Below are 72,089 nucleotides of genomic sequence, written 5' to 3' on the forward strand. Positions count from 1 at the left end.
ATGACACGCCAGCTATTGGCAAACTACAAATCCCAGCATGTCCGATTCATTTCTATAGTTGTTCTGAGTGCCGTCGATCAGGTATGCATGCTGGGAGTTGTAGTTTCCCCAACAGCTGGACGGCCAAACCCTGCTCTAATGTGTCAGCGCTCAGTCTGCTTGCTGTCCCAAGTCATACAAAATAAAAGAATGCGAGACGCTGACTGGATATAAATTTCGGTTTAATCGTGTGTTGAGTCTCATTTACACTTCTATAAATACATCAATGACGTAAACATACAGGTGATTGTAGTGATGATAACACTTAAAAATCAGAGCGCAAGTTGAACAATTAATAAGAAATTAAAAGAGAAAAAAAAATAAAAAATGTGATATTGGTTCATGGCCACCAGGGGGAGTCGGCGCGCACAAAAAAATAAATAACAGGACACCAGATTATCTCTCTTCAAATGTACAATTCTTACCAACTACAACTCTCATTATGGAATGAAAGAACAGTGCTGATGGATCCCAGCACGAGCAGGGGGTATCACGCAATATAAAAGATGAAGGTCTAGGAGTAATCGGTTCCCTTTAAATTAGGGCATCTGAACCACTGGTGCGATTGCAGTAATTACTGTACTTATCCCCCTAATGTCCGGGTGCCATAGGTGTCAAGCCCCGCCTACCTGACTCCCTAAAATGCAGGTCTGCAGGGGACCTGTCATGTGATCCTAGTGGCATAATTCTGCCCAATGGGTGAAGGAGCTCACAGAGAGGGGAGGGGGGGACGACACATACAATAAGTCAATTTCTGGCCCCCGACTGGCACATTGCTGGGCGTTTGTTGCATTGTACATATGCCTTACAGGTTACATCTTAAATTAAAGGGGGTGTCCAGCTAGGAAAACGTAAAGGGGTTAAATGACAATTAAAAAAAAACATAAAAAAAAAAAGTTAAAGTTTATACCTACCTAACTGATCCCCCACCGCTCACATTTCCAGATCCCCTGCCGGGCCCCTCTATACGCAGAAGTGCAATAATTCAGCCAATCTCTGGCTTCGTTGGGGGCCACAGTCACTGAGAGGAACCAGGAATTAGAGACCGGCAGGGGACATGGGAAATGTCGAAACAGAGGTGGGGATGATTTTTTTTTAAGCTATTCTACCCCTTTACTTTTTCACAGATGGACATCCCCTTTAAAACGTACTATTAACCTTCTCTAATAAATCCAATTTAAAGGGCAAGCACAAAACGTACCAATATTGGCTCACACTTTATAAAGCAATTGCGGGGTCAGTGTTGCTGTATTCATCTAAGATGAGCTACAGGGTGGATTGGTTTACATCGATATCCAGAATTTATAAACCAAGCAGTAAAACAGCCCATGTCATATTAGATCTGCCCCTTTAAGGGCATCTGTCAGCAGTTTTGTACATATGACACTGGCCGACCTGTTCCATGTGCGCTTGGCAGCTGAAGGCATCTGTGTTAGTCCCATGTTCACACGTGTCCGCGTTGCTGAGAAAAATTGTTTTATTACATGCAAATGAGCCTCTAAGAGCAACGGGGGTGTTGCCATTACACCTACAGGCTCTGCTCTCTCTGCAACTGCCTCGCCCTCTGCACTTTGATTGACAGGACCAGGCAGTAAAAACGTCATCACCCCTAGCCCTGTCAAAGTGCAGAGGGCGCGGCAGTTGCAGAGAGAGCAGAGCCTCTAGGTGTAACGGCAACGCCCCCGTTGCTCTTAGAGGCTCATTTGCATATATTAAAACATCATTATTCTCAGCAATGCGGGCACATAGGAACATGGGACCAACACAGATGCCTTCAGCTGCCAAGCGCACATGTAACAGGTCAGCCAGTGTCATAGGTACAAAACTGCTGACAGATGCCCTTTAGAAGGAACAGACTTGCTGATTATTTTAATATACGATGGCTTCCTCCATATTCTCTTAAAGGCGGACTTTCTGAAGAAAATTTCCAAATACTGATAGAGACTGCTCAGGTCCCATGATCAGTCGACGGCACCTGGATTATACCAAGGAGTAGCAGGGATTGCACCGCGGATTATACCAAGGAGTAGCAGGGATTGCACCGCGGATTTTCAGTCCGATGAACAACTATCCGTGATCGGAAGCATGACCATGTCCATGTGGAATGTAGAGCGGACGCACAGGCCCGGGTCATAAGTGCACAAAAAAGGTCAAAGAGGAATTGCCCCTTTTAAAAAATAAAAAATAAATAAAATCATAATATTCAAGGGTCCCTGAGTGACAACCCCGTTGGTACAGCACCAGAAGTCATACTGGTTGTCACCCAGCATTCTCAGGGACAGGTGTCACATGGTTGCATAGAACGTATACATCCTAACAGAAGAGGAGTTAGGATAGATGCAATTTTATTTTTAAAGGGGAAAGGTCCTTTAATTAATATTCAGGATTGCAAGTAGCTGAGTGGTCATGGCCTATGGCTTTAAGTATATAAAAAAAAAAAAAAAAAAAAAAAAAAAAAAACACACGTAATCGGTGCAGTGCATCCAGTTAGAGTAGTAGTAGTAGTAGTAGTAGTAGTAGTAGTAGTAAGACTTCGCCAATACTGGCATACTTTGGACGTCTCAAGAAAAGGTAAGGCAATAAGTTATGAAGACGGCGTCACGTCTCGCGAACGGCTTTGGTAGTGACGGGTTCGTAAAACCGAGAGTTCCCAGCAGCATGTAATGAATGATGGGAAATATCACCAGGTCCCGGAGATCAGACCAAGGCGAGATGCCACCTGAGGATCATTTCCAACGATGACGCACCAAGGAGGATTCGTCGTTGACCACCTCGGGGTCGTCTCTGTGCCGTCTGTTGGGAAGAAGCAGCAAGACCACAAGGACCAGCAGAACGATGCCGCAGAAGGTCATGAGGGCGTAAGATATAATCCACATGACCGGCTCACTGAGGGGGTTACTGGCTATGCAGTTACTGGCTATGTCCTTAGTACTGAACGGGCCAGAGATCTCCGATACCGCCACGCCATTGACCACTGCAAGAAGAGAAAGAGAAATAAAAATAGAAAAAATGTCAATTAACAAAAAGTGGAGTTGGAGTTGTTTAAGTCTTAAAGGGGTTATCCAAGATCTATAATGCCTGGGCCCCTCACAGAGGTTGCACTTAACTGGCCCCCACTGCATCTCCCCGTGCCGGTATAAGCAGCGAGGTGGGTGCCAGGGGGCGAGGTAAGTACAACCAGTGTGAGGGGCCCAGGCATATAGGGTGGGGTGGGGTATAGATCTTAGATAACCCCTTTAAGTAATACTTTACCTTTCCCTAGGTGACTTATGGAGCAGAATTTTTATATGAATTTTTTTGTAACTTTTAAATTGCCGGTTTGACGTTTTTAGTGCTTTTTTGTGACTTTGCTTGCAACTTTTTTTTAAGGCATAAAATGCCATATTCAGATGTAGACTGTACGAACAATTTTTGTGGCTTTTTCTTTCACTTTTTATTGCTGTTTTTTGGGTTAATGCTTTTTTTTTTTTTGCTACTAGCAACACGTTCTGGGTATGAAGTTTTTTGCCACTTTTTTTTTTTGGACAAATAGGGCAGCTATTGGTTTTTTTTTGGCCTGCTTAAAAAAAATGCAAGTATCAATGCTGTTGCTTTTTTATGGCTTTTTTCAATTTTTTTTATTTTTATTTTTTAAAACCATGGCTTTGTTTTCCCATTGATCTACGGAGGACAAAACATCAAATTGTCATAATTTTTTTTTTTTGCTAAAACACACCATTTAAAAAGGGGCAACAAAAAGCACCACAAGAAAAAGGGGGGAAATAATGCAGCACTGGGTTGGTGTTTTTGGAAGTTTTTTTTTCTTCCTCCAAAAACTTTAAACAAAAATGTAGTGTCACAGCAACCTACTGTAAGTCCTTATTTGGTAATTTTCTTGTTTACTTTTTTAAATAATATTTTTTTTTTTTTAACATTTTCAAAAATGTAAAAAATTTAAATCTTGGGGGGGGGGGGGGGGAGATAGGTATTTAAAAGTTAGGGTTTACCCATTTAAAATGCTTTCATATGACTCCCCTTCATGAATAGACACCTGGGAAGACTGAATAGCATTTTTACAACTTGACAAAAAACAACAAGTGAAGAATGATGGTGTTTTTTCATTAGATTTTTCAGTGATCTGTAACTTTGCACACGTCCACTAGATGGCGCCAAATATCCTCCAACATACTGGATACAAAATACACACAAGTAGAATTTCTTTAATCCGGCATAAATGGGACCCGCCAGATACACCATTATTATATGGTTATGGAAATTTATATAAAACTCATGGGTAGTGAGGGCCTGTTTCTGGGGATAGCTGTAGTTTTTATTGGTACCATTTTTTATTTTTTTTGCAAGCTGCAGTTTTGTGTCCGGTTATAAAAACAGGAAAAAAAAAACGGATCTGTCACTGAAAACAATGTAAGTCAATGGAGACTGATATGTTTTTTTTTTAGGATCCAAAAAAAACGGATATGTCACCCATTGACTTTTAATGTATTTAGTGATGGATACGTTTTTTTTCCCCCATTTTGATTTCGCACAACGGAACGGATGCATCCTGATGTGCGAAATCAAAACGGATCCATTTTATTCCGGTATTGACAACCTCTGCTGGATCTCTATCGGAATTAACACCACAAGTGTGAAAGTAGCCTTATTTCCAACTTTTTTTTCCTTCCTTTTTTTTTTAAAGGGGTTCTACAGTTCGTTTTAACTGATGATCTATCCTCTGGATAGATCATCAGCATCTGATCGGCGGGGGTCCGACACCCGGGACCCCCGTCGATCAGCTGTTTGAGAAGGCAGCGGAGCTCCAGCAGCGCCGCGTCCTTCTCACTGTTTACCGCCGGCCCAGTGACGTCACGACTAGTATCAACTGGCCTGGGCGGGGCTAAGCTCCATTTAAATAAACAGAGCTTAGCCCCGCCCAGGCCAGTTGATACTAGTCGTGACGTCAGTAGGCCGGCGGTAAACAGCGAGAAGGCCGCGGCGCTGCTGGAGCGCCACTGCCTTTTCAAACAGCTGATCGGCGGCGGTCCCGGGTGTCGGACCCCCGCCGATCAGATGCTGATGATCTATCCAGAGGATAGATCAGTTTAAACAAAGTGCAGAACCTCTTTAAGGAATTCACAGAGCTGTCGAGTCAGAGGGTGGAAAAATATACAGCCGCAAGTTAGTTTGATGGTACGTCTATATGGCGATTTTGGCTTCGAGGGCTGTCGCATGATCAAAGATCGCAGTGTGGTAGGGCCGTCATAGTAACAAATGGGATTGCAGCGTGACTCGCTAATTTTCTGCGCCCATGGCATGTGGATCACAAAGAATTCAGCAGTGTTGGATTTTTTGAAATTCGAGTGTCGTGGTCGTATCGTGCAAGTAGCCCTATGACCCCATTCATTCCTATGGCAGCCCCGCTACACTGTGACCAGAAGCATACGTTATGTTATTTGCCCATTTAGCCTTTACGGTGTCTGTGAAAAATCAAGGTTTTATTCCAAAAATATTTAGAGAAAAAAATATCCTTGCGGACGCACAGCCATCCTGGCCGCCATTTTGTTCAGTATCTCACCTGCACAGTTACTGACGGCAAAACCAACCCTCTTCTCTTCCCTGTCGAAGATGACAAAAAATCCTTCCATGACCGTGGCGCCAATAACCAGAGCATTGGATGAAGGCGAGATGCCGAAACGGTAGCAATTCAGATCCGTGCGCATTGTCAATACGGACTGGATGTATAACTGAAAAAAATTAAAAAATTCACAAAAGTTATGTAGAAACAAATAAGAAAAAAAAAAAAAAAAGTATAATTAACTAATAGGTGAAAAAAAAAAAATTTCAAAAATTCTTTATTTTCAAAAATAACTGAAAAGAAAAAAGCAAAATGTATAATTTACTAACATTATGTAAAAACAAATCTAAAAATCTTTCATTTACAAAAATTATGTAATGCAGTGATGATGTCAGCACCATATCAGTGCCTAAAATAAATTAATAAATATAAAAATGTAACTTGCAAAAATTATATAAAAATATAAAAATGTCTAATTGACAAAACGTAATATAATATAATGTATATTTTACAAAAATTAGAACAATAAGAAAAACTATGTTATACAACATAGGGATGTTACATTTATTTTATTTTTTTATACAAATTATTATTTTATTTTTAAAGGACACTACTTGATGGGACGGCCTGCAGACCTTTCTTCCTCATGTTCTGGTAGATGTCAGGCTGAACGTGACTACATTAATCATATTACTGCACACACAGTAAAGGGATTCAATTTGGGGACCACAGAACAAGAGAAGAACCTGGATATTCTGGTTACAGGTAGGTGCAGTTCCCCAGTACTGGGGGGATCTGCAACGGGTTTGTACTGTTGTAACATTAATGTAATACACCTTACTTCCAGTTTGCTCAAGCAGATGCTAGGTGAGGTGAGAGTTAATCGGGCTGGCCCCACCCCCCTCTGGAGCTTAGGGTGTGGGCTGGCCCCACCCCCCTCTGGAGCTTAGGGTGTGGGCTGGCCCCACCCCCCTCTGGAGCTTAGGGTGTGGGCTGGCCCCACCCCCCTCTGGAGCTTAGGGTGTGGGCTGGCCCCACCCCCCTCTGGAGCTTAGGGTGTGGGCTGGCCCCACCCCCCTCTGGAGCTTAGGGTGTGGGCTGGCCCCACCCCCCTCTGGAGCTTAGGGTGTGGGCTGGCCCCACCCCCCTCTGGAGCTTAGGGTGTGGGCTGGCCCCACCCCCCTCTGGAGCTTAGGGTGTGGGCTGGCCCCACCCCCCTCTGGAGCTTAGGGTGTGGGCTGGCCCCACCCCCCTCTGGAGCTTAGGGTGTGGGCTGGCCCCACCCCCCTCTGGAGCTTAGGGTGTGGGCTGGCCCCACCCCCCTCTGGAGCTTAGGGTGTGGGCTGGCCCCACCCCCCTCTGGAGCTTAGGGTGTGGGCTGGCCCCACCCCCCTCTGGAGCTTAGGGTGTGGGCTGGCCCCACCCCCCTCTGGAGCTTAGGGTGTGGGCTGGCCCCACCCCCCTCTGGAGCTTAGGGTGTGGGCTGGCCCCACCCCCCTCTGGAGCTTAGGGTGTGGGCTGGCCCCACCCCCCTCTGGAGCTTAGGGTGTGGGCTGGCCCCACCCCCCTCTGGAGCTTAGGGTGTGGGCTGGCCCCACCCCCCTCTGGAGCTTAGGGTGTGGGCTGGCCCCACCCCCCTCTGGAGCTTAGGGTGTGGGCTGGCCCCACCCCCCTCTGGAGCTTAGGGTGTGGGCTGGCCCCACCCCCCTCTGGAGCTTAGGGTGTGGGCTGGCCCCACCCCCTAGTTCCAAGATGCCATGTAGTCTAGATGTAGAAAGGGAGTAAATTCCAAGTGCCCCTCTCCCCCAGATTCCAGATTCGAGCCCTGGAGCCTCGGTGACACCTACACGAGTTCCAGAAGATGAAAGCAAGAAAGAACTAGAGGAGGAAAGAGGCAGCAGGAAAACCCAGCTTAAAGATGACCTTTCATCTTTTTAACCCTAGTCTAATTAGGGTCTTACCTTATAGGGGGCCCCACTGATGTCATTGCACTTCAAAGTTCGTCCGCTTTTGTCCCCCGTTGATTTCGGCGCCTTATATTCTAATTTGCCGACTTGGTTATACTAGGCAGAGATTGGAGCGGTTCTCTTCTCCCTGGCTGTGAGCGCATCCAATCAGAGCGCACCGCTCATAGCCAGGGAGAATTAGGCAAGACCCTAATTAGACTAGGGTTAAACAGATGAAAGGTCCTCTTTAAAGCGATCCAGACCCTGCAGCTGCAAAGGGGAAACATGTTAAGACACCTTATACACCCCAGCCTAGTGGCAGTTGCTAGCCAGAGATACCAGTCCCAGAGTCTTTGCAAAAGAATGAGTAACCAGAGGGCAATTGCAGCAACCATCCGCCTATCTCATGCTTCAACATCTGAGAGGCATTAACTTTGAGTGTAGATAAATTGCTGGATGTACTACGACTCCTATTGTGCACACAGTAAAGAGAAACTTCTGTTAAGTTCAACCTGACCTGGTTTCTGAATCTCACACCACACACTGGCCATTGCTTGTCCATCACCTGTCCTGCCTAGCACCCACTTAAACATTCACACTATGTGCACCCTTGAACTACCATCAGGCAGGGAACCCACAGCTACAGGGCGTGCCCCTCAATCACTGCACTGAACCGAGGGAGTACACAGTTACACATCATCATCATCATCAGGGCCACTACCACTCCCAATCTCTACTCCAGCTCCTCAGGGGCTTGCTGCATAAGCTAAGCAGAAGGGCTCAATGTCGGGCAGCAGCTGCAAAGGCAAATCAGATTTTAGGGTGTATAAAAAACAAAAACTCTTTAAATACGCTATGCTAACTAATTTTTCACAGGGTAGGGGGTGACAAAATATTTTTATAAGAAATGCAAAAAAAATATATATATATATTTTTTTAATTCTCACACAAGTATTATTTCAAGAGAACAGGGCAAAAAAAATAAAAAAATTTAATGAACCTGAGGCTTTATGGTGAGACGGAAGGACATGCTGGAGTTCACATCCCGCAGATAGATGGACAGGTCAGGAAAATACACCCATGGCTCTTCAGTCGTCTCCCAGCAAGCGAGCTGCAAGCCCGTCCAGAACTCGTTATTGAAATTCTCAATCTGCAGAATCAATGAGAGAAGACGGAGGAGAATTAATAAACTTTATTGACCGCAATCTCTGCGGACAACATCGACTTACGCAGCGTTCATCAGTAACTGAAAAAAAGAGACATTTTGCCAAAGACAAAAAAAAAGCTAAAAAAATCAAATCCAGAGAGTTACTTATCAGGAAATAGAAGCCCGGTTCACACAAGCATCCATTCACTGACTTATAACCGGGAGTATCCATTAGATGTGTACGTGAGGAAATAAAAAATAAAAAAAATAATTAAAAAAAAATAAAAAAAATAGAGATAAAAACATACAAAATAAATCATTCATCTATTGGCCACATACTAAATCCCTCATCATAGTAAACTGAACAACCAAAAGGGATGGCTTTTTTTGGTTGCTCCACAGATTTTTTTTTGCAAATTTTTATTACTACAATTAAAGTGGGGGTCTCTGAGTATTTTAGATTTTTTTTTGTGGGGGGGCTCGGGAGGGTGTTTGATGTTCCTCCATTTGCATGCACCCTCCCACTCCATTCAACTCCACAGGGCAGCCAAGCAGATGTACTTCACAATATCCAGCTGTCCGGTAGAGCCAAACAGAGCAGTGGGCACACAAGCGTCTCTGCCCTTCATTCAAACGAGGGAACGGGGCCCCCGTTCTTGTAACCGACAGGAGCCCCAGCAGATGGGCCCCCATTGATCAGAGACTTATTCTCTATATCCTGTCCATAAGGGGATAGATTGTTGCAATTGGACAACCCCTTTGAAGAAGGCTCGCTCAGAACTATGAAGCCCCTCAGCGATGGAGGCCCCAATACAACTGGTCCATTGGACCTCCTTATAAATCGGGCCCCGATGGTGGGGATACATGTCTCACTTCAGCAATCGAGCAGTGGTGGCGGTGTTTGAACACTACAGGAAATCGCTGGCCGGGACTGTGGCATCGCACATGGGCTGGTGCTTTTTCCTATAGTGCTCAAGCATGACCACCACTAATGGACTGTGCAGAGTGGTCATAACCATGGAAACGAGCAGTATATAATGTGATGAAAAAATGAATCCAGCCAGCAAAGGAGGCAATATGGACAACCACAATACATTAGTAAGTGCCTGGTATTAGCTTCCTCTACATAATTAATGCTATTTGCTGAAGTGAAAACCACCCCTTTAACTTTAGTGACCAATGCCAGGCAGCTGCTGCCAAGGCAAATAAAATATCTGTATGAGTCAAAGCAGAAGTAGATGTACATGAAGCTAGTTTGCCAGTATGTAAATCGCTAGTCAGGACCTCCCATGGACTTGGATACAGCACCGGGCGCCTGTGTAGACAAAGTGCATAGCCGAACTAGAGCGGATGCAGAGGAGGGCGACAAAGGCGGGTGGATTGCAATACGGGTTGTCAAACTCGAGGTTACACAATATGTAATAAAGATTGGTTACAGGCAACCTGTAGTCATGACAAAGGGACATTATCCACATCTAAAGGGAAGCAGCTTTTATCATCATCATCGACAGGACTCTTTACAGTAAGAGCAGTGAGACTATGGAGCTCATCATAGACAGGACTCTTTACAGTAAGAGCAGCGAGACTATGGCGCTCATCATCGACAGGACTCTTTACAGTAAGAGCAGTGAGACTATGGAGCCCATCATCGACAGGACTCTTTACAGTAAGAGCAGTGAGACTATGGCGCTCATCATCATCGACAGGACTTTTACAGTAAGAGCAGTGAGACTATGGAGCCCATCATAGACAGGACTCTTTACAGTAAGAGCAGTGAGACTATGGCGCTCATCATCATCGACAGGACTTTTACAGTAAGAGCAGTGAGACTATGGAGCTCATCATCGACAGGACTCTTTACAGTAAGAGCAGTGAGACTATGGAGCCCATCATAGACAGGACTCTTTACAGTAAGAGCAGTGAGACTATGGAGCCCATCATCGACAGGACTCTTTACAGTAAGAGCAGTGAGACTATGGAGCCCATCATCAACAGGACTCTTTACAGTAAGAGCAGTGAGACTATGGAGCCCATCATCGACAGGACTCTTTACAGTAAGAGCAGTGAGACTATGGAGCCCATCATCGACAGGACTCTTTACAGTAAGAGCAGCGAGACTATGGCGCTCATCATCGACAGGACTTTTACAGTAAGAGCAGTGAGACTATGGAGCCCATCATAGACAGGACTCTTTACAGTAAGAGCAGTGAGACTATGGAGCCCATCATAGACAGGACTCTTTACAGTAAGAGCAGTGAGACTATGGAGCTCATCATCGATAGGACTCTTTACAGTAAGACTATGGAGCCCATCATAGACAGGACTCTTTACAGTAAGAGCAGTGAGACTATGGAGCTCTGTGCCGGAGGCGGCTGTGATGACAGATTCATTGCACGAGTTCAAGAAGGGCCTGGATGACTTTGTTGAATGAAAAATATTGCAGTTTACAGTTCTAGATTTCTGGAGATCCAGGGAATCTTCTGATTGATTTTTTTAAAATCTAATTTGGGGCAATTGGTGACCACCTCATAGGGGTTTTTGCCTTCTTCTGGATCAACACTGCAGGATGACCGGCTGAAACCCAAGTCTTGTTTCAACCATCCCGACTATGTAACTACCTATAACGGACTTTCCAATGGTCCAGTATAAGAACTTAGAACCAATGAATATAAAATGAAAAAAATTGATCCAACCGGGCTCAGAAGGCGACGGCGGCGCTGTCCTGACTGAGCATTTTCCAGTTACGTGTTCTGTTTGGTAAAGGAGAGAACGTACGTGCTGTCTCCAGAAAGAAGAGCAAACATACTAATTGCACAAGTAAAGCTCTGGCATGACTGAGCAAAAGTATCCGCCTCTCCTTTTTAGAGTAAAAAAAATAAGAAAAAAGAAAAAGAAAAAAATGAAAGAATTCAAAAAGTTGAATGTTCAAAAAATTCTTTACAAAAGCCTGAAGTGCTATCCTATTTCTCACCAGAGACGTCTGAACAATCCCTTCCACCACCGCGTTGAAAACTTTGTCGGGTAGACGCAGGAGGGTCGTGCCGCTGTCCACAATGGCTTTATCGGAGTTATACTAGAAAATAAAACAATAAAAAAGAAAATTTAAACCCACACCTCTGACAACTCAGAGAAGAAAATGGCCATGAAATGGTTAACCCCACCCCAAATAAAACTAGATTATCAGGGCTCCAGATGGCGACCAAAACGGTCGCCAATGCGCCTTAAAATTTGCAGATGGCGACAAGACTTTAGTCTTGTCGCCATTTGCGACTGTACCGCCGCGATCCTGCGCAGCCTAAGTTCTCTTCAGTAGCACACGGCACAGTGGGGAAGGAAGGAGTCCCTCCCTCTCCACTGTGACGCGGCCGCCACTACCACCAATGGGGAGATAGCAGGGGAGGAGGAGGGGAGGAGCTATCGCCACTGCGCCACCAATGAATGTAAAAGATAAGTATAGGCAGCCGTATCACAGACCCGGCACCCGGCCTCAATAACAGGGCATGCGATCCGCAGCAATTAACCCCTCAGGTGCCCCAGATCGCATGCCCTGTTATTGAGGCCGGGTCTGTGATACAGCTGCAGACACTTGTAAGACCTTTCGTGGGAACAAAGAATATGAACTTAGTAGCTACATAGAGCGGCGCCCAGGGATCTAAGTGCACTTACTATTATTCCTGGGTGCCGCTCCGTTCACCCGCTGTGGCCCCCGGTATTTTCAGCATTCAGAGCAAGGAGGAGGAGACGCCAGTGTCTCTCAGTCTCCATAACAGCAGCGCTGTCCAATCACAGCTCAGAACTCCCTGGCTCTGAGCTGTGATTGGACAGCGCTGCTGTTATGGAGACGGAGAGACACTGGCGTCTCCTCCTCCTTACTCTGAATGCTGAAAATACCGGGGGCCACAGCGGGTGAACGGAGCGGCGCCCAGGAATAATAGTAATTGCACTTAGATCCCTGGGCGCCGCTCTATGCATCCTGCTACTAAGGTTATATTCTTTGGACCCACGAATGGTCCTCTTTAAACATTGATTGGTGGCGCAATGCGCCCCCCCCAAAGCCTCTCCCCCCCCCCCCCCCCATTATCACTGGCCACAAGTCGTCGTTGTCCCCCCCCCCCCCCCCATTGTTATATGGTGGCCACAGGGTCCCATCCCCTTCATTGGTGGCAGTGGCAGATTACACTGCTGGGGCTCAGATCGTTACCATGGCAGCCAGGACGCTACTGAAGCCCTGGCTGCCATGTCCAGCTCCCTGCTGCTGTGTGCACAAAGCCCAGGGCAGCAGGGAGATGTGTGAGATCCTATTCACCCTGATAGAGCTTTATCAGGGTGAATAGCACAAGGGAAGAAAAGATCCAGGTTCTAGTACCTAAGGGAAGAAATGGTTATTAAATAAAAAGTAAAAAAAAAAAAAAAACAATACTAAGTTTAAATGGCCCCCTGCCCAGTTTTACATATAAAATTTACAAACAATAAAGAATAAACATATTACATATCGCCACGTCCCAAAAAGTGTGAGCTATTAAAATATTTAAAAATATTTCCGCTCGGTGAAGGCCGTAACAGAAAAAAAAAAAAAAAAAACTCTAAACCACGCAATTCGCCAAAATGTCCCTGGATGTGAGAGGTATGTGGTGCTGTTTTCTCCTATATGTAGTGCACCTGCGTCTCATCTACTCAAAGTCCTTTTTTTAAAAAATTATATGCATTTTAAATTTGGCGACTAAAAAATGTAATTTGGCTCCTAAATTTTTTCGTTTAGGCTCCTGGTCATTTATTTTTGTCTGGAGCACTGATTATACTCTCCTCCTGGATCATCCGCTGCGGCTGTCCAGGTCAGTGCTTCGCTCCACTTCCTGCTCTTGTCTTGACATGGCGGGAAATCATTGGGAATGAAGTTTCCAGCTGGGAGGTGGAGCGCAGCTGGGACCTGAGACTCCTGGAAGCTGATTAAAGGGGTTGCAGTGGCACCATCTTCTGTTGGTTGTCTAGCGAGTGCAGCTCTGCACATTTGGTAATGGCTCGTACTACAGCTCAGTCCTATCCAAGTGTACAGGACTGGACTGCAATACCAGATACAACCACAACCCAAAGCATGGCACTGCGCCTGGCAAACAATCAAGCAAACACAGCGCAACTGCAACTCCTTCAATTAGCTGATGGTTTGGGTGCATGGAGTCAGACCCCCCCCCCATCAATCCATTATTATGGCTTAAACTTATGATTTTTTTTCACTTACCGCAGTACAATCCAGGTTTAAGTTGACGCCTCCTACTTCAAACTTGAGAATCTCCACTTGATAATACCACTCCTCAGTAATGGGCGTGTACCAGATGTCACCGCTGTACAGACTCGGCTCAATACCACCCATGACCTGAAGGGGGAACAACAGCATAAAAAGCTGCTCGTATGCAGAGAGCATTACATTTTTTTGTATTTTTTTACATTTTTGTTTTCAACTTTTCTACAAAAGGGTTAAAATATCTGCAACAATAATGAGGTGGTTATTATGGGAGACTTCAACTACCCAGATATAGACTGGGAAACTGAAACTTGTACATCTCCTAAAGGAAACAGGTTCTTGGCAATAATCAAAGACAATTACCTCTCCCAACTGGTTCAGGACCCGACTAGAGGGACGGCCATACTGGACTTAGTATTAACCAATAGGCCTGACAGAACAATAGACGTGCAGGTTGGGGGACACCTGGGAAATAGTGACCATACAGTAGTAACCTTCCAATTATCATTCAAAAGAGAGGCCATAGGCCTAACTAACTGGGACAAAGTCCTCAAAAATAAAAATACAGCCACAAAATGGGATATTTTTAAAAGCATCCTAAAATCTCATTGTGAGAGGTACATAAAAGGTTAAGGAACAAAAAGAAACCAATGTGGATAAATAGAACTGTAAAGAAAGCAATAAATGACAAAAAAAAGCATATAAATCACTAAAACAGGAGGGTAGCACGGAAGCACTGAAAAACTATAAGGAAAAAAATAGAACATGTAAAAAACTAAAAAAAGCGGCCAAACTAAAGACCGAGAGATTAATTGCGAGTAAAACTAACCCTAAAATGTTCTTCAATTATATAAATGTTAAAAAGTATAAATCTGAAGGTGTCGGCCATTTAAAGAGTAATGAGGGGGGAGTCGCAGAGAACGACGAGGAGAAAGCAAAGCTGTTAAATATTTTTTTCTCCAATGTATTCACTGAGGAAAATAAACTGTCAGATGAAATGCTGAATGTAAAAATAAATTCCCCATTAAAAGTGCCCTGTCTGACCGAGGAAGAAGTACAAATGCGACTTAAAAAGATTAAAATAGACAAATCACCGGGACCAGATGGCATACACCCCCGTATCCTAAGGGAATTAAGTAATGTCATAGCCAGACCCTTATTTCTGATATTTGCGGACTCTATACTGACAGGGAGTCTTCCACAGGATTGGCGCATAGCAAATGTGGTGCCAATATTCAAAAAGGGTCCAAAAACAGAGCCCGGAAACTATAGGCCGGTAAGTTTAACATCTGTTGTGGGTAAACTGTTTGAAAGTTTTCTGAGAGATGCCATCTTAGAGCATCTCAACGGAAATAAGCAAATAACGCCATATCAGCATGGCTTCATGAGGGACGGTCATGTCAAACTAATTTAATCAGTTTCTATGAGGAGGTAAGTTCTAGACTTGACAGCGGCGAATCAATGGATGTCGTGTATCTGGACTTCTCCAAAGCATTTGACACTGTACCGCATAAAAGGTTAGTATATAAAATGAGAATGCTCGGACTGGGAGAAAATGTCTGTATGTGGGTAAGTAACTGGCTCAATGATAGAAAACAGAGGGTGGGTATTAATGGTACACACTCAGATTGCGTCACTGTCACTAGTGGGTACCTCAGGGGTCAGTATTGGGCCCTATTCTCTTCAATATATTTATTAATGATCTTGTAGAAGGCTTGCATAATAAAATATCAATTTTCGCAGATGACACTAAACTGTGTAAAGTAATTAACACTGAAGAGGACAGTATACTACTACAGAGGGATCTGGATAGATTGGAGGCTTGGGCAGATAAGTGGCAGATGAGGTTTAACACTGACAAATGTAAAGTTATGCACATGGGAAGGAATAATGCAAGTCACCCGTACATACTAAATGGTAAAACACTCGGTAACACTGACATGGAAAAGGATCTAGGAATTTTAGTGAACAGCAAATTAAACTGTAGAAACCAGTGTCAGGCAGCGGCTGCCAAGGCCAATAAGATAATGGGTTGCATCAGAAGGGACATAGATGCCCATGATGAGAACATATTCCTACTACTTTACAAATCACTAGTCAGACCACACATGGAGTACTGTGTACAGTTCTGGGCTCCTGTGAACAAGGCAGACATAGCAGAGCTGGAGAGGGTCCAGAGGAGGGCAACTAAAGTAATAACTGGAATGGGGCAATACAGTACCCTGAAAGATTATCAACCTTAGGGTTATTCACTTTAGAAAAAAAGACGACTGAGGGGACATCTAATTACTATGTATAAATATATCAGGGGTCAGTACAGAGATCTCTCCCATCATCTATTTATCCCCAGGACTGTGACTGTGACGAGGGGACATCCTCTGCGTCTGTAGGAAAGAAGGTTTGTACACAAACATAGAAGAGGATTCTTTACGGTAAGAGCAGTGAGACTATGGAACTCTCTGCCTGAGGAGGTGGTGATGGTGAGTACAATAAAGGAATTCAAGAGGGGCCTGGATGTATTTCTGGAGTGTAATAATATTACAGGCTATAGCTACTAGAGAGGGGTCGTTGATCCAGGGAGTTATTCTGATTGCCTGATTGGAGTCGGGAAGGAATTTTTAATCCCCTAAAGTGAGGAAAATTGGCTTCTACCTCACAGTTTTTTTTTTGCCTTCCTCTGGATCAACTTGCAGGATGACAGGCCGAACTGGATGGACAAATGTCTTTTTTTCGGCCTTATGTACTATGTTAACCATTCTACAGAAGATTTCATACAATACGGAAACCCACATTTCTTAAAGGGGTTGGCCCATTGACAACATTTAACACCGAGCCACAGGATAGTTGTCAGGAGTTTACCCAGCCAAAGCTCCATGCATGGCTGTGCTGAAGGGTTGCCATGACATACCAGTCAAGCCCTGGCTGGTTAACCAATCGGTGAGGCTGGAAGCCAATCAGGTTCCTGGCTCGGTGTACAATCCCAGAGCTAGGCAGGGGTTTTTAAAAGGAGCTTCCCGATTACACCCAAAGAAAAAAAAAAAACACCCCCACCAGCACAAACTTACTGCAAGTCAGATGATATGGGTTGAGGAAGGGGTCCTCTTCCAACACAGACTTTTACTAAAGAAAGTATTTAACAGGTCTTCATCAGGATTTGAACCCCAGACCTTATGTACGGCAGTCAGAATATTTACCATTACACTACAGACCTGCCTGGCAGGGGCATACGGCAAATGTATGGAGCCCTGAAATTCCTGAAGGCAGCCTTGGATCCAAGTCTGCAGGAAAAACCCCACCCTAAGGACCCTTTCAGATGAGCGAGTGTCACGCTCCGGACTCGCAGTTTAGAACCTGTCCTGAACTTCCAGCACTGTCGGAGGTCGCATAGCATCCTAAATCAATATAATGCTATGTAACCCTTAGAGGTCTGAAATGTACTGGATAACACTGACATAATGCTGTCAGTGTTATCCAATACATTCCAGAACTGGAAAGGCTACTTGGCTTCATAAATCAATATAATGCTATGTGACCCCAGCAGTGCTGGGAGGTCAGGACGGGTGCTGCGCTGCGAGGCCGGAATGTGACACTCGCTCGTCTGAAACCAGCCCAAGACACAGCATCATTAGTGACATTACGTCTACAGGGCAGGGTCCAGGTGAATCAGCAGAACACCGCCCTGAGAGGCAAGGCCACTGATGATATTGTGTCTACAGGGTAGAGCCGTATCACTCCTCAAATGCACACATGATGTCATCGGGATAGCCAACACAGTGGTATGTGTCACATGACCATGCTGGAGTGCAGGAAAACAGACCACTACAGATTAACAGCCAATATTAGTAAGTGATAACATAATGTTTCCTGTCAACTGATGCTGAAAATTGCAAAACCAGAATACCCCTTTAAGTCTTTTACTCCGTTATGACCAGCTGCTGGTCACTGCATATGTGTCCTGTCTTTGAACCTCTGTGCTTTGTACCTGGACTCTGGACCTCCCCGTTCACCCTCTGTGGCTTGTTTTCTGGATTAACTCCTTACCCAGTCAGTCATTCTTATGGTATTCTGACAATGGCTTGTTTCTGGATTAACCCCTCAACCTGTGTGTGGGCCTATCTGTCTTTTCTGGTTGTGACCCTGGTTTTCTTCCTGGTAATTTTGATAGACCTGCTTCTAGTGAGCTCACACCTGTTTTCTGCAACCTTACTCCACAGAAATAACCTGGGTTCTGAACAGCCAAGTGCATACTGAATTTCAGAAGGCTCTGTTGAAGTACCTATGGGTAGCCTTAGCTTCCTACCAACCGAAGTGGTTAAGGCCCCTTGCAGACGAGCGTGTCCGGATGCGTCCCGGTGCACTGCGGCAAACCCGCACGAATAAGAGCGCAATTGCAGTCAGTTTTGACTGCGATTGCATTCCGATGTTCAGTTTTTATCGCGCAGGTGCAATGTGTTTTGCACGCGCGTGATAAAAAACAGACTGTGGTACCCAGACCCGAACTTCACAGAAGTTCAGGTTTGGGTTAGTTGTAGTGTAGATTGTATTATTTCCCCTTATAACATGGTTATAAGGGAAAATAATAGCATTCTGAATGCAGAATGCATAGTAAAATAGGGCTGAAGGGGTTAAAAAATAAATAATTTTTAACTCACCTTAATCCACTTGTTTGCGCAGCCGGCATCTCTTCTGTCTTCTTCTGTGAGGAATAGGACCTTTGATGACGTCACTGCGTTCATCACATGGTCCATCACATGATCCATCACCATGGTGATGGATCATGTGATGAGCGTAGTGACGTCAAAGGTCCTATTGCTCACAGATGAAGACAGAAGAGATGCCGGCTGCGCGAACAAGTGGATTAAGGTGAGTTAAATTATTTTTTTTATTTTTTTTAACCCCTCCAGCCCCATTTTACTATGCATTCTGTATTCAGAATGCTATTTTCCCTTATAACCATGTTATAAGGGGAAATAATAATGATCGGGTCCCCATCCCGATCGTCGCCTAGCAACCGTGCATGAAAATCGCACCGCATCCGCACTTGCTTGCGATTTTCACGCAACCTCATTCATTTCTATGGGGCCTGCGTTAATGTGAAAAACGCACAAAGAGGAGCATGCTGCGATTTTCACACAACGCACAAGTGATGCGTGAAAATCACCGCTCGTGTGCACAGCCCCATAGAAATGAATGGGTCAGGATTCAGTGCGGGTGCAATGCGTTCACCTCACGCATTGCACCCGCACGGAAATCTCGCCCGTGTGAAAGGGGCCTAAGGAAGACTGGTAGCAGTTTGTGTTTGCTGGCTGTTCCGGATGGAGACCCTCAACGATGATTGAAACGAGGGTCCCCGTGTGACTTTATGTAAAACATTTGATAAATGTCCCTCACTGTATTTCAATTCCTCACTATTTTCAAAATAGAAGTTTGGATACAATGGTTTACAGTCTTCTAGACAATGCTTTGTGAGCAAAACATCACCAGAATCCAGACTGACACATTGTAGCAAACTAGGAGAGATTTATGCAGTCGCTGCTGATGTATTTAGCATTAAAGAGATGTTATCACAGGTACTTGCCAGGCTGCCACCGTTGCTGCCCGAGTTAGTGGTGGGCAGGCCAGCTCCACACATCTGCATGGAGAAGATATTCGGGATCTTCTGCTGTTCAACAAGGGAGTCAAAGAAAGTTTCGATAGAGCTTGAAGGCTGGAAGACAGGAAAGAAAAAAAAAAAAAAAAAAGGTAGGACAAAAAGTTTACAGCGATTCTTCCACTGTTTACCAAGGCACAGCGCCATATTGACAGCTGTACTGCAGCTCAGTCCCATTAAAAGGGTTTTTTCGAGTGTTTTATAACCAACCAATGACCTATCCTCAGTATGGACCATCAGTATCTGGTTGTTAGACTCCCAGTACCCCTTCCAATCAACTGTTTGAGGAGGCCACGGGGCTTACCCGCCTCCAGTAAGGGACATGTTCAACGGTCACATGGCCTACACGCAGGTCAGCCCCATAGAAGTGAATGTGGCTGAGCTGCGATACCAAGTACAGCCACTATACAATGTACGGCGCTGTGCTTGGTGAGCTGTGAGGAAGCCAACAACTGATCGGCGAGTGTCCCAGTAGTCGGACCCCACCACCAATCAGATACCGAGGACCCATCCTAAGGATAGCCCATCAGCATAAAACCCCTTTAACTTGAAAATGCTTGCAGCTGAAGTGCGGGTCTGGTTCTTCTGGGGGACTGCACACGACTACTTACCTTGGCCAAGGTCCTGTAGGCCAGTCCCAGAATCCCATGCCATTTGATGTCGGGCATGAAGAAGCTGTCGGACTCCAGGATGGAGGCGATGCTCACTACGAAGCTGCCATTTATTCCCTTGGGGAGACTAACGACATCTTTTCCAAGAACTCCGCTCCAGCTTCCCTGAGTGTACCGGACAGCGACGTCAATTCCAAGAGACTGGTATGAGGTGGACCTACAAAAAAAAAAAATGGAAATTATATATATATTCTATTTACAAAACATTGTGTTGGCTGTATCCACATTATGGGTAGGGTTGTCACCCGGCCGGCATCTCACTGGCTGGGCCGGTATTTTAGTGGCCCTGTCGGTGCGGGTAATTTTTTTCTACGGTCAATGTTAATTGCTGGTATTTTCCTGCACGGCTGTACAGACCCGGTACTAATAAGCGCTTCCATTGTGGAACCTTTAACTCACGCACACTGGGACCATCGCTTATCACAAGCATGGAAGTCCGGTATCCCCCGATATAAATGGAGTGTGCACTGCTGCTCCGTTCATCTCGAGGGGGTCAGTCTCAGAGACATGTTCAACCACCACTCCATTCATATGAGGGGGACATAGGACGTTTAAACCTTGGGACAACCCATTTAAAGAGAACCCGTCTAGTAACTACTTGCATTCCCCCATGCAATAAAAATTCTGGAGCATCTATTCTTAGGACTCAATATTGTGCCCTTCCTCTATTATTCCTACTAGAAGTTATGAATGAATTACTAGCAGTCTGCAATACAGGTCCATCTGGGGTTTAAAGGTGTGAATATGGAGTCTCTGATCATCTGGACTCCATTAGACTGATTATCTCTGTGTAATCTCTCTTTAAAGAGAGAGTATCTGAACCTGAAATGGTGCATTTGTTAGCAAAACACCCCCCATCTAGGCCTGTATTGCAGACTTCCAGTAGGAATAATAGAGGAAAGTCGCTACATCGAGTCGCGAGAATATATGCTCCAGAATGGTTATTACATGGGGACGTCAGGAGAGGTGACAGCTCCTCTTTAAGGGCTTTAGTGGGATTTATTTTCCAATACTATGACGCTTAGCCTGGAGCACTGACAGATGCAAATTTCAACGCAAAAGTTCAGTCTCCTCCTCCTCCAGTCCATATCCCAGTAGTCACCAGTCTGATAAGCTCAAATGCCAGTAAGTAAAAAGATAGCCGATCGGAATGTGTCATTTAAAAAGGGATACTCCAGGGAAAGCCAATCCATTACATTATCCCTTTACTACACTACTATGATGACAAACCTTAAAGCTTCTTGGCCCCCAATGAAAAGTATCAAATTATTAATATTATCAATGTATTGTGTCATAGCAAAAATATTAAATAGACATACATAAATCTGTATGCCATGAGCGCCCCCTACTGGCACTTGTGTGAAGACAGTTTCTTAATTGGGTTTACCCTGACTGCATTATAATAGAACCTCGGGGGAGTGGCCTGTACTCATGGGCGGGGTTTACATAGAAAATATAACCTGTGCAGGTGACGTGCATACGTGTGCTGGAAGGCTGCTCTGTGTAGGATTACTAGATCAGACAACGCATTGCGCCCTGCAGGATTGGTTCTTCTGTGGCATTGGGACACTCTGTATTCAGGGGCCCGGGTGCAGTTTCAACCTCTGCATCCTCTCTGCTACACCATAACACCACCACCACCACCATACAGAAGTAAAAAGCGTGCTGAACCCATGAGGCAGATATCGTGATGTGACGGCCGTGACTTGTACAACCTGTAGGGCGACATTCCTGTTTACTGATTCACGTAAAGAAACTGAAGTGAAAAACACAAGAAGGTGACATCAATATGGTGGAACTGAGGCACAAACCACGAACCTCACTGAGATACACCGAGCCGAGGATTAACCCATTCACGACAATAGGGCTAGTCCTTGCCTAGATCTGCAGCGGTGCAAACCTGTCTCGGGGGAGTAAGGCTCCATTCACACGTCCGTGGTGTGTTGCGGACCCACAAATTGCAGATCCGCAACACACCCGCCCGGCACCCCTATAGAAATGCCTATTCTTGTCCGCAAGCTGTGGACAAGAATAGGACATGTTCTATCTTTTGCGGAGCTGCGGACCCGAAGATCGGGGCCGCGAATGCGGATGCTGACAGCACACTGTGTGCTGTCCGCATCCATTCCGTCCCCATAGAAAATGAATGGATCCGCACCCTTTCCGTTTGGGAGGTCCGTTCAGGGCTCTTACAAGCGGTCCAAAACGGATCAGTTTTGCCTTAATGCATTCTGAATGGATAAGGATCCGCTCAGAATGCGTCAGTTTGGGTCCATTCCGCTTTGGAGGCGGACATCAAAACACTGCGTTTTGGTGTCCATCTGACGAAACTGAGCCAAACGGATCTGTCCTGGCACACAATGTAAGTCAATAGGGACGGATCCGTTTTCACTGGCACAATAGAAAACCGATCCGTCCTCCATTGACTTTCAATGGTGTTCAAGACGGATCCGTCTTGGCAATGTTAAAGATAATACAAACGGATCCTTTCTGAACGGATGCATGCGGTTGTATTATCGGTGCGGATCCGTCTGTGCAGATCCATGACTGATCCGCACCAAACGGCAGTATGAAAGTAGCCTTACCAAACTATAGAGCTATGTTCTTCTCCTAGTCCAGTCCTAGTAGGCAGAAGGTCCAGAGTTCTGCGCTTTCACTACATGAAGCAGGCAGCTCGGGATGAACATTGCTAACAAGTGATTGTCAGTCTTGATGGTGGATTACGTGGCGTCCCTGCCTGACAACAATTAGCGTACGGGATGGTCGTAGTTACCTTACCTGTCAATATACCGCAAAGACCTGGATCAATACATAGATCACTGACCTTCCTGGTGTGTAATCACATCTGCAGAGCTTTCGTCACACTGTGCAAGGGATTAGAGATACATAAACCTGAGAAGACAGATCCCTGGGCTTAGCATACAATCCTCCGATCTTATCGCCCTCACACCCTGAACTGACTCACCGCCTGTACGTGTCCACGAGGACACATCCCAACCACACAGGGGCTGTAATGTGGTCGGCCATGTTCTATATACAGAGGATTGTTATATCTGGAGGTTATGCAGCCCATAGGGGTATATGTCTCTCTAGATGGTTCCGGGGATGTGCATACACTGTGGCATGCAAACATTTGGACGCCCCGTGGTCACAATTACAGTGAACAGTTAAGCAAGTTGAAGATGAAATGATCTCCAGAAGGCATACAGTTAAAGATGACACATTACCTTTGTATTTTAAAAGCAAAAACATTTTTTTATTTTCATCTTTATTTGCTAAATAATAAAAAAGTAAACTGGTCCGAAGCAAATCTTTGGGCACCCTGCATGGTTAGTACCTAGTAGCACCCCCTTTGGCAAGTATCACAGCTTTGAATCATTTTTTGTAGCAGCCAAGAGTCTTTCAGTTCCTGTTTGAAGGGTTTTCATCCATTCTTTCTTGCAGAAGTCTTCCAGTTCTGTGAGATTCCTGGGCCGTCTTGCATGCTCTGCTCTTTTGAGGTCTGTCCACAGATTTTCAATGATGTTCATTGATGAGGATCAAGGTAGAACCTTCAGCTTCTTTGTCTTTTGAGGTAGTCTGTTGTGGATTTTGAGGTGTTTAGGATCAATATTCATTTGTAGAAGCCATTCTCTTTTCAAATTCAGCTTTTTTTACAGTTGGCGTTGTGTTTGTTTCCAGAATTTGCTGGAATTTCATTAAATCCATTCTTCCCTCTACCTGTGAAATGTTCCTGGTGCCATTGGCTGCTACACAACCCCAAAGAATGATTGATCCACCCCCATGCTTAATAGTTGGAGAACGTGTTGTTCTGTGTCTTTTTTTCTCCAAACATACCTCTGCTCATTGTGGTCAAAGAATTCTATTTTAACCTCATCACTCCACAGGACTGGTTTCCAAAATGCATCAGGTTTGTTTAGATGTTCTTTTGCAAGACTGGTAAAGACTCTGGAGGGGTTTTCTTCTGATGAATCTTCCATAGAGGCCATATTTGTGCAGGTGTATCTGAACAGTAGAACAATGTACCACAACTCCAGAGTCTGCTAAATCTTCCTGAAGGCCTTTTGCAGTCAAGCGGGTATTCCGATTTGCCTTGCTAGCTATCCTATGAGCAGCTGTTCCTGAAAGGTTTCTTGGTCTTCCAGACCTTCTCTTGACCTCCACTGTTTGTTAGATGCCATTTCTTAATGACATTTCAAACTGAGGAAATGGCTACCTGAAACTACCTCAAGAGGCGCAAGCAGGTTTTACCATCGTCCTCACAGTCCCCTGATCTGAGCATCATTGAAAATCTGTGGACAGACCTCAAAAAAAGCAGTGCAGGCAAGACAGCCCACGAATCTCACAGAACTGGAAGATTTCTGCAAGGAAGAATGGATGAAAATCCCTCAAAAAAGAAATGAAAGACTTTTGGCTGCTACAAAAAGTGATTAAAAGCTGTCATACTTGCCAAAGGGAGTGCTACTAGGTACTAACCTTGCAGGGTGCCCAAAGCTTTGCTTCAGACCCTTTTCCTTTTGTTTTTGAAAATGTAAAAGTTGAACATAATCGTTTGGATTAAAATACAAAGGGAACGTGTATGCCTTTTGGAGATCATTTCATCTTCATCTTGCTCACTGTTCACAGTAACAGTAATTGTGACCAATGGTGCCAAAACTTTTGCAGGCCACTCTATCTGAAAGTTCTGCTGCATCCATGAATGTGTATATACTGTATATATCTATAGGATGTGCAGCATTCAGAGGTGTGCATACAAATATATATCTGGGAGGCTCTGTAGCATCCAAGGGATCTATAGAAATATATCTAGAGGTTCTGTAGCATCCAGGGGGGTGGGGGAGTAAGGTGTATACATATATCTGGAGGCTCAGCAGCAGCTGTACAGTAAATGAAGACTCTGCAGCATCCGGAGGGTGTGGGGGGTAAGGTGTATACATATATCGGGAGACTCTGCAGCATCTGATGAGTGGGGGGCAGGCGGTGTACACATATCTGGAAGCTCAGGAGCATCCGATGAGTGGGGGAGGGGTGTATACATATATCTAGTGGCCAAGCAGCATCTTATGCGTGGGGGTGTATACATATATCTGGAGGCTCTGCTGCATCCGATGAGTGGGGAGGGTTGTATACATATATCTGGAGGCTCAGGAGCATCTGATGAGTGGGGGGGCAGGGGTGTATACATATATCTGGAGCGACTGGAGGCTACGCAGCATCCAATGAGTGAGGGGCCAGGAGTGTATACATATATCTGGAGGCTACGCAGCATCTGATGTGTGTGTGTGGTGGTTGGGGGGGGGGGGGGGATGTGTTGGATCTGGAGTCTCTACTATAAGAACAGGAAGACCTCACCACCACTTCGGGAAAGTACAATAACCCCGAACCTCCCCCTGATCAAAAGATAATGGGAGTAGTAATGATGACATTCCTCCAAAGAGTGAAAAACACATAGGACGCATCCATCAGAATATTTCACGTGATTCCGACACTCACAAGACCGAATGGAAATATTCCGTAACGTCAGGATTTGGGGCTCCAGCGACTGCAAAATTACTGCTTCCCGTGTCCACCAATATGTTTAACTGGAAGATAAAAAAAAAAAAACCGCTTAAAATTAGCGATAAAGGGACATTTCCCAAAAATAATAGCATTATCACACTAACATTTCACCCAGCAGAGTCATCTGTTGTAGATTAGAATTTTAGTCTTCACTACGACTTTCGCATTCTGTTCATAAATCATAAAGCTCAGGCTGAACAAGACCATTCCATATAGATTGAGGTGGAGCAGTGAGAGAACATGATCTGTGACTTCTGATAGGTCCTGCATCATACAGTCCGTCCATACATGCTCCAACTACATAGTTAGCTACAGCGTATCCGCACTTCAAACCCTGGTGATACCGTACTACAGAGGAACAAAGGTCAAAATCCGGTCCATATTCCCAATCAGGGACAACTAATGGCAGAGGGACGTCCCTGCTTAGGCCCCCATGTCTGGGGTTAGTCGATCTCATCGCACATATCCTAGGGAAATGCCATCCATGTCACATAGGAGCAGGTCCCAGAGGTAAGACCTACACCTATCTCCAGAACGTGACCTTCACTGCCACCCTCCGGTCACTGCTATGGGAGTTCCGAAAAGAGCCAAACTGCCATTTTCTGATCTCCCATAGGGATGAGTGGAGAGCATGTTGCGCCTTGGGGGCCCATTCTGGAGATGGGAGCAGGGCCCAGAGGTGCGACTTGCACCTACCAATATGGGCCAACACCTTTAAAAGGCAATTTTTGTTTATGATTGCAATTTACTCATTTTTGGCTAAAAACTATATTTTCAATTGGCCTTTATTAAAAAATATTGAGCCATTCTGTCACAAAGGGTTAAGAGTTTTTCTAGCTGTGAGAATCCTGCTTTCACTTTCTGCCATCATCTAATAACTCCGATCTCTAAATTACTGAGAGGTCATAAACACTTATTTAAGCCACATTCTAGATGAAAACTGAGCTATGAGTGTTTATAAATGTCAGAGAGCAGAGATAAGGAGCCAGTCAGCTCCCTGCCTGACTGAAAAGAGAAAATCCAGATCCCTCTATTAGAGCATCTCAGCTCTGTACAGAGAAAAGGTCTCCATATTTTTAATAAAAACCCAATTGAAAAAATAATTTTTAGCTAAAAATAAGTACAATGCAATAAAAATAAAAATAAAATTGCCCCCAAAAAGGTGTACACATCACCTTTAAAGGGTTTCTACCACCACATTTTGACCTATTTAGCTGTCAGACACTAGCGATCTGCTAGTGTCTGCTCTACCTAACCATGCTATTGTAATCCCTTTCTGTGCAGCGGTTACCCTAAAAAACATTGTTTTATTGGTATGCAAATGAGCTGCTATGGGGGCGTCTTTTCAGCACCTAGAGGCTCCGTCCACTCACTATTTCTGCCGTCCAGTGCGCTCCAGCCCGCCCCTCTCCTCTAGATTGACAGCCTACTTGCGCCTGCGCCGTGTGCTTCTGTATTCGGCGCAGTGACTGTTGGACTGCTCCCTGCGCCGTAAACGGCGCAGTGAAGATGTCAGCGCAGGTAGAAAGTCACTGCGCCGAATACAGAAGCACACAGCGCAGGCGCGAGAATTCGGCCGAGATGCAGACAAGTAGTCTGTCAATCTAGAGGAGAGGGGCGGGCTGGAGCGCGCTGGGCGGCGGAAATGGTGAGTGGACGGAGCCTCTAGGTGCTGAAAAGACGCCCCCATAGTACCTAGAGGCTCATTAGCATAGCAATAAAACTACGTTTTTTAGGGTAACCGCTGCACAGAAAGGGATTACAATAGCATGGTTAGGTAGAGCAGACACTAGCAGATCGCTAGTGTCTGACAGCTAAATAGGTCAAAATGTGGTGGTAGAAACCCAAGGAGCAAAAACGTGATAGAATAAAATGTTATATTCTCACTGCTCATGACAAAAGCTCCGCAAAAGGCGTGCTTGTCCTGCTCTCCCCAGGCCGTAGCTAGTGCTGTCAGCAGTTTACCATGGTCAAACCTGCTGACAGACTCCCTGTAAATACTTAGAATGGCGGAAGGCCTCCTGTTCTAAAAACACGTTGCTTATGTGAACAAGCCCTTACCCTAGCAAAATCAGCAGTCCGACATGTTGTCTTGGGATCCCCGGTAATCAGCTGATCACCAAGACGGATCTCATTTTAAGAGGGTGCCTATGAGGAGACAACCCCTTTAACCCCTTAATGACCACCCACTGACTTTTGCTTCTGCTCTGCAAACAGCCTTTTTGCTGTACAGCCAGGATTGGAGGGAGCTCCAATTTATGTATTTAATGCACTTATAAAGCGCTACCATATTCCGCAGAGCTTTACAGACATTAGCATCGCACTCTCCCCAATGGGGCTCACAATCCAAGGTCCCTATCAGTAGGTCTTTGGAATCCCAACTAAGAAGGTTGGGCAGCCATTAGCGAACCACCTGGGAATGCCAACCAGCTTTCCTAGAATTCAGAACGTCATTAGGTGGTCAATCAGCCTCCCTAGGGACAGGCAGAACTTTAAAATTCCATTACACTGCTTGCTGTCACTGAATGGAAATCCTCCGCTTTACACAATTAGAGGCTAAAACCAGCACAGACCAAATATTTCCCGCCGGTGAAGATTTGCTACAATGGTATCCAGTTTATATTTTCCCCAGCAGTACAAAAATCACTATTCCGCCCTGAGAGTTTGTCACAATGTAGCAGAGAAGGTAATATGTCTAGAGTGCAGGCTGTTTAGCTCACAGAGAACTCCTAAAACGTGTGCATTCCTGAAAGGGTTAACAGGAGAGGTTGTCAGGGGGTTTAATAGATGCCAGGCCAGAGGGAAATCTGCTAATCGTGTAATATAGGGGGCGTCCCCTGTGGTTGGGGGGAGGCGCCCGTGTTTCTAGAAGGAAGATCTTCCCATGTTACTGAGAAATGCGCCAAGATCTGGTGTGTGACTGTGGAATGTAAGACAATCAGCGGACAGCCCCGGGCATTCGCAGATCTGATCGCCCACCAGTCACCCCAGCCAGACAACGCGGGCACACTGGACGCATTGTACAGAAGGAGTGCCCATCCACTGCATGAATCTCACAGTGTCACTGAATTAAAGGGACAGTACACCTACACTCTACAGATCAGTGTTCATAAAGGGGTATGGCGAAACATCTCTAATCTCTGTAGTGGAATGCAATGCAGTGCTCCCGGTTATCAGCCCATCCATGCAGCGGAGAGGACGTCTGCGAGAGTGCTGGCAGATGTCCAGAAACATCCCTGCCCCCGTGATCTGCTCTCCACACATCTCTGCAGTGCGGAAACATTTACATCTGTATAGGTGACAGAAACCCGCAGCTCCTCTTATTACACTGCAATCCTGTGTGTCACAATACAGATCTATAGGGGCAGTATTATAGGAGTTATATTCTTGTACATAGGAGGCAGTATTATAGGAGTTATATTCCTGTACATAGGAGCAGTATTATAGTAGTTATATTCTTGTACATAGGAGCAGTATTATAGTAGTTATATTCTTGTACATAGGAGCAGTATTATAGTAGTTATATTCCTGTACATAGGAGCAGTATTATATGAGTTATATTCCTGTACATAGGAGCAGTATTATAGTAGTTATATTCTTGTACATAGGAGGCAGTATTATAGTAGTTATATTCTTGTACATAGGAGCAGTATTATAGTAGTTATATTCTTGTACATAGGAGGCAGTATTATAGTAGTTATATTCCTGTACATAGGAGGCAGTATTATAGTAGTTCTATTCTTGTACATAGGAGGCAGTATTATAGTAGTTCTATTCTTGTACATAGGAGCAGTATTATAGTAGTTATATTCTTGTACATAGGAGGCAGTATTATAGTAGTTATATTCTTGTACATAGGAGCAGTATTATAGTAGTTATATTCTTGTACATAGGGGCAGTATTATAGTAGTTATATTCTTGTACATAGGAGCAGTATTATAGTAGTTATATTCTTGTACATAGGAGGCAGTATTATAGTAGTTATATTCTTGTACATAGGAGCAGTATTATAGTAGTTATATTCTTGTACATAGGAGCAGTATTATAGTAGTTATATTCTTGTACATAGGAGCAGTATTATAGTAATTATATTCTTGTACATAGGGGGCAGTATTAGAACAGTTATATTCTTGTTTTATTTCTACTACTATGATTTTCCCATTGGCCATCTCTAGTGATAATAGATGCACAGTCAAGAAGGGCTCCAATAAAACCTCCATCTTCCTCCCTTCATTAGGCAGACGTCTTCAGTATTGCTCTGTAGTGAGGATTCCCAGGAGAAGCAATCTATTGTCCGCCTCCCGGGCCAGTGTCATCTCCCACAGCTGGACGCCTTTAAAGTATGGGATTCTGAGAGGCGGCCATGCAGCAGTCAGGAACACAGAAAGAGAATCCACCAGGAGCCATTACTGAGCCACAAAGCACCTCATGCCTCGAAAATATAACAAACTCCCAGGCTAAAGTCAGTGCACCATCGCCACTCGAAATCACGTGCACCCAAATATAAATACACTTAATATTCAAAAGAGGACACGGCTCACGAGAATGAGCAGGACACCAAGTGTAGCACGTCTTGAGCGTCCTTCAATAAACTTTATTTACACAGTCCTTTAAACAATTGCCATTTAAACCATTATATAAAGCTTTATTGTTGTATAATGGAATTTTTGGCAACTTTCTAATAAACTTTCTAATAAACTAAATCCAGGGGAGGCAAAACAGATCCTGACCTAATTACCATTTGCATCTGAGGATTTGTTACAATTGCACCTAGTCTAGACATCACTTTTAGGCTACATGCACATGACCATTTGCTTGGGTCCGCATCCGAGCCGCATTTTTGCCGCTCGGCTGTAGACCTATTCACTTCAATGGGGCCGGGAAAAAATGCGGACAGCACTCTGTTGCTGCGTTCTGTGGCCCCGCAAAAAAATAAATAAAAAAATAGAACAGGCCCTATTCTTGTCCGTTTTCTGGACAAGAATAGGCATATCTATTATGAGCGGCCCGTTCCGTTCCGCAAATTGTGGAACGAACACGGACGGCATCAGTTTTCTGCGGATCCGCAATCTGCGGACCACAAAAGACAGTGCGATTGTGTGCATGTAGCCTTAGGCTAATTACATCAGAAAATTTCTGGGGAAAAACCCCCCACAATAATGCAGCATGATGCACTATCGTTCGACACCATGATGGACCCAAAATAAAGTTAACGGGGGTCGGTTGGTCTGTCACAGATCGCGCCAGTCACGTGACACATTCGTCCCAGGTCCGCATTCCATTTTGGAAGCCCAAAGCAGATGTGAACTCAATCTCAACACCAGGAATCTCTCTCTCCCTTCCCTCCGTAGGCTGATTCCCGGGCTTTCAGCGCTCCTCCCACAGCCAGCAGCGCGATGCGAGTGTGGGAGCGCGCCATCAGGGAAGGCGGCAAGTATGTGGTTTTTATTCTTTCATAAAGCTGCAGTCTGGAGAGGGCTCAGGAGGCAAAATTGGGCCCACAACTAGAGTAAGGGGGCACCTATTCTGGCATAACTACTGTGAGGGGGCACAAAAGTGGGCATAACTACTGTGACAGGAACAAAGTTTGCACTGGGGCCCATAACACTCTAGTTACGCCACTGGATCAGATACTGAACAGTATAAGGCCTCATGCACACGACCGTATGTATTTTGTGGTCCGCAAAACACGGATGCACAAAAAATACGGATGACGTCCGTGTGCATTCCGTACTTTGCAGAACGGAACAGCTGGCCCCGAATAGAACCGTCCTATCCGGACAATAATAGGACACTTTTTTTTTTTTGCGGAACAGACATACAGAGACTAAACGCACACAGAGTCATTTACGTCTTTTTGCGGCCCCCATCGAAGAGAATGGTTCCGCATACAGGAGCGGACACAGAAACAAAATACGTTCGTGTGCATGAGCCCTAAAAGTCTTAGAAAATTCCTTCAAATCCATAGGATTTTCAGACTCGGGAGGTAAGCCTATTGAGAGTTGTAGTTCCACCATCGCTGGAGAGCCACTTTCTGCAGACGACGCCTTCCCCGATAATCGCCATCACCGACATCCAAAATTTTTTTTTTTGTTTACTGCTTAACCACCAGAAAAAAAAAATAGAATTTGCGGCATTTTCCATTTTTCAGCGGGTTAATAGATGTGAAAATTAGCAGCCAATTTAAATAATGCCTCATTTAACACAAAGATTCCTAATTACATTACAAGCCCATCTGCTGCAACTCCTCGCAAGCGCAGCGGAGTAAATGGCTTCCTGGCCGGGCTCTGCTGGGTTTGCGTGCGATTATTACATGTTATTATTGGCGCTCATTCTGTTAATCATGTTCGTTTGGCACTTTATAACCAGCAAAGCGTCTCATCTGTTTAAACATATGTTTCGTAAAAGATGCCGGTGCCGCGAAGATTCATGCATCATGTCTGCGCCGCCGTCTGCCGGAGGAATCCTCCATATTTACAGGGGTTTTCCCGGGATTATTATAAATCTCAATATTATGGATCCCTTACCAAAGACGGAGATTTATCATGGTGCAACCAAACGTCAATCTGATTGGCGGTGTTGCCCAAAGCAACCACTTGGACTATGACAGGGGTTGGCCACCCCAGCTGTTGTGAAACTACAATTCCCAGCATGCCCCATTCCCATCTGTGGGAGCTCTGAGAAGAGCAGAGCAAGTGTGCATGCTGGGAGTTGTAGTTTTACAACAGCTGGCACCTCGGAGGCCGCCTACCACTGGACTATGACATAGAAGGGCTTCGAAAACGAATAGATTGAGTTATGCCTAGTGCAGGGCCTGAGCAGGTAGAGCATGACTCTTGTCTTTGAACCCCGGTGTCATGCTCCACCCCCTCAGGCCCTGCCCTGGACTTAACAGTACATTTTTATGGAGTATTTCTTCAAAATCTAGCCACACGAGACCCCTGTTAGCGGACCACTTTCTCCCGACCCCAGTGTACTCCAAAGGGAGACAATAGTTCCTATGAGGTGTCTACAAAAAAAACAGGCCATAGGGTTTACAATATTTTTGGACTCAGGCTTCCTCCATTTACATAAGGCCACACCCCCATCCAAAGACACCTAAAAAGTGCAGATGAACCCTCTAAAATGAATGCAGATGTCTCAAATACAGACCCCCGCAAACTGCCCCCCCAAAACAGACGCCCTCCAGACTGCCCCCCCCCCAAACACAGACGCCCTCCAGACTGCCCCCCCCCCCCCCCAAACACAGACGCCCTCCAGACTGCCCCCCCCAAAACACAGACGCCCTCCAGAATGCCCCCCCCAAAACACAGACGCCCTCCAGAATGACCCCTCCAAACACAGACGCCCTCCAGAATGCCATTCTCTTGCCCCCCAAACACAGACCCCAGCCTGCAACTCTCTCGTCTGGGAGGGAAATTGGCAAATTTAGAAAAAAAAAAAAATCAGATTCTGGATCCCAACTATTGGAACATTCTGATCGGCAGCCGAAATGTGAAAGATAAAAAAATAAAAAATAAATAGTTGTCAGACTGCCAGAAGAGAGAGCCAGCACCGACCGCGCCACACAAGTGTGAACGGGGCACCTCTGATGGAATAAAGGCGGCGCTCTCACCTCGTTTAGCGTGTATGCCGGAAAGCTAGTGCTGTACACGATAAACGGGTCCATAGGGTGACATTAGCCAGACTGAAGCCAAGCGGGTTTTCCCTCCGCGGGGCTGGTACGTAACAGTATTTAATAGCACAGTAGACTGCGCCATTCCATACAGCATCCTGTAAAAAGAGCAGATCACAAAAAGGGGCCTGTGCTGTAAGGGAAAGGGGCGGAATAGTTACCATGGAAAAATCCGGGGTCCTTTTTTCTCACCGCGGGAGAATAAAAAAATAAAAGTAAAAAAATCTGTCCAAAATGCAATACCAGACACAACCCACGGACAGAGGTGGCGCTGTCTTTTGGAAGGGAGCAGACATATTTTTCTAATCCTGGACAACCCGTTCACCCTTTTCCTCTGTGTAAACTATTAGGTCTGTACAGGTTTGCAGCCTCTGGATCCAAATTATACGTTTTCCATTCACCAACAGCAAGCAGAGATCACAAATGAAATCATCTAGGGGCGTACAAAATTACCAATTACCGGTAGATCACCTGTTTAATTTTAAAAGCCGAGGGAAGATTAATGCTGGGATCGGATTGATAGATAGGCAACATATACCTTCTTAGTTCAGTTCTTAAATTGGGTATTATGGGGGAACTTGAATGGGACTGAGCTGCGCCTAGACCATGTGAACCCCCCCCCCCCCCCCCCCCAGCCTTCACTTGCCATACAACCCGGACCCACTCAGTCACATAAAAAATATAAAAACCATATGCCCGGGGCCCGTAGCTATGTCAGTTCTGCCTCGGATGCGACTGATGGACTGGACGTCACAAACAGAGGAAGAGGCCCCAGAGCCTCTTCAAAAAGGGCGGGGGGGGGTTTCCTGGGAGTTGGACCCTCAGTAATCAGATACTGATATCCTATCCTGAGGAAAGATTATCAATATGCAGTGACTCGCTGGATGACTGCTAAAGGGTTAATGTTATGGTTCCCTGCTGAAGCGGTTAAAATGTTGACTTTGATGGTCACTATGATCTATGCACTATGTAACCTAGAAAGGCTATGTATGGGTAGGAAAGAGTTAACCGGCAGTACTCAGTCTTAGTTGCTGGGTAGTGGGCTGGCCCCAGCCCCCGATTAGCGAGTCTTCTGGTAAGAAAGCCAGAGCTCCTGCCAAGGAGGCCAAGACCAAATCCTTTTCCAGGGAAGACACTATCACTGAGATATCAAGCTGCCAGAAAAGTAACCCTGCCACAAGCAAACCTAGGAGGGAAGGAAGAATTGAACTTTTACAGAAAGTTAAGGACCAAAAGGGACAGTGCTTGGACAGAGACAGTAAAGGTAACGCAGGTATACGGCTGTAGACTTTACTGTATTTGGTCAGGGTATATTGCTTCCAGAACCCGCCACCTTACTGAGATGGAATGTCCATCCGTTGGAAGCCTGCACCCCGCCGAAATGTTGAGAGCGATTACACGCAACTATAGAAAGACCATCACAGTAGCCGACACTTATAAGGACATCCCAGCCACCACCAGGAAGGAGACCTCAAAGTCAAGGGTGTTCGAGAGAGGCGCCCACTCCACTCACTGCATGTGCGGCCTGGAAGAGCGCTGGAGCGGGGTTAGCCACCATGTGGACTACCACCGCTGTCATCGCCAGTACTCCCATGCCCCCCACCAGTCCTTGCACTGCCCAAGCAGCCGGCACGCTGCAAATAAGTCCTGGAAAATCATTTTGATCCAACAACGACATACAAAGAAAGGGTGATGATGGGTATGATGGAAGACTGCTTAGCTGCTGGCAGACACCGGTGTGACCTCCATTGTGACCGCGTCGTCACTGCGAAACGCCTGACTGTGACTGACTACCACCGTCATTATAAAAACTGTGACTGAACTGGAAAACCTGCGTGATATGTTCTGCATGTTGCAATTCACTGACAAAGGGCAAAGTGCTGTATTATTCAAGGCCTTGACAAGTACCCTCTAGGTCAGGGGCGCACAGCCTTTTCTGGTTGGGGGCCACATTGTCCGACTGAACAAATTCCAAGGGCTGAAAATAAAAGTTAAATGGCTATTACCAACTGAAATACTATATTTATGGCATTGAACATACAGTATATATCATGTGTCTAATTACACTTCCAGGACTCCCATCTAATAAGAGAATACATGAAAAATACATGTGAGCAGCCACAAGACAGACCTACATGTGCAGCAGGCCGCCCCCTGGGGCCCTATTAGAGGACCCAGGTGTAGAAATGGCCGAGTGGTATAGGGTGGCCTAAAATGTCCCTTTATGCGAGTTGTGAGGGTCACGGTGCTCCTACATGGATAGGGCTGGACCCCAGGCGTTGGCTCCGAAGCAAACAAATAGGGGGAATAGTTGAGGGATAAAAGAATAACTTGAGTCCAGACCTTGAGATGCAGTTGAAAAGCAGCTTTAGGCTACATGCACACGACCGTATGTGTTTTGCGGTCCGCAAATTGTGGATCTGAAAAAAAAAAAAAAAAAACGGATGACGTCCGTATGTCATCTGTTTTTTTGCGGATCCATAATGTCCACCCTTTTCCGTAAAACAGACAAGAATAGGACATGCTGCAACTTCTCTCTTGATTAGGCCAGGGAACTTTCCTCCTGGCTCCTGAGGCTTTAAGCTGTGGCCTTCATGACCAGCAGAGCTGAAGGTGCTCTGGCAGGCTTGGGCACGTCCAGGAGAGACATGCCCAGCACACCCTCCCTGGTCAGGGGGTAAGCTGGAACTCACTAACTCTCATCCCCCCCTTCCTGGTAGGAAGTGGGACTCGTCCACTCCTCCATAGAGGGGGGTTAGAATGGAAAGTTCCATTGTACCTAACTGCAGCTCTGCCGTGTTTGCTACCACCTGCTGGTGAACCAGGCACATTATATTTGAACATAACAGTTGCAAAACATTATTAGGAATGCACAGTGTAGTGGACCTGAAATAAAACACACAAGATGACATGATCTTAGTATACACAGATAGAAGCTGGGCGTAGGAGTGGTAATGCCACTCTGGGGCATTACACATGTCTGTTACCAGATGGTTGGGGGCCGCACAGAATGGTATCGAGGGCCGCATGTGGCCCCCGGGCCGCATGTTGTGCACCCCTGCTCTAGGTGTACCACAGCAAAACTTGAAACGGAGCCCCCCTTCACTCTGACCATCTTCAAGAGAAAGTTCGATACAAGAAAACATATGATTATTTTAGATATTTGGGCCAGCGCACACAGGGTGGCCTCAGAGCGCCGGGCCAGCGCACACAGGGTGGCCTCAGAGCGCCGGGCCAGCGCACACAGGGTGGCCTCAGAGCGCCGGGCCAGCGCACACAGGGTGGCCTCAGAGCGCCGGCCCAGCGCACACAGGGTGGCCTCAGAGCGCCGGGCCAGCGCACACAGGGAGGCCTCAGAGCGCCGGGCCAGCGCACACAGGGATGTCACTTTACCAGGCTCCACATCATTATGCCATAGAACAGGCATAAGGTACACTATGACATCACTGCACAAGAAAAATGCTGGTAAAATTAACTTTTGATGTCATAGTATTCAGCAGTGATGTCAGAGCACACGAATAATGCAAAAAGTAAATATCACTATCTGCACTTTATGTCTGAGAGGGGATGGGCCCCCGTAGGTGTGACGGCTACCATTCTAACAATACATTATAGTCATCTGCATGGTAAAGCCAAAAATAATTCAGTATTTCTACACGACTACTGCTACAATGTGTCTGGATCAGGAAGCTTAATTTTTTTTTTGTTACAATGTGACCAAGACGCCCACCAGGAGATCACACAAGACGCCGCCAGGTCAAGTGGTACAAATTTTAAGGCCTTTGTAAAACCACAAATTGATTTCTGCAGGGCATGTGTCATAGGACTTCCATAGGGACCTATGTAGGCGCCCCCCGCCCTCCTCGTCAGCTGAGAGATTCCTGGCTTCATCACAAGGTAACACATGACTCAGACTTTTACAATTCACTGAATACAAGCAATCTGCCCAGATTGGACATGTGACATGGCCCTGACCGAGGAAGGAAAAAAAAAAATTAATAAATAATATCAAAATAAAAAATTATATTACAGGTCCCACCTTGGACATCCATGGAAACCAGAACAAAGCTTGGGTTATAGCAAGGATGGACTTATGCAATCCTATAGGCATCAATGCTGCCACTGCTCAACCGTGCCCCTACGATTCCGGCCAGATGTCATTTATGGAAGCCTGTGACCACACTACAGGCTGCAGAGGAGCTGTGGAGAAAAGGGCAGGAAATTTGGTTTTCCCATGCCTGTCTCATTTTCCAAAAAGGTTGAGCATATAAAAGGGTGTATAGGGGATGAGTATTTATGCAACTCATTAGTATTCTGGTACCGTAGAAGAGGACCTCTAGAAGTGAGGCTCTTAAAGGGATTGCCACAGAATAACAACGTATCACAGAATGTGAGGTCTGACAAGGTTTGAGGACTCCCCATCATGAGCTGGTCAGGGCAGAGCAGGTTCCATGACCTTATACTATCGGAGGCTCACAGCTGTGTGTTTGTAGGCCCGCAACAATCTCATTCTGACAGGTGACTAGTAATGTCTGTGCGTGTTTCTGTATCCAGTCCCTGGAATTTCCGAGCTCCTTGTTAAACTTGGCAAGAGTGGAAGAGAAATCAGGAAAATGTTACTGCAAGTTTATGAGGATAAAGCTATAAAAAAGCAGCGGTTTACAGGCGGAATAAACCTTTTCCTATAGGCAGAGAAAGTGTCGCTGACGAAGAAAGAGAGAGGGGCGGCCAAGAGCAAGCAGAACCGACGAAAGCATTGCACGTGAAAATTCTTGGCTAGGTGACCAGATCTCCTCTTTCTGGGTCCTAAAAAGATTCTCTGGCAATGATTTTTAAGTTACTAAAGATTGCTGGGATGGAGGTTAAAGTATGGCGCCACTGGGTGGGTACTATAATCTGCCACAGTACAAAAGATGAAGGATCTGTGATGAGGTCACTGTCGTATGATCAGTGCAGGAAGAGCCGAAACTCAGCAGTGGAGAGAACTGGTAAGGACCTGCGATGACGTCACCGTCATGTGATCAGTGCAGGAGGTTCCCGAGTGCAGCAGTTGAGAGGAGAAGTAATAAGGACCTGTGACTGTCACAGCCATGTGATCAGTGCAGAAGGGCCTGAGAACAGCAGTGGAGCGGAGAAGTGGTAAGGACCTGCGAAGAGGTCACCGTCATGTGATCAGTGCAGGAGGTTCCCGAGTGCTGCAGTGGTGTCATGGTCCCTCAGGTGACTGATGTCAGGAGATCAGGGAGACTGGCCGAGCGTGGAGGAATCTAACAGCCTCCTTGATTTCTCTTGATTCAGTATTGATAGGGTTAATGACCACTTCACTTTTCTCAGCTGTTGCTCAGTGGTTCTCACTTCTACCCTTTATAGTCTGACCTTCTGTCTATGCGGTAGATAGCTTCATTTGGGTTTGGCTGAGCTGGTGCGAGTTTGTCTCTGGTGTTCCTGCTTATCCTTCTCTTCAAAAGTTAAGTGTCGCGTTTGTTTGTATTTGTTATATTCCCTGTTGTTGTATCTGGGCCTGAGACAGAGACTTCCATTCGTCCATCTGGGGAGGAATGGTTTGTCTCTGGTCCTAACCTTATTCCAGGGCCTTATAGGGAATTAAGGGCCTAGGTATCCTGCATATGAGTATTCTTACCTTCAAGGTCTATTCATATTAATAGGTGGTTAGGGCCCGGATTGGGGTTGTTTAGGAGGTGACCTGTTCCTTCCCTAGTTTCCAGGCCCAGTTACAGCTCCCCTTCCCTCCTGTGTGGCGTCCCCCGGCGTCCCCCCCCCCCCCCCCATACTGATCGTGACAAGTGGATAGGAGAAGTAATAAGCACCTGTGACAATGTCACAGCCATGTGATCAGTGCAGGAGGGCCTGAGAACAGCAGTGGAGCAGGGAAGTGGTAAGGACCTGTGATGATGTCACTGTCATGTGATCAGTGCAGGAAGAAAAGAAGTGGTAAGGACCTGTGATGATGTCACTGTCATGTGATCAGTGCAGGAAGAGAGGAAGTGGTAAGGACATGTGATGATGTCAGTCAGTGCAGGAGGAGCAGAGTTCAGAAGTGGTGATCCTGAGAAACCTTGGAAGATGTAGTTCTCTCCTCTTATACCCCCTCTCTGAATTATTCTTGAATATCCCATAACAGCCTGGATACGCTGGGAGTTGTACTTCTCTCCTCTTATACACCTTCCCTGTAGTGCCTTCTGATGCTGTTCTATAGATCACAGTTTCCGTTCTGTCTGCTCCATCGTTACCCACTGTCCTGGATATGGTGTCTTTTTGGGGGGTTATGAAAGTGGTCACCCTATCGTCGTCTGACTGTCAGAAGTCTAGCAGAGCAAAAGAACAATTGGCAGTGATCTTGCAATGAGGAAGGCATGTGCCAAAACGGTCCCCATGATGTTCACCAACAAGCAAAGGAGAGTAAAGATTTGCAAAGACCTTTTGAAGAAGCAAGATGAAGTTTTGGGCCATGCCATCGCCCTGAAATCAAGCGGCAAAGTGCACAATGGAAGACGATTCTCCCACAAATGTACCAAAGGTTAAAATCCAAAAAGTCAGAAAGTTGGTAACTTTCTTTGACCTTTGAGGGAGTGTTCACTCCAAACCACCAAGTGTTCTATTTGGAAGTGCTGATGAGGCGTCGCGAAAACATAAAGGCTCCTTTCACACTCGCGTTTTGGCTTTCCATTTCTGAGATCAGTCATGGGCTCTCACAAGAGGTCCAAAACGGATCTGTTTTGCCCTAAGGCATTCTGAAGGATCCGCTCAGAATGCATCAGTTTGCCTCCAGTCTCCATTCCGATCTGGAGGCAGACCACAGTCCGCTTGACGAAACTGAGACAAACTGATCTGTCCTGGCACACAATGTAAGTCAATGGGGACGGATCAGTTTTCTCTGGCACAATAGAAAACGGATCCGTCTCCAATTGACTTTCAATGGTGTTCAAGACGGATCCGTCTCGGCTATAGAAGACATAATACAACCAGATCCGTTCATAATGGATGCATGCGGTTGTATTATTGTAACTGATCCGTTTTTGCAGATCCACGAGTTTGAAAGTAGCCTTAGAAAGATGTAAGAACCACCTGAAATTTTCCCTGAACACTCATGGATCTTGCATAATGACAATGCACCTGTTCAAACGGTGCCGCCTGTGAGGGAGTTTTTAGCTAAAGAAATAACTGTGTTGGGACACCCTCCATAATCACTGGATCTGGCCCCCAATGACTTTTTTTCTGTTCCCAAAGAAAAGGAAGGCATTTTATACGACAGCTGAAGGCAATTCTACAAAACCAGTTCCAAAATTGCTTCGAAGAGTGGACGAGGCGCTGGCCCCGAGGCAAGGCTTCCTAGCGGGACAAATCTGAAGGCAACCTCGGTGAAACTCAACAATGAGATATGTAGCCCTTGTACTGAAAGACCTTGTAGGTAATAAGTGCTTTATTGGTGGTGGGGGAATTCCGACCACTGGGGTCATCGGTGTAGCAGTCTACTAACTTCTAGCAGTCCATAGACTTTGACTAGAGCAGCAGAGTGCCCGCCACGCCATTCATACCGCTGAAACATTTCCATACTACGTAGATCAGATCGTCAATATTTGTTCAGTGAAATAGCTTCATTTGCTTTTCTCCAGGAAAAACAAAACAGGTCCCTGCTGATCTACAGGAGACGCCTAAAGGTCAAGAACCCTGCTCCATGCAATCAGCATGCAGAAGAAGTTGCCATTCGTGGCATGCTGGGAGTTGTAGTTTCACAACAGCTGCAGGGTCATAAGCTGTTTTATGGCGAGAGGTCATCAGTAATATAGGGGTGCCCTTTGGTGACCTTGCTCCTATACATGGAAAGCGATGACCTGAAACTCCAAATTCTTCTGGGACAAACTTATAATGGTGGGAAATAGAAGTCCTTGCACCAAAACAGGCACCGAGCCATCAAGGCATATACTCCACAAGACCTCTGAGGACTCCATGGATCGGGCTTGTTGTTCCAGCACATCCCACAGATGATCAGATTGAGATCTTGGGAATTTGGAGGCCATGTCATTACCTTGAGCTCTTTGTCACGTTCCTCATTCCAGTGTGGTGGGGCATTAGCCTACTGAAAGAGGCCACTAGGGGGCACTACTGCCATGAAAGGGTTAGGTAGATGGTATATGTCACATTATGTGTCTTCTATGGATGCACATAAATCCGCACTTGTGGATTTGATGCGGGTTTTCTGCAGATCTCACCTTCCATTAAAAAGGGTGAAATCTGCACAAAAAATAAAAAAAAAAAAAATAAAAAAAAAAAGCACAAAAATGCACCAAAAGGGTAATAAGTAGTGTGGATTTTCTGCATACGAATCTGCACCGGGTGCACTTAATTGAGAGCAAAGAAAAATAATTTAACTTGCGGGGCGTATAAAAACTAAAACAATAACTATAAACAAATAAATTAAAATATATTTATTTTTCCCGGAAAACAGGATTTTCTGAAACCAGCAGCAGAATAGGGTAAATGGCTGTAGTCCACATGGAACAGGCTGAGTCAGTCCCGCACCCTCAGGCCCAGGTTTTCCACATACTTGCTCTTCCTCTTCTGTAGTGGCTTAGCCCTGGGGAGGGATCTGGCAGTGTTCACGAGGGCGGCCTTTGATCCGGACACTGCGTCATCACACAGGAACACGTTTACACAATAACAGGATCTGGAGAGATCTGTCAGGGTCCTGCTGTCCTGGAGAGTAGGGCGACACGCCTCATTTGGAGGAGACTCTGGAGAAGTCACTTGCCAAAAAGGTCCGTGGACTAGCCCTAGTCTACTGCTGTTCTGCGCCCAATGTTAAAGGAAGGCGTCCTCAGAAAAAAACAAAAACTAATGTTTAAATCTTGTTTTTATGTAAAACAATTTTTTTTTACTTTTCCATGTCATTATATTTTTAAAAAAGTGACGCCGCGGCATTCTCGCAGCTTAGTCTAGGTCAGTGACGTCACGTTTATTGGTCACCTGGTTTAGGCGCAGCTCAGCCCCATAGAAGTTAGGCTAAGCCGGGTACGGTGAACTCTGCCGGATACCTTTACTGCAGGTGCGGAACTAGCCTTAGCTTCCACTTTGCAGACCTGTGTCACAGGGAAAACACTCATCTCACAAGGGACCAAAAGTTGGACCATGCTGATGTTTTCCCTCAACCTAAAATCTGCTCATATACAATTCTGATCATGGGTCAATCTCACCAGATGCAGCAGCTCCGCAGGGTCAATGGGTTCCAAAATAAATTAGGTTTATAGCTCTTTCCAGACAGCAGTTACCATACACAGTTTGGGTGGGTCCTAATATAAGTTGGATTTACACGGGCCGATTTGTTGGGAAGGAAGCGTTCCTTCCCGACAGTTGGCTTCTTGTCCAGTGGAAGAGACAAGTGTATTTACATGCAATGATGTCCTCCATAGTATGAGGACGAGGGGTCGATATACTTCTCTATACTGAATCATTGTTTGCCGGCAGCAGACCGTGATTACACAGCGCGATCTGCCGCAGCCAAAAATTGATTGATTTTTACATCTCCTTAAAGATTCCAATGAACAAGCGTTTGCTCATTCATCAGGTAATAGGCGGCAGTATTACACTGCCAGATCATCGCTAATGAGCGTTCATATGAGCTGAAAGATTATCTGCCCATCTAATATAAGCTCCAGGAACATAATTTAGGTCAGGAACTAGCAAATGGTCCTGGAGAACAATGCAGAACAGGAACACTCCAGTTGGGGAAGGTTTAAAAGGAACTCGTGACTTACTCCAGCCCTACCATCAAATGGACAATGTCATAATCTCCTTGTTATCAGACAGGTCTACCTAAGTGTGGAGCCTGGAGCTACTGTCATCACCTAATCCTGAACTGATAAGACGCTGTGAAAATACCAAAATAACCAGGAGTTTTAAAGTATTAGAAGAAACTACAGAAGATTAGTGAAGAAGACCGCTTCGACGGGACCAGGGCCTAGGCGGCGAGACCGCTTCGACGGGACCAGGGCCTAGGCGGGGAGACCGCTTCGACGGGACCAGGGCCTAGGCGGGGAGACCGCTTCGACGGGACCAGGGCCTAGGCGGGAAGACCGCTTCGACGGGACCAGGGCCTAGGCGGGAAGACCGCTTCGACGGGACCAGGGCCTAGGCGGGAAGACCGCTTCGACGGGACCAGGGCCTAGGCGGGAAGACCGCTTCGACGGGACCAGGGCCTAGGCGGGAAGACCGCTTCGACGGGACCAGGGCCTAGGCGGGAAGACCGCTTCGACGGGACCAGGGCCTAGGCGGGAAGACCGCTTCGACGGGACCAGGGCCTAGGCGGGAAGACCGCTTCGACGGGACCAGGGCCTAGGCGGGAAGACCGCTTCGACGGGACCAGGGCCTAGGCGGGAAGACCGCTTCGACGGGACCAGGGCCTAGGCGGGAAGACCGCTTCGACGGGACCAGGGCCTAGGCGGGAAGACCGCTTCGACGGGACCAGGGCCTAGGCGGGAAGACCGCTTCGACGGGACCAGGGCCTAGGCGGGAAGACCGCTTCGACGGGACCAGGGCCTAGGCGGGAAGACCGCTTCGACGGGACCAGGGCCTAGGCGGGAAGACCGCTTCGACGGGACCAGGGCCTAGGCGGGAAGACCGCTTCGACGGGACCAGGGCCTAGGCGGGAAGACCGCTTCGACGGGACCAGGGCCTAGGCGGGAAGACCGCTTCGACGGGACCAGGGCCTAGGCGGGAAGACCGCTTCGACGGGACCAGGGCCTAGGCGGGAAGACCGCTTCGACGGGACCAGGGCCTAGGCGGGAAGACCGCTTCGACGGGACCAGGGCCTAGGCGGGAAGACCGCTTCGACGGGACCAGGGCCTAGGCGGGAAGACCGCTTCGACGGGACCAGGGCCTAGGCGGGAAGAAGGGTCTATGTGGCAGCAGATCCACATAATGGCTTCTTCCAGCTTTCCATCTGGTCTCCTAATACCGAAGAAGGGTCTTTCTCAGATATGGTTTTCCCAATGAATACTACATGTCTCATCATACCTGACTTTGCAGAGACAGAGAGGACAGAGTCTCAACACACTGCACTGCTCTGTGTAATGGCAGCCATGACAGATCAGTGACACAGAGCGGCTGAAGTGATCTCACTTGCCGAACTGTAAATGCTTCTTTGGTGGTCACAGATCATCTTTAAGTGCCCCTACTCCAAGATTCAATGAAGGGACCAAAAGCCAAAATTGTTATCCGACTCTTCTCTCTGGGTTGTAGGACCAGATGGTGCTCACTGAAATCAACGTTTGCACAGTGATGACTTTCCCGTCATGCGTCTCCTTACCTGTGGAGGCGCTGCAGGGAAAATGAGCAGAAAATTACAAGGGCTCCCAGCAGTCATACCCACCCCATAATCATATCTGAAGACCAGAAAACCCCTATAATTTGGATGAGGGCTACAGTGTGAATCATACAATGCAGAGGTAAACAACGCCAAGGCCCGCGGCATCATATGTATAGGATGAGCGAGTGCACGCTCGGGAAACCCTGAGTATGTGAACCAGAGCCATAGCTAGAGTCACTTTCACCAAGGGGCAAAGGTAAGTTTTGCTGCCGTAGCCCTATGTTTCGGTAGCCTGGCAAGACAAAGTGGCCTATTATTGTGCACACGGGGCACATGCCCAGAATGCAACCCCACTAGTGTAAGGCCTCTTTCACACTTGCGTTGTTGGGATCCGGCATGCACTTCCGTTGCCGGAGGTGCCTGCCGGATCCGGAAAAACGCAAGTGTACTGAAAGCATTTGAAGACGGAACCGTCTTCCAAATGCTTTCAGTGTTACTATGGCACCCAGGACACTATTAAAGTCCTGGTTGCCATAGTAGGAGCGGGGAGCGGTATACTTACAGTCCGTGCGGCTCCCGGGGCGCTCCAGAATGACGTCAGAGCGCCCCATGCGCATGGATGACGTGATCCATGCGATCACATGATCCATGCGCTTGGGGCGCCCTGACGTCACTCTGGAGCGCCCGGGGAGCCGCACGGACGGTAAGTATAGTGCTCCCCCGCTCCCCGCTCCACTTTACCATGGCTGTCAGGACTTTAGCGTCCCGGCAGCCATGGTAACCACTCTGAAAAAGCTAAATGTCGGCTCCGGCAATGCGCCGAAACGACGTTTAGCTTAAGGCCGGATCCGGATCAATGCCTTCCGTGTATTGCGGCAAGTGTTCCGGGTTTTTGGCCGGAGCAAAAAGCGCAGCATGCTGCGGTATTTTCTCCGGCCAACAAACGTTCCGTTCCGGAACTGAAGACATCCTGAACGGATTACTCTCCATTCAGAATGCATTAGGATAATCCTGATCAGGATTCTTCCGGCATAGAGCCCCGACGACGGAACTCTATGCCGGAAGACAATAACGCAGGTGTGAAAGAGCCCTAAACCATTTGGGGGTGGGGTGATCAGTCTAAGGCTAGATTCACACAAACGTATTTAGTTTTTGTGTCTGTTCCGCTTTTTTTGCGGATTGGATGCAGACCCATTCATTTCAACGGGTCCGCAAAAATGCGGACAGCACACCGTGTGTAATCCGCATCCGTATGTCCGTTCCATAGCCCCGCAAAAAAAAAATTGTGTCGTCCTATTCTTGTCTGTTTTGCGAACAAGGATAGGCATTGTTACAATGGATCTGCAAAAAAAAAATTAAAAATGATGCCATCCGGACATCAGTTTTTTTTGGCGGACCGCATAACACATACGGTTGTGTGACTGTAGCCTTACGTAAACTTTTATCTTTCACATTTTTACTCATTGAAGTCAAAGATGGAAAAATGCCACAAAAAATATAATCATCATGGGGTAGGGCACGCTGTACTTTGGGAAAATAACATAACACGCCATAGCATGTCTTCGTGCCAGCACGAGGACGGTATCTTTTTTTTTTATAAATCCCACTGACTGCGTACAGCTAAATTCGTTGAAAGGGGTTTTCCTAGATGGGAACCCTGTTGAGATGACCAGGCAGGGTGCAAATTGCAAAAGTAAAGAAAAAGTCTAACGCTCAGCTCCCTTCTCCTCCGCTTCCGGACCCCGTGTCATGCCATCAATGCTGGCCAATCGATGTCCTCACTGGTGAGGTTCCAGGCCCGCTCCCACTGTGGAGGCCATCGAGTGGTCAGAAGTGGGGACGTTCGTGTAGACGGCATTTCATACTTCCAATCCAGCGGGGACCAGAAGCTGAGGAGAAGGGAGAGCAGCGCTGGACTTGGAGGATCTGCGGCAGGTGAAAGTTTTGCACCTCGCTTGGCCATGGTCTCGGAAAACCTCTTCTTGCACACCATGTACTGTCTGGATTTTGCGTACATTTGTAACTTGCCGGATTGTTACGACCACCCATCAATCCATCACTGGTGGTCGCGTTTGCACACTACAGGAAAAAGCGCTAGCCTATGTGCGATTTCACTAACCCCAGGCACCAGAGAGGCTGGTGCTTTTTCCTATAGTGTGCAAGCACGACCACCACTGATGGAATGCAGGGTGGTCGTAACCAGGATATGGGCTTAGTATAATGTGATTGAAAAATGAATCCCGCCATCGAAGGAAGCAATATGGATAATAACAATACATTAGGAAGTGCCTGGCATTAACTTTCTCTACATGATAAATGCCACTTTTTGAAGTAACACAACCCCTTTAAAAAGGTGTGGTCTCTGGAAAAGATCCCTTTATCGGTACCACTGGCGTATCTAGAGGACATATATGAGGGGCATCCCTACAGTATCTAGGATTACCCAAGGGGCAGAGCAGTGGGTTTCAGCGGCCAATCACACAGTAATCAACTTATAAACCCCCAATGATTTCCATTCAGTGACTGTATAATGAGCCAAAAAAATCTGGACTTTAAACTGATACATTGTAACAAACTATCAGGATGAAAGAATGGCTGCTGTTGATGTATACGCTGACGAAGGACAGAAAGTGCGACGAAATCCTCAGCTATGAGAAGTATTAGGTCTGTGCTGGATTTCCAGCCTCTGGTTGTAAACAAGAATCTTCCCAACCACTGACAGCAAGCAGAGATCTTGGAGAAAAAAAAATAATAAAAAAAATTAAAAAAAAAGGCCGGAGGATTGACATACAGAGTACTGCAGAGCTTTGCATTATACAAGGCTGGAAAAGACCTAACAATGTCACAAGGTGTCGTAAATTATCATCTAAGTGTAAGACATTCCTCTACAAGGAGACGCAGCACATGGCGGACAGGCTGAACCTGTCACAGCCGGTTTTATGCTCCCCCGTTTTGTGTACGCAGCACGCATAGGGATGGTCACGTAACAGGGGCAGTAGCCGCAGCCCATACATTGTAGACAGCAGTTGGTCAATGCCACCTCTAGATTGGGCATAATAACCGCCCGATCCTTCTCTACGGCACCAACATCTGCCATAGATGGGATGCCCCCACATTAGATGGTCCACCGGTTCCACCAAAATTGGAGGGTTCAGTCAAGAATAACGTGTAAGGTCACCTTAAAAGGGATGGTCCGTTTTTTTTTAATTTTAAAGGGATTTTCGGAGACCTTAGCATAGGTCATCAACATCAGATCGGTAGTACCCCAACACCCAGGATGCCCATGACGTATCCGCACCAAACGCGAGTGTGAAAGTAGCCTTAGATTGTTTTCAGCATAGCAGTGCACGGCGAGAGGCCGCCGGACTAAAAAGTCGGACATGCAGTAATTTTAGTCCGGCGGCCTCTCACCGCGCACTGCGCCGGAGCTCTGCCCCCCCGTCCCCATTATAGTCAATGGGGACGGAGCTGCAGTCCGGCGGCACGGCGAAATAGCGGCAGGACGGATCCGACAGGGCGAACAGCCTGTGGAGGGCTCCCAGCAGAAGAAACAATGTGACACTGACAAATCCTATAAACAGAAGATGTATCAGGACGGTGTCAGCCGGGAACAGGGTGCACATCGAGGCCCGAGGTCAGCGCTCGCATAGACAGGATGCACATTTTAGGATTCGTTTTACTACAAGACGGTCCTACAGAACTTCGCAGCCATAAAACATGGCCGTATACAGGGAGCTGAAAACTCGTTTCGAAAAGTGACTCCAGAGGTTGAACCCCCCCCCCCCCCTCATCTACTGAAGCCAAGAGACAACTCCAAAAAAGCAAACAGAGGTGGCCGACCGCTGGATCTGATAGTGGATGGCACAGACATTGGCCGTAACGGGCACGAACGGATAAATACTTTGTGGGGTTATACTCCACGTACTCCAATAATCAGAGGGGGGGGGGGGGGGAGACGACAACCTGGCACAGGGTTCCTGCAGAATTCCTTTAGTAGTAATCTACGTAGATCTTGTGTAATGATCAACCCTGGACTAATGGACGCCTGCGTATCAACGTCAAAGACAGTGGTTCCTAACTATTGCAAAACTACAACCCCCAGCATGTCCTGACAGCCGAATTATTACTATACACAGCCCTGAAGTTGGTAGAAATGAGCCTGTGTCCAAATCCAAGAGCCTTCCTGGCTGCACCGAATACATTTGGCATTAACAGGGGGGGGGGGGGGGGGGTTAAGGGAAGGCTATAGGGGGGGGGGGGGGTTAAGGGAAGGCTATAGGGGGGGGGGGTTAGGGTACTGATAAGGGTGCGGAGGATATAAGGGGCAGTATGGGGGGCTGGGGTATATAGTCCATAGGGGGTATACAGTCCATGGGGGGCAGTATAGGGGGTATACAGTCCATGGGGGGGGGGGGGCAGTATAGGGGGTATACAGTCCATGGGGGGCAGTATAGGGGGTATACAGTCCATGGGGGGGGGCAGTATAGAGGGTATACAGTTCATGGGGGTGGGCAGTATAGGGGGTATACAGTCCATGGGGGGCAGTATAGGGGGTATACAGTCCATGGGGGGGGGGCAGTATAGGGGGTATACAGTCCATGGGGGGGGGGCAGTATAGGGGGTATACAGTCCATGGGGGTGGGCAGTATAGGGGGTGGGTAGTATAGGGGGGTATACAATCCATGGGGGGCAGTATAGGGGGTATACAATCCATGGGGGCAGTATAGGGGGTATACAGTCCATGGGGGGGTATACAGTCCATGGGGGGGTATACAGTCCATGGGGGGGTATACAGTCCATGGGGGGGTATACAGTCCATGGGGGGGTATACAGTCCATGGGGGGGTATACAGTCCATGGGGGGGTATACAGTCCATGGGGGGCATACAGTCCATGGGGGGTATACAGTCCATGGGGGGTATACAGTCCATGGGGGGGTATACAGTCCATGGGGGGGTATACAGTCCATGGGGGGGTATACAGTCCATGGGGGGGTATACAGTCCATGGGGGGGTATACAGTCCATGGGGTATACAGTCCATGGGGTATCATGTTCCTCTCCGTTGACGGATCCACTGGATAATTGCACAGACCACCTCTTTGGTTAGGGAATTGCTTAAAGTGCAGTTCCCCGAGAGGTTTCCTAAGGTCCAGGACCCCCCTGGCCACACAGAACCCTGCTGGGGTACTCACCGTCTGTGGTGGGGTGCCTATCATCATCTCCAGGTAGTACCCCCTGCCAGAGTCCCCCTCCAGATTATCCACCATGGCCATGAAGTTGATTTTGCCACTGGGGTCGGAGGCCAGGGACAGCCCCACTATGTCCTTCGGGGCGGCTGGAGACACTGGCCTGGGCTGGCTGACCAGAGCTGGAGAGATCCTCAGAGGGAAGGAGAAGCGGCCAGAGACACCACACACTGCCCCCAGCACCAGCAGAAGAGCCAGGCACCCCCTCCTCCGCCTCAGAGCCATGATGTCTGGTCACAAGAGCTCACACTCCACTGCCCACATGCCTGCTCCTCTGCAGCCCCCAGTCCCAGCTCTGCCCCCCGGGGCTACACAAACGGATATGGCAGGGAGGAGCGAGCTGCAAACTTCTGCAAACTTCTGCTGAAGTCCTGGGAGAGGGAGGAGCCCGGCTGCCCCCTGCTGGTCACACACAGGTACTGCGCAGTGCCTTATCAGCCAGGTTATCAGAGAGCAGGCATTTGGTGGGGGAAGGGAAACAGCCTCCCCTTTGTGTAGATGGTCAAACATGGTGCAGCTTCCCCCAATCTAAAACTTCTTACTACTTAGTAAAGGAGCACACCTACCCCCCAAAGCTCAGGAAATCAAAAATAAATCCAAATCATCGCCCCAGTACACGTGTATCCCATACCTCCCAAGTGTCTCTCTTTTGGTGGGACAGTCCCTACTTTTGATCCATGTCCCTTTTTGCATTCACTTCAATGGGGAGAGTAAAATCCGCACCAATTGATGCCGATCGACCGTACGGATTCCCCGGCAAACACCTGCGGATTTCAGTGCACATAAATTCTGAACATGTGCATTTACCCTAAATGAATGTCCCCCTTTTTGATCTGAGGTAGAGATCTGCATTATTAGGCCTCATGCACACGACCGTTTTTCGGGTCCGCATCCGAGCCATAATTATTGTGCTATTGTGTAAAAAAAAAGTTATTGAAGTTTATAAATATGCAGGAAAAGTGGATCTTTCACACAATAAACCACAAGTGTCCCTTTTTGACCGTCCAAAAAGTTGGGAGGTATGTTCTCCCCAGGCACTGTCCCCTCAGTGTCCCCATAATAAAGCCTCGTAGTTTCCTGGTGTCATCCAACATGTCCCCAGAAACATCACCAATAGTGACCCCCATAATGCCAGGCACAGAACCCTTATAAACAGAGGAGCAACCTGAACCCCTGCAAATATTGCTGCTTGTATTTTGGGGGGTGTATTTCAGGGTTATTCTGGGGTTGGTCCTTAGGCTGGTTTCACACGGGCGTTGCGGTACGGGTGCGTTGTGGGAACATGCGCGATTTTTCCTCGCGAGTGCAAATCATTGTAATGCGTTTTGCACGCGCGTGAGAAAAATCGCGCATGTTTGGTACCCAAACCTGAACTTCTTAACAGGAGGTCGGGCTTGGGATCGGTGTTCTGTAGATTGTATTATTTTCCCTTATAACATAGTTATAAAGGAAAATAATAGCATTCTGAATACAGGATGCATAGTACAATAGCGCTGGAGGGGTTAAAAAAAAATAAAAAATAATTAAACTCACCTCAATCGCGCAGCCCGACTTCTCTTCTGTCTTCTTTGCTGTGCACAGGAATAGGACCTTTGATGACGTCACTGCGCTCATCACATGGTCCAATCACATGGTTCATCACCATGGTGAGGGACCATGTGAATGGATCATGTGATGTGACGTCACCACAGGTCCTTAGCCGGCAGCTCAACATTGCAGGAGAAGACAGAGATCCGCAACTACGCGATCAAGTGGACTCGGTGAGTTAATTTTTTTTATTTTTAACTAGTTTACTATGCATTCTGTATTCAGAATGCTATTATTTTCCCTTATAACCATGTTATAAGGGAAAATAATAATGATCGGGTCTCCATCCCGATAGTCTCCTAGCAACCGTGCGTGAAAATCGCACCGCATCCGCACTTGCTTGCGGATGCTTGCGATTTTCACGCGGCCCCATTCACTTCTATGGGGCCTGCGTTGCGTGAAAAACGCAGAATATAGAGCATGCTGCGATTTTCACGCAACGCACAAGTGATGCGTGAAAATCACCGCTCATGTGAACAGCCCCATAGAAATGAATGGGTCGGGATTCTGTGCGGGTGCAATGCGTTCAACTCACGCATCGCATCCGCGCGGAAAACTCGCCCGTGTGAAAGGGGCCTTACTCTGTCGTCTGGTATGAGGTCTGTACTTATTTTTGGGTCTGTATCTTGGGATGCGGTCTGGGTTAATCCTGAGGTCTGTGCTTATTTTGGGGTCTGTACTTCCATTGGGATCCGTTTATTCTAAGGTTTGGTCTGGGGTCCTTATTAATTTCGGGGTGTGATAAAGGATGTAGGCACTACTCGTGACTGGAGCTTAGGAGGTGAGCAGCGTCTGGGGTCATGGTCTAGGTCAGGGATGGCCAACCTGTGGCTCTCCAGCTGTGGTAAAACTACAACTCCCACCATGCACTGCTGTAGGCTGGTAGCCGTTGGCAGTCTGGGCATGTTGGGAGTTGTAGTTTTGCAACAGCTGGAGAACCTTTAGGTTGGCCATCCCTGGTCTATGTAAATGAAAGTCTTCTACGCGTTATATATTTTAGAACCCATTCACTTACATAGACCACCAGTGATGTTTCCATTAACCTCTTCTCTACCAATGACCCAACCGTCAATCATTTTGAATAGATATAATGGCTTGGAGCGGGTCAAATTCCTTATCCGTATAGAGCACCAAAATGCATGTCCCAGCCCTGAGTTCTTGTAGTATATATTGAGGGTAGCGCCTCTTTTAGACTGAGCAACGCCCATCTGCCTGGGGCTTCTGAGCAGAGTACAAATGTAGCTGGTCTCTTCACTGCCCATGTGGGCCTAGGTAAGTCCAAGAGAGGCGGTATATTAGTGTTAGGGACCCGTCTGCGGAAGCCACCTTGACGCCTGCAAGATGGGCCCGACACACGTTTGATCCAATATGTGCGCAAAGAGCTTCTATTTTTCCATTTATAGTAGGTATAATGCCACTTCACATCCGGGCCATTTGCCCCCCTTCCTGACCAGGCCTAATTTTGCAAATCTGACATATCTCACTTTATGTGGTAATAACTTTGAAACACTTTCACTTATCCAGGCCGTTCTTAGATCGTTTTCTTGTAACACATTGTACTTCATGATAGTCATAAATTTGAGTTGATATATCTCACCTTTATTTATGAAAAAATCCCAAATTTACCAAAAATTTTGAAAAATTCACAATTTTCTAAATTTCAATTTCTCTGCTTTTAAAACAGAAAGTGATACCTCATAAAATATTTATTACTTAACATTCCCCATATGTCTACTTTATGTTTGCATCATTTTGTAAATGTCATTAAATTTTTTTAGGACGTTAGAAGGCTTAGAATTTTAGAAGCAATTCTTAACATTTTTAAGAAAATTGCCAAAACCCACTTTTTAAGGACCAGTTCAGGTCTGAGGTTACTTTGTGGGGCTTACATAGTGGATACCCCCATAAATGACCCCATTGTAGAAACTACACCCCTCAAATTTCACTTTTTTGTCAGATTTTCCATTTTAATTCATTTTGTTCTTTAACCGCCTCCGGACCGCCTAAGGGCTCTTTCACACTTGCGTTGTTGTCTTCCGGCATAGAGTTCCGTCGTCGGGGCTCTATGCCGGAAGAATCCTGATCAGGATTATCCTAATGCATTCTGAATGGAGAGAAATCCGTTCAGGATGCATCAGGATGTCTTCAGTTCCGGACCGGAATGTTTTTTGGCTGGAGAAAATACCGCAGCATGCTGCGCTTTTTGCTCCGGTCAAAAATCCTGAACACTTGCCGCAAGGCCGGATCCGGAATTAATGCCCATTGAAAGGCATTGATCCGGATCCGGCCTTAAGCTAAACGTCGTTTCGGCGCATTACCGGATCCGACGTTTAGCTTTTTCTGAATGGTTACCATGGCTGCCAGGACGCTAAAGTCCTGTTTGCCATGGTAAAGTGTAGTGGGGAGCGGGGGAGCAGTATACTTACCGTCCGTGCGGCTCCCGGGGCGCTTCAGAGTGAGGTCAGGGCGCCCAACGCGCATGGATGACGTGATCTATGTTATCACGTCATCCATGCGCATGGGGCGCTCTGACGTCATTCTGGAGCGCCCCGGGAGTCGCACGGACGGTAAGTATACCGCTCCCCCGCTCCCCACTACTACTATGGCAACCAGGACTTTAATAGCGTCCTGGCTGCCATAGTAACACTGAACGCATTTTGAAGACGGATCCGTCTTCAAATGCTTTCAGTTCACTTGCGGTGTTACGGATCCGGCGGGCACCTCCGGAAAATGGAGTACACGACGGATCCGGACAACGCAAGTGTGAAAGATGCCTAAGGCAGTCTCAGGCAGAGTCACGCATATACGCGTCATCTCGCGAGATGCAGGTAAGCGAGTGGATCTACAGCCTGCCAGTGGCGATCGTTCGCTGGCAGGCTGTAGATGCGATTTTTTTTAACCCCTAACAGGTATATTAGACGCTGTTTTGATAACAGCGTCTAATATACCTGCTACCTGGTCCTCTGGTGGTCTCTTTTGCTTGGATCGACCACCAGAGGACACAGGCAGCTCTGTAATAAGTAGCACCAAGCACCACACTACCCTACACCCCCCCTGTCACTTATTAACCCCTTATTAACCCCTGATCACCCCATATAGACTCCCTGATCACCCCCCTGTCATTGATCACCCCCCTGTAAGGCTCCATTCAGATGTCCGTATGTGTTTTACGGATCCACGGATACATGGATCGGATCCGCAAAACACATACGGACGTCTGAATGGAGCCTTACAGGGGGGTGATCAATGACAGGGGGGTGATCACCCCATATAGACTCCCTGATCACCCCCCTGTCATTGATCACCCCCCTGTAAGGCTCCATTCAGACGTCAGTATGTGTTTTACGGATACACGGATACATGGATCGGATCCGCAAAACACATACGGACGTCTGAATGGAGCCTTACAGGGGGGTGATCAATGACAGGGGGGTGATCACCCCATATAGACTCCCTGATCACCCCCCTGTCATTGATCACCCCCCTGTAAGGCTCCATTCAGACATTTTTTTGGCACAAGTTAGTGGAAATAGATTTTTTATTTTTTTTGTTTTTTCTTACAAAGTCTCATATTCCACTAACTTGTGACAAAAACTAAAATCTCACATGAACTCACCATACCCCTCACGGAATCCAAATGCGTAAAATTTTTTAGATATTTATATTCCAGACTTCTTCTCACGCTTTAGGGCCCCTAAAATGCCAGGGCAGTATAAATACCCCACATGTGACCCCATTTCGGAAAGAAGACACCCCAAGGTATTCGCTGAGGGGCATATTGAGTCCATGAAAGATTGAAATTTTTGTCCCAAGTTAGCGGAAAGGGAGACTTTGTGAGAAAAAACCCCAAAAAATCAATTTCCGCTAACTTGTGCCATAAAAAAAAAAATTCTATGAACTCGCCATGCCCCTCATTGAATACCTTGGGGTGTCTTCTTTCCAAAATGGGGTCACATGTGGGGTATTTATACTGCCCTGGCATTTTAGGGGCCCTAAAGCGTGAGAAGTAGTTTGAAATCAAAATGTGTAAATGTGTAAAAAATGCCCTGTGAAATCCTAAAGGTGCTCTTTGGAATGTGGGCCCCTTTGCCCACATTCTCCTGAGTATGGCGATACCACGGAAAATGAGACTTTGTAAGGAAAAAATAAATAAATAAGAAAATCATCATTTTCCGCTAACTTGTGACAAAAAATAAAAACTTCCATGAACTCACTATGCCCATCAGCAAATACCTTAGGGTGTCTACTTTCCGAAATTCACATTTTTGTACCATAGTTTGTAAACGCTATAACTTTTACCCAAACCATTTTATTTTTACCCAAACATTTTTTTTTTATCAAAGACATGTAGAACAATAAATTTAGAGAAAAATTTATATATAGATGTCGTTTTTTTAAAAAAAAATTACAACTGAAAGTGAAAAATTTCATTTTTTTGCAAAAATTTCGTTAAATTTCGATTAATAACAAAAAAAGTCAGCAGCAATGAAATACCACCAAATGAAAGCTCTATTAGTGAGAAGAAAAGGAGGTAAAATTCATTTGGGTGGTAAGTTGCATGACCGAGCAATAAACGGTGAAAGTAGTGTAGGTCAGAAGTGTAAAAAGTGGTCTGGTCATTAAGGGTGTTTAAGCTAGGGGGCTGAGGTGGTTAACACATCCAGGGTTAACAACCAAACAAAACTCAATATTTATTACCCTGATTCTGCGGTTTACAGAAACACCCCACATGTGGTCATAAACTGCTGTACGGGCACACGGCAGGGTGCAGAAGGAAAGGAGCGCCATATGGTTTTTGGAAGGCAGATGTTGCTGACCTGGTTTTTAGATGCCATGTCCCATTTGAAACCCATTGCACCCTTACAGTAGAAACTTCCAAAAAGTGACCCCATTTTGGAAACTAGGGGATAAGGTGCCAGTTTTATTGGTACTATTTTTGGGTACATACGATTTTTTGATCATTCATTATAACACTTTATGGGGCAAGGTGACCAAAAAATTGGTTGTTTTAGCACAGTTTTTATTTATTTATTTTTACAGCGTTCACCTGAGGGGTTAGGCCATGTGACATTTTTATAGAGCAGATCATTACGGACGTGGCAATACCTACTATGTATACTTTATTTATTTAAGCTTTACACAATAATAGCATTTTTTAAACAAAAATATTATGTTTTGATGTGTCCATGTTCTGAGAGCCATAGTTTTTTTATTTTTTGAGTGATTTTCTTATGTAGGGGCTCATTTTTTGCGGAATGAGGTGATGGTTTTATTGGTACCATTTTGTGGGACATACGCCTTTTTGATCACTTGGTGTTGCACTTTTTGTGATGTAAGATGACAAAAATGGCTTTTTTTACACAGTTTTTATTATTTTTTTATGGTGTTTATCGGACTGGGTGGATCATGTGATACATTTATTGAGCCGACCGTCACGGACGCGGCAATACCAAATATGTCTACTTTATGATATTTTTTCTATTTAAAAAAAAAATTATGTATTCCTTACTTGGGGATTTTTTTTTTTTTACATGTGTAACCTTTTTTTTATTTTTTTATTTTAACACTTTATTTTTTATTTTTTTATTTTAACACTTTATTTTTTATTTTTTTATTTTACACTTTTCGTCCCCCATAAGGTCATACAAGACCTCTGGGGGACATTTACTTCACTTTTATATATATTTTTTTCACTATTGATTTCTCCTGTAACTGGGGCTGACATAGTAGCCCCAGTTACAGGAGAAATACACCCCCCCCCCCCAGAGAGGCCGTACAGCGCTGTACAGCCTCAGTGCAGAGCTGATCGAGGTCTCTGAAAGACCTCACACAGCTCCTGCACTCACCGGTCCCGGCGATCACATGACCGCCGGGCCGGAACAGGAAGCGCATAGCGCTTCCTGCACAGTATACACAGCGCTGAACTGCGTTCAGTTTTTTCCGCGTGGGTGCAATGCGTTTTGATGCGTTTTTCACGCGCGTGATAAAAAACGGAAGGTTTACAAACAACATCTCTTAGCAACCATCAGTGAAAAACGCATCGCATACGCACTTGCTTCCGGATGCAATCTGTTTTTCACTGAAGCCCCATTCATTTCTATGGGGCCAGGGCTGCGTGAAAAACGCTGAATATAGAACATGCTGCGATTTTCACGCAACGCAGAACTAATGCGTAAAAAAAAACCGCTCATGTACACAGACCCATTGAAATGAAAGGGTCAGGATTCAGTGCGGGGGCTATGCGTTCACATCACGCATCGCACCCGCGCGGAAAACTCGCTTGTGTGAAAATGACCTTAGTGACCTCACACAGTAGAAAGCCCCCTTAATTCCCCACACAGTAGAAGGCCCCATAGTGCCCTCACACAGTAGTTATGCCCCATTCGTGCCCCCCTTACAGTAGCGTTGGCCTCTAATGCCTACTTACAGTAGTGGAGCCCTCTGTAACACTGGCCTAGCCCCGTTCTCCCCATGAATGGAGCACATCCCGCTCTCCTGAGCAGTAGAGCGCACAGACCAGGGACAGGCTGGAGGATGCGCTCTCCTTCTCAGCCCAGCAGGGGCGAGGATGTCACAGGCCAAGGAATGAGGCCCAGTCTGAGTTGGGCGTGAATTTCGGGCCTAAGTCTGACTGCTGTGCAGTGGCGTTGTGTGCGGGGATCGGCCATTGAGTCTGTTGCCCCGGGTGCCAAATTACAGGGGGTGCCAGGCAGCAGGCAGTAAACTGAGGGAGATGAAGCCTGTGGCTCCTGTCCCCACTGTTTGGCCATTATGCCTAAAGCCTATGAGGCAGTTGGACAGCGCAGGAGATCACGATTACCTCACTGTGACCTCCTGCGTCCGATCTCGCAAGATGACGTGATGACGGGCGCAGGAGGGCGCGGTGATGTGTTTATGACCGCCTGCGCCAGGACGCAGAAGAGAGGTGAGTTTTTTTGTTTGTTTTTTTAATGTATGCATCCTCATACTTCATATACAGAGGGGGCCAATACTTCATATACAGAGGGGGCCAATACTTCATATACAGAGGGGGCCAATACTTCATATACAGAGGGGCCAATACTTCATATACAGAGGAGCCAATACTTCATATACAGAGGGGCCAATACTTCATATACAGAGGGGCTAATACTTCATATACAGAGGGGGCCAATACTTCATATACAGAGGGGCTAATACTTCATATACAGAGGGGGCCAATACTTCATATACAGAGGGGCCAATACTTCATATACAGAGGGGGCCAATACTTCATATACAGAGGGGCCAATACTTCATATACAGAGGGGGCCAATACTTCATATACAGAGGGGCCAATACTTCATATACAGAGGGGCCAATACTTCATATACATAGGGGCCAATACTTCATATACAGAGGGGCCAATACTTCATATACAGAGGGGCCAATACTTCTAATACAGAGGGGGCCAATACTTCTAATACAGAGGGGGCCAATACTTCATATACAGAGGGGGCCAATACTTCATATACAGAGGGGCCAATACTTCTAATACAGAGAGGCCAATACTTCATATACAGAGGGGCCAATACTTCTAATACAGAGGGGGCCAATACTTCTAATACAGAGGGGGCCAATACTTCATATACAGAGGGGGCCAATACTTCTATTACAGAGGGGGCCAATACTTCTAATACAGAGGGGGCCAATACTTCATACAGGGAGTGCAGAATTATTAGGCAAATGAGTATTTTGACCACATCATCCTCTTTATGCATGTTGTCTTACTCCAAGTTGTATAGGCTCGAAAGCCTACTACCAATTAAGCATATTAGGTGATGTGCATCTCTGTAATGAGAAGGGGTGTGGTCTAATGACATCAACACCCTATATTAGGTGTGCATAATTATTAGGCAACTTCCTTTCCTTTGGCAAAATGGGTCAAAAGAAGGACTTGACAGGCTCAGAAAAGTCAAAAATAGTGAGATATCTTGCAGAGGGATGCAGCACTCTTAAAATTGCAAAGCTTCTGAAGCGTGATCATCGAACAATCAAGCGTTTCATTCAAAATAGTCAACAGGGTCGCAAGAAGCGTGTGGAAAAACCAAGGCGCAAAATAACTGCCCATGAACTGAGAAAAGTCAAGCGTGCAGCTGCCAAGATGCCACTTGCCACCAGTTTGGCCATATTTCAGAGCTGCAACATCACTGGAGTGCCCAAAAGCACAAGGTGTGCAATACTCAGAGACATGGCCAAGGTAAGAAAGGCTGAAAGACGACCACCACTGAACAAGACACACAAGCTGAAACGTCAAGACTGGGCCAAGAAATATCTCAAGACTGATTTTTCTAAGGTTTTATGGACTGATGAAATGAGAGTGAGTCTTGATGGGCCAGATGGATGGGCCCGTGGCTGGATTGGTAAAGGGCAGAGAGCTCCAGTCCGACTCAGACGCCAGCAAGGTGGAGGTGGAGTACTGTTTGGGCTGGTATCATCAAAGATGAGCTTGTGGGGCCTTTTCGGGTTGAGGATGGAGTCAAGCTCAACTCCCAGTCCTACTGCCAGTTTCTGGAAGATACCTTCTTCAAGCAGTGGTACAGGAAGAAGTCTGCATCCTTCAAGAAAAACATGATTTTCATGCAGGACAATGCTCCATCACACGCGTCCAAGTACTCCACAGCGTGGCTGGCAAGAAAGGGTATAAAAGAAGAAAATCTAATGACATGGCCTCCTTGTTCCCCTGATCTGAACCCCATTGAGAACCTGTGGTCCATCATCAAATGTGAGATTTACAAGGAGGGAAAACAGTACACCTCTCTGAACAGTGTCTGGGAGGCTGTGGTTGCTGCTGCACGCAATGTTGATGGTGAACAGATCAAAACACTGACAGAATCCATGGATGGCAGGCTTTTGAGTATCCTTGCAAAGAAAGGTGGCTATATTGGTCACTGATTTGTTTTTGTTTTGTTTTTGAATGTCAGAAATGTATATTTGTGAATGTTGAGATGTTATATTGGTTTCACTGGTAAAAATAAATAATTGAAATGGGTATATATTTGTTTTTTGTTAAGTTGCCTAATAATTATGCACAGTAATAGTCACCTGCACACACAGATATCCCCCTAAAATAGCTAAAACTAAAAACAAACTAAAAACTACTTCCAAAAATATTCAGCTTTGATATTAATGAGTTTTTTGGGTTCATTGAGAACATGGTTGTTGTTCAATAATAAAATTAATCCTCAAAAATACAACTTGCCTAATAATTCTGCACTCCCTGTATAGAGAGGGGCCAAGGGGCCAATACTTCTAATACAGAGGGGACCAATACTTCATATACAGAGGGGGCCAATACTTCATATACAGAGGGGGCCAATACTTCATATACAGAGGGGGCCAATACTTCTAATACAGAGGGGGCCAATACTTCATATACAGAGGGGGCCAATACTTCTAATACAGAGGGGACCAATACTTCATATACAGAGGGGGCCAATACTTCATATACAGAGGGGGCCAATACTTCATATACGGAAGGGGCCAATACTTCTAATACAGAGGGGACCAATACTTCATATACAGAGGGGGCCAATACTTCATATACAGAGGGGGCCAATACTTCATATACGGAGGGGGCCAATACTTCATATACAGAGGGGCCAATACTTCTAATACAGATGGGACCAATACTTCATATACAGAGGGGGCCAATATTTCATATACGGAGGGGGCCAATACTTCTAATACAGAGGGAGCCAATACTTCATATACAGAGTGAGCCAATACTTCTAATACAGAGGGGCCAATACTTCTAATACAGATGGGACCAATACTTCATATACAGAGGGGGCCAATACTTCATATACAGAGGGGCCAATATTTCAATACTTCTAATACAGAGGGAGCCAATACTTCATATACAGAGGGGCCAATACTTCATATACAGAGGGGCCAATACTTCTAATACAGAGGGGACCAATACTTTATATAGAGAGGGGCCGAGGGGCCAATACTTCTAATACAGAGGGGGCCAATACTTCATATACAGAGGGGGCCAATACTTCATATACAGAGGGGGCCAATACTTTATATACAGAGGGGGCCAATACTTCATATACAGAGTGAGACAATACTTCTAATACAGAGGGGGCCAATACTTCATATACAGAGGGGGCCAATACTTCATATACAGAGGGGGCCAATACTTCTAATACAGAGGGGGCCAATACTTCATATACAGAGGGGGCCAATACTTCTAATACAGAGGGGACCAATACTTCATATACAGAGGGGGCCAATACTTCATATACAGAGGGGGCCAATACTTCATATACGGAAGGGGCCAATACTTCTAATACAGAGGGGACCAATACTTCATATACAGAGGGGGCCAATACTTCATATACAGAGGGGGCCAATACTTCATATACGGAGGGGGCCAATACTTCATATACAGAGGGGCCAATACTTCTAATACAGATGGGACCAATACTTCATATACAGAGGGGGCCAATATTTCATATACGGAGGGGGCCAATACTTCTAATACAGAGGGAGCCAATACTTCATATACAGAGTGAGCCAATACTTCTAATACAGAGGGGCCAATACTTCTAATACAGATGGGACCAATACTTCATATACAGAGGGGGCCAATACTTCATATACAGAGGGGCCAATATTTCAATACTTCTAATACAGAGGGAGCCAATACTTCATATACAGAGGGGCCAATACTTCATATACAGAGGGGCCAATACTTCTAATACAGAGGGGACCAATACTTTATATAGAGAGGGGCCGAGGGGCCAATACTTCTAATACAGAGGGGGCCAATACTTCATATACAGAGGGGGCCAATACTTCATATACAGAGGGGGCCAATACTTTATATACAGAGGGGGCCAATACTTCATATACAGAGTGAGACAATACTTCTAATACAGAGGGGGCCAATACTTCATATACAGAGGGGGCCAATACTTCATATACAGAGGGGGCCAATACTTCATATACAGAGGGGGCCAATACTTCATATACAGAGTGAGCCAATACTTCTAATACAGAGGGGCCAATACTTCTAATACAGATGGGACCAATACTTCATATACAGAGGGGGCCAATATTTCATACACGGAGGGGGCCAATACTTCTAATACAGAGGGAGCCAATACTTCATATACAGAGGGGCCAATACTTCATATACAGAGGGGGCCAATACTTCATATACAGAGGGAGCAAATCAGAAAAAATGATGTTCATAAATGATCACTCGCATGAGTCATAAGAAGTAGTGAATCGTGATCTGGATTATTTAAGACTTAACTTTTACTTTGGATATAATATAAAATAAATGAGATATATAGAAGCTGAATACACAATACAGTTTTCCACTGCCCCACAATCAAAGGGACTCTTGTGGAAACAGTAACAGCTGTGTCCACACCTACACATTCAGTGTCGGACACTAGAAGGTAACAAGAGCTGGTATGCACTAGTACCTAAGGTGCACAAAAACAAGGCAGCAGCAGTCAATGTGCACAATTCAGGCAATAATGCAGACATGAGCATTTAGCAGTGTATACATCATGCACAGAAAACATACAATGATTAAGTGTTAGAAGAAACCGTGCAACAAACATGCACAATTACACCCATATCATAGGGTGCTTGGCGGCACCATTGAAACCCAGTGTCCTACCCTACAGATGGTGGGTTCTCCAGACACCTCCGTTCCGATGTTTCTGGTTAGGGTGGTCCAGTTTGACAGCAGAGAGTCAGTACGATGTAGAGGGATCACAGGAAGATGTTCCTTTCTATCCCTAGGCGACCCTTGGGACCCTACAATAGTCTGATTGGTTTAGCCACGGTGTGTCCCACTAATTGGGCCCCCGTCCGGAACCTAACCCTGGAATTGCGTTCCCTATTTAGCCCTGAAAAGATCCCAACATGCACGTTTCTGAGGCAGAAACAGTCCTCTCATCAGGGGAATATATAGAATGCGCCAAAAAGTATGATTCGCTTGCCGGAGACGATGTTCACCGCCAAGCAAATGCTGGGAGTAATAATCACCAGCAGGTAGAAGAACCACTAGGAGCAATGGCTCCTAGATGGAGTAGAGTGCACAGATAGGTGCACGACATACAGGGAAAGAAAAAGGGGGGACAGATGAAACACCCCCTCCCTTCGTTGCGGTACACAGGTTGAAGCCGCAGGCATTGATGTTACCTGTATACTTCATATACAGAGGGGGCCAATACTTCATATACAGAGGGGGCCAATACTTCATATACAGAGGGTGCCAATACTTCTAATACAGAGGGGCCAATACTTCATATACAGAGGGGGCCAATACTTCATATACAGAGGGGACAATACTTCTAATACAGAGGGGCCAATACTTCTATTACAGAGGGGACCAATGCTTCATATACAGAGGGGGCCAATACTTCATATACAGAGGGATCCAATACTTCATATAGAGAGGGGCCAAGTGTCACCACCAGCTCTCTGAGAAGGTCTGGCAGACGTCCTTCTCTACCTCTTGCATGATGTTCTTTGTTTTGGGTTCACTTTGTCATCTCCTTTCCTTCTCCCAGCTGTCACCTATTTACACTAATTGCCTCCCTTTATATTCCCTCCCATACTGCCTCACTTTGCGGTTTATACTACTTCCTGGATTGATGTGTTCACTGCTGGAGACTTCTGTTACTGCTTGTTCAGATAAGTCCTATCATGTATTGTGTTTCCTTGCTGGCTTGATTCTAGGTGACCCTGACTCCCTCCGTATTAAGTGCAGGGAGCCGGTGGTCATGTCCCCTCACTATTATAGGGTTTTCAGGTGTCACACAGTCTAGGTACGAGGGCATGCAATCGTCTACCTCTGATACCCTTGTATGTGCTTAGCAGTCAGGGTGAGCTCTTAGGGTTTTATAGGGGTCACCTTTATGCTCCTTAGTTTGGGATCAAGCCAGTCGGATGTTTATCCATAACTTCCAGCTATCTGCAACATCATCCGTGACATTATAAACCGCCATTACCGTCTTAAGCATGGATCCGGTTTCAGCCTTGATTGACCACATGCAGGGTCTTTCACTGGAGGTACCAGATCTCCGTAAAACTGTGTCTCAGTTTCAGGTGACCGGTTCTGCTTGCGTTCATGGAGTTTGTTCCGAGCCCAAGATCTCGCTTCCGGATACGTTCTCCGGGGGTAGTGAGAATTTTGTTCGCTTTAGAGAGGCTTGCAAACTCCATTTTCGCCTACTTTCCCATTCCTCTGGTGATGAGGAGCAGAGGGTGCGGATCATCATCTCGCTGCTCAGGGATAACGCTCAGTCTTGGGCCTTTTCGCTGCCGGTGGGGGAACGGCCCCTCCGATCGGTGGATGAATTTTTTGTAGCCCTGGGGCAGATATATGATGACCCGGATCGTATTGCTCTGGCTGAATCTAAACTGCGTCTTTTATGCCAGGGTAAACAGTCCGCAGAGATATATTGTTCTGAATTTCGGAGATGGGCAGCTGATACTGGTTGGAACGATGCTGCACTCCGAAGTCAATTTTGCCATGGTCTTTCGGAGGGATTGAAAGATGCATTAGCTTTTCATGAGGGACCTGCCTCGTTGGAGTCTGCCATGTCTCTAGCTGTCCGTATTGACAGGCGTCTTAGAGAGAGAGGAGAGACCACTCCTTCTTGTCATATTCAGTCCAAGGACAGTGGGGCAGTCTCATTCAGTGCGCAGGGGCCTCAGTCTCTCTCAATCCCCTCTGAGCAGGAGGCCATGCAGCTGGTTTTGCTTGCCTCTGATAGTAGAGGATTCAGCTCTCAGAGGAGGGTTTGTTTCTGTTGTGGGGGTATAAATCATTTGGCTAATGTTTGCCCCTCTAGGAGATTCAGGGAGTTTTCTGAGGGTAATATAGAAACAAAAAGAAAAAAACCCTCTAAAAACTTTCCATTTGCTACTATTGGCAAGGTTGATGCGGAAATTGAAGGTTTGCCGTTTGCTTGTAGTTCCAGTTTTGTCCTACCTGCCAGGGTGGCGCTAGATAGCAAGAACATTGTTTGTGAGATTTTTGTAGATAGTGGAGCAGCTGTCAATCTCATTGATAATCAATTTGCTATAACACATGGTTTCCAGGTATGCACTTTGGGAAAGGACATACCTGTTTTTGCTATCGATTCCGCTCCACTTTCTCAAAAATCGTTAAAGGGCATAGTTCACAATATCCGTTTGACTGTGGGTGATGCTCATGTTGAGGATATGTCATGTTTTGTCTTAAGCGGATTACCTACTCCTCTAGTGTTGTGGCTACCATGGCTCACTAAACATAACCCCACCATTGATTGGCAAGTAAGGCAAATAAATGGTTGGAGTGACTTTTGCAGAGAGAATTGCCTCACGGCGTCTCTTTCAGAGGTTTCTACCAAGACTGTGCCATCTTTTCTCTCTGAATTTTCGGATGTGTTTTCTGAGAGTGGTGTCCAGGAGCTGCCCCCTCACCAGGAGTACGACTGCCCTATTAATCTCATCCCAGGCACCAAGCTGCCAAAATCACGTTTATACAATCTCTCCTAACCTGAAAGAGTCGCTATGCGTACTTATATCTCTGAGAGCCTGAGAAAGGGACACATCCGACCCTCGAAGACACCTGTTGCCGCTGGGTTTTTTTTTTGTTAAGAAAAAAGATGGTTCTTTAAGACCTTGTCTGGATTTCAGGGAGCTGAACAGTATCACAATTCGTGACCGATATCCGCTTCCTCTGATCCCGGACCTGTTTAACCAGATTGTTGGGGCTAAAGTGTTTTCTAAGTTGGATTTAAGAGGGGCATACAACCTGGTCAGAGTCAGGGAAGGGGACGAATGGAAGACGGCCTTCAATACCCCTGAGGGTCATTTCGAGAATTTGGTTATGCCCTTTGGTTTGATGAATGCTCCGGCCGTCTTCCAACATTTTGTGAACAGCATTTTTTATCATTTAATGGGGAAATTTGTACTGGTGTATCTAGATGACATTTTGATTTTTTCTCCTGATTTCAAAACTCATAGGGACCACCTACGTCAGGTTTTTCTCATTCTGCGGGAGAATAAATTGTACGCTAAACTGGAAAAATGTGTGTTTGCGGTTCCGGAGATTCAATTTCTTGGTTTTCTTCTCTCCGCTTCTGGTTTTCGCATGGACCCTGAGAAGGTCCGTGCTGTGCTTGATTGGGAGCTTCCTGAGAATCAGAAGGCGCTGATGCGGTTTTTGGGTTTTGCCAATTATTACAGAAAGTTCATTTTGAATTATTCCTCTGTTGTTAAGCCACTCACTGATATGACTAAAAAGGGGGTAGATTTTTCCTCCTGGTCTGTAGATGCGCTTAAGGCCTTTTCTAGTATCAAAGAGTTTTGCTTCCGCTCCCATTTTAGTACAACCTGATGTCTCTCTACCTTTCATTGTTGAGGTGGACGCTTCTGAGGTGGGTGTGGGTGCGGTCTTATCTCAGGGTCCTTCTCCTGCCAAATGGCGACCGTGTGCCTTTTTCTCAAGGAAACTCTCCTCCACAGAGAGAAATTACAATGTGGGAGATAGGGAGTTGTTGGCCATCAAATTAGCTTTTGAGGAATGGCGCCATTGGCTAGAGGGAGCCAGACACCCTATTACCGTGTTTACCGACCATAAGAATCTGGCCTACTTGGAATCAGCCAAGCGTCTGAACCCGAGACAGGCCAGATGGTCTTTATTCTTTTCTAGGTTTAATTTTGTTGTCACGTTCCGCCCTGGGGTTAAAAATGTGAAGGCTGATGCCCTGTCACGTTGTTTTCCGGGAGGGGGGAACTTTGAAGACCCGGGTCCCATTTTGGCTGAAGGGGTGGTCGTCTCTGCTCTTTATCCTGATTTGGAGGCAGAGGTTCAGGCAGCCCAGGCAGAGGCTCCTGATCTTTGTCCTCCTGGGAGGTTGTTTGTACCTCTCGCTTTACGACACAAGGTTTTTAAGGAGCACCACGATACTGTCCTTGCTGGGCACCCGGGGAGTAGAGCCACAGTGGATCTCATTGCTCGGAGATTCTGGTGGCCGGCTCTTCGTAAGACGGTTGAGGGTTTTGTGGCAGCCTGCGAGACCTGCGCTCGTGCCAAGGTCCCTCATTCACGGTCATCGGGTTCTCTCCTCCCGTTACCCATTCCTTCCCGTCCTTGGACGCATCTGTCCATGGACTTCATTACAGACCTGCCTCGTTCCTTGGGGAAGACTGTGATTCTAGTAGTAGTGGACATTTCATTCCATTTCCTGGGTTACCCAATGCTAAGACGCTGGCGCAAGCATTTGTTGATCACAATGTCAAATTGCATGGCATTCCTTCAGACATCGTTTCTGATAGGGGCACGCAATTTGTTTCCAGATTCTGGAAGGCCTTCTGTTCTCGCTTGGGGGTTCGGTTGTCGTTCTCTTCTGCTTTTCACCCGCAGTCGAATGGTGAGACCGAACGCGTCAATCAGAATCTGGAGACATATCTGCGCTGTTTTGTGGCAGAGAATCAGGAGGATTCGTGTTCTTTTTTGTCCCTTGTTGAGTTTGCTTTAAATAACCGTCGCCAGGAGACCTCTGATAAGTCACCATTTTTTGGTGCATATGGGTTTATTCCGCAGTTTGGGACATTCTCTGGAGAGGGGTCTTCTGGTTTACCTGATGAGGAGAGATTTTCCTTGTCTTTGTCATTTATTTGGCAAAAGATTCAGGGTAATCTGAAGAGGATGAGTGAGAGATATAAGCGTGTGGTGGATAAGAGACGTGTGCCTGGTCCGGACCTGAATGTGGGTGATCTGGTGTGGTTGTCTACAAAGAATATCAAACTGAAGGTTCCCTCCTGGAAGTTGGGTCCTAAGTTTATTGGGCCTTACAAGATCTTGTCCGTCATCAATCTCGTTGCCTTCCGTCTTGATCTTCCTCAGACTTGGAAGATCCATAATGTTTTTCACAGGTCCCTATTAAAACCTTATGTCCAACCCACTGTACCCTCCTCTTTGCCTCCTCCTCCATCAGGGCTTTCCATAGGTCCCATCCTGAGAAGGTGGGCTCTGAGTGTCCGGAGTCCACTCGTAGAGGGAGGGGTACTGTCACTGCCAGCTCTCTGAGAAGGTCTGGCAGACGTTCTTCTGTACCTCTTGCATGATGTTCTTTGTTTTGGTTTCACTTTGTCATCTCCTTTCCTTCTCCCAGCTGTCACCTATATAGTATACGCCAATACTTCTAATACAGAGGGGACCAATACTTCATATACAGATGGGGCCAATACTTGATATACGGAGGGGGCCAATACTTGATATATGGAGGGGGCTAATACTTGATATACGGAGGGGGCCAATACTTGATATACAGAGGGGGCCAATACTTGATATACAGAGGCGGCCAATACTTGATATACAGAGGGGGCCAATACTTGATATACAGAGGGGGCCAATACTTGATATACAGAGGGGGTCAATACCTGATATACAGAGGGGACAGTACTTCATATACAGGGAGTGCAGAATTATTAGGCAAGTTGTATTTTTGAGGATTAATTTTATTATTGAACAACAACCATGTTCTCAATGAACCCAAAAAACTCATTAATATCAAAGCTGAATATTTTTGGAAGTAGTTTTTAGTTTGTTTTTAGTTTTAGCTATTTTAGGGGGATATCTGTGTGTGCAGGTGACTATTACTGTGCATAATTATTAGGCAACTTAACAAAAAACAAATATATACCCATTTCAATTATTTATTTTTACCAGTGAAACCAATATAACATCTCAACATTCACAAATATACATTTCTAGTAACATAGTAACATAGTACATAAGGCCGAAAAAAGACATTTGTCCATCCAGTTCGGCCTGTCATCCTACAAGTTGATCCAGAGGAAGGCAAAAAAAACCCTGTGAGGTAGAAGCCAATTTTCCTCACTTTAGGGGAATAAAAAATTCCTTCCCGACTCCAATCAGGCAATCAGAATAACTCCCTGGATCAACGACCCCTTTCTGACATTCAAAAACAAAACAAAAACAAATCAGTGACCAATATAGCCACCTTTCTTTGCAAGGACACTCAAAAGCCTGCCATCCATGGATTCTGTCAGTGTTTTGATCTGTTCACCATCAACATTGCGTGCAGCAGCAACCACAGGCTCCCAGACACTGTTCAGAGAGGTGTACTGTTTTCCCTCCTTGTAAATCTCACATTTGATGATGGACCACAGGTTCTCAATGGGGTTCAGATCAGGTGAACAAGGAGGCCATGTCATTAGATTTTCTTCTTTTATACCCTTTCTTGCCAGCCACGCTGTGGAGTACTTGGACGCGTGTGATGGAGCATTGTCCTGCATGAAAATCATGTTTTTCTTGAAAGATGCAGACTTCTTCCTGTACCACTGCTTGAAGAAGGTGTCTTCCAGAAACTGGCAGTAGGACTGGTGCAGCGTACTCAAGTTAGGTGTAATAGTGTTCCTGGGTGTTGTAGTGCAATAGACACTAACCTGAGACGGCTGACTCTCTGCAAGGGCAGGTGATGATGAGAAATGTTCGTGACGCCAGTGCCAATTAAACGGTGGCACGCCGTTTGCTGATAGCAGGAATAATTGAGGAACCACGTAATGTTAAAGCAGAACTCAAACTTTAGTAGTCATCATATAGGGACATTAACGGAAACGCAGTTCCTTTGCAGACAGTTGATTTTCAATACAGTTGATGCAGGCAATATATGTATAGCAAGGTGACTTCAGAGTGTTAAACACAGGACTTGTAGTACAGGCAGCTTGCACTCTATTCCTGACTGATCCTGGAACATAGAAACTCTTCTCCAAGGTCCAATACCCTAGCTCTGGCGTATATCCTTGGTTTTATCTTTATCAAGTACCTCCTCTGTAGTCTTGAGTACCTCTTGCTTTTCTGAGCTTTGCCTCTGTCTCCCTCACAGCTTCCTCAGACTCTAGAAACTTCTGAACTCACTCTGGAAGCTTCTGAACTGGAGGTGTTCCTGCTTCTGCATAGATGAACTCAGGAGGGGAACCTTCTCTTTGAATCTGGAACCCGGTTACAGGGACTGCAATACCCTCTCCTGGTCTGCAGGCTTCCGGCCTGGACTTGACTCTGACATAGTCTAAAACTCCAACTGCTGTAGACTGGCTTTAGACTAGACTGACTTTCCTTTCCCTGACTGGGCCTTATATAAACTAGGGCTCCCTAGCTCCCTCTAGCGACTAAGAGCTGAAATGACACCCCTAGCAGGCCTGTACATGCAAGTTTCACAGTAACAGGGAAATACATAGCATTACTTTACATTACATTTTATAAAGATAACTTATACCAACTTCCCCATGAATAAGGGGGACGACAGCACACAAGTGACCCTTCTGTAGTGACGGGCATTACAGTCCCCGTACACTACATACCCCACTGCTTTAAGCTGAGTACGACCTCGTACTCCATCAGGGCTCGCCCAACTGGAATCTCTACCTGAAACAGAAAAAGAGACATGCAGGCATACATATATGTAATTCATCTGCATTTACATTCATCTCAGGTCCAATTGGCAAAAGTGAAGGTTGGTGACAAGGGGCGTCGTTCTCTTCTCCTCAGGATAGTGAATGGAACTGGGGCGCTGACCTGGCACAGCGTAACATTATAACCAGGATAGTCCATGACAATGAATAAGTCCATAATAGAACAGCAAAATAGATAAAACAGTATAAAAGTTCTTGGAAGCTCAAAGAACAAATATGAGTCCGTACCCAGGTTATTTTCCTATAAATCACAGAGGCTCTCATGCGGTGGAGTCCATCTCTGGGCACATTCCCTTTAAAAAGAGTAAGAATCTCAGAGGCTCAGGTTCTTTTGAGTCTGTCTCCGGGCACGGTTCCTTAGTATCAAGTTGCACAATAAAATGGTATAATATAAAACAAGTGCTGTAATACCCCTGATCAACCTGAAAAGGGGGTTAAGGTAAAAGGTGCAACTAAGGAACAGGCACAACTTGGCGTGGGATAGCAAAAGCAGGCAGGAGATCCTGGAAACAAACTTGGCTTTGTTGACCTTGTAATTTCAGTGGTTAACACCTACCACTGAGCCGTGGATGAACTGGCAGCAGCAAAAAAACGACCAGGAAACATAGGACTCCTGTCCTGGAAGGGTTAATAACATCATTCTTTGGTGAAATAAATCAAAGGCCTAGCAGGCTGATTCACAGGGGTATGTCATCATTACCCGGCTCTGCTGGCAAATACGGCCTGTAGTAGTCCTCTACAGGAGGATGGGCCCACATAACGGTGTTAGGGGGCAGCTGCAAGGTAAAGGGGCCCCTAATAGGTATTGGCCCCATGGGCCTAGGGGTAAACCCTTGGGTGGACCGTACTGGTCCCGGCATGATAATTGTGGGATGTAAGACAGTTGGTACCGCCGCCGCAAGCGGTCCGGTGGGCTCGGTGCAGCAACTCACAGGAATAACGGGTCTTCCTTGGGGCCTTGACGGAGCAAC

The 72,089-nt window shown here is 46.2% G+C and overlaps 1 protein-coding gene across 1 annotated transcript; it reads right to left on the bottom strand.

Moving 5' to 3' along the window:
* Positions 1–1,794: 1,794 nt before the first annotated feature.
* Positions 1,795–50,335, bottom strand: BACE2 (beta-secretase 2). The gene is made up of 9 exons (XM_040423073.1): positions 49,996–50,335; positions 25,740–25,828; positions 20,187–20,403; positions 19,504–19,632; positions 13,923–14,057; positions 11,658–11,759; positions 8,540–8,689; positions 5,594–5,762; positions 1,795–3,013 (listed from the first exon to the last, which is right to left on the bottom strand). The coding sequence occupies exons 1-9, from the start codon at positions 50,272–50,274 to the stop codon at positions 2,766–2,768; spliced, it is 1,518 nt and encodes a 505-aa protein (XP_040279007.1). The 5' UTR covers positions 50,275–50,335; the 3' UTR covers positions 1,795–2,765.
* Positions 50,336–72,089: the final 21,754 nt, after the last annotated feature.

The sequence above is a fragment of the Bufo bufo genome, chromosome 3 (assembly GCF_905171765.1).
Source record: "Bufo bufo chromosome 3, aBufBuf1.1, whole genome shotgun sequence".
NCBI classification, from domain to species: domain Eukaryota; kingdom Metazoa; phylum Chordata; class Amphibia; order Anura; family Bufonidae; genus Bufo; species Bufo bufo.

Coding starts and splice junctions, on each gene's coding strand:
- BACE2 (XM_040423073.1), bottom strand. CDS start 50,274: ATGGCTCTGAGGCGGAGGAGGGGGTGCCTGGCTCTTCTGCTGGTGCTG. Junction 20,404..25,739: donor GAATATTTCCATTCGGTCTT/GTGAGTGTCGGA, acceptor TTTTTTTTGTAG/GTCCACCTCATACCAGTCTC. Junction 19,633..20,186: donor CCTACAGGACCTTGGCCAAG/GTAAGTAGTCGT, acceptor CCTGTCTTCCAG/CCTTCAAGCTCTATCGAAAC.